The 63,205-nt window shown below is 50.6% G+C and overlaps 5 protein-coding genes across 9 annotated transcripts in view; 1 reads left to right on the forward strand and 4 right to left on the reverse strand.

Annotated features, from left to right (window-relative positions):
* Positions 1-762, reverse strand: part of Pspn (persephin) — a 2,237-nt gene extending 1,475 nt beyond the window's left edge. Inside the window, exon 1 of the mRNA XM_004655004.2 lies at positions 1-762. This exon is cut by the window's left edge and continues 892 nt beyond it. The gene's annotated coding sequence lies outside the window, so the exon portion shown is untranslated.
* Positions 763-5,424: 4,662 nt separating this feature from the next.
* Positions 5,425-17,415, reverse strand: Gtf2f1 (general transcription factor IIF subunit 1). 2 transcript variants are annotated; one of them, XM_045135124.1, is made up of 13 exons: positions 17,079-17,415; positions 16,956-17,002; positions 15,384-15,456; positions 13,739-13,932; positions 10,608-10,778; positions 8,088-8,272; positions 6,740-6,893; positions 6,597-6,655; positions 6,392-6,511; positions 6,183-6,256; positions 5,963-6,101; positions 5,756-5,873; positions 5,425-5,670 (listed from the first exon to the last, which is right to left on the reverse strand). In XM_045135124.1, exons 1-13 carry the CDS (start codon positions 17,088-17,090, stop codon positions 5,466-5,468), a joined length of 1,551 nt encoding a protein of 516 aa, XP_044991059.1. In that variant the 5' UTR covers positions 17,091-17,415; the 3' UTR covers positions 5,425-5,465. The 2 variants fall into 2 exon arrangements, with proteins under 2 accessions (XP_044991059.1, XP_004655062.1); XM_004655005.2 differs by having other exon boundaries at positions 6,597-6,658; positions 17,079-17,410.
* A 177-nt stretch (positions 17,416-17,592) lies between these two features.
* On the forward strand, positions 17,593-30,408 carry LOC101613039 (adenylate kinase isoenzyme 1). Of its 3 annotated transcripts, XM_045135127.1 has the most exons (7): positions 17,593-17,827; positions 19,056-19,255; positions 21,197-21,310; positions 27,592-27,789; positions 28,134-28,277; positions 29,752-29,788; positions 30,157-30,255. In XM_045135127.1, exons 1-5 carry the CDS (start codon positions 17,767-17,769, stop codon positions 28,200-28,202), a joined length of 642 nt encoding a protein of 213 aa, XP_044991062.1. In that variant the 5' UTR covers positions 17,593-17,766; the 3' UTR covers positions 28,203-28,277; positions 29,752-29,788; positions 30,157-30,255. The 3 variants fall into 3 exon arrangements, with proteins under 3 accessions (XP_044991062.1, XP_044991060.1, XP_044991061.1); XM_045135126.1 differs by lacking the exon at positions 28,134-28,277 and having other exon boundaries at positions 17,596-17,827; positions 30,157-30,408; XM_045135125.1 differs by lacking the exons at positions 28,134-28,277; positions 29,752-29,788 and having other exon boundaries at positions 30,157-30,408.
* On the reverse strand, positions 29,663-39,021 carry LOC101613702 (KH-type splicing regulatory protein). 2 transcript variants are annotated; one of them, XM_045135123.1, is made up of 20 exons: positions 38,757-39,021; positions 37,034-37,130; positions 36,329-36,367; positions 36,122-36,161; positions 35,456-35,505; positions 35,250-35,321; positions 34,712-34,769; positions 34,345-34,519; positions 34,147-34,245; positions 33,894-33,992; positions 33,702-33,804; positions 33,241-33,341; positions 33,016-33,160; positions 32,777-32,937; positions 32,584-32,693; positions 32,153-32,241; positions 31,869-32,069; positions 31,721-31,798; positions 31,448-31,608; positions 29,663-30,434 (listed from the first exon to the last, which is right to left on the reverse strand). In XM_045135123.1, the coding sequence occupies exons 1-20, from the start codon at positions 39,003-39,005 to the stop codon at positions 30,426-30,428; spliced, it is 2,136 nt and encodes a 711-aa protein (XP_044991058.1). In that variant the 5' UTR covers positions 39,006-39,021; the 3' UTR covers positions 29,663-30,425. The 2 variants fall into 2 exon arrangements, with proteins under 2 accessions (XP_044991058.1, XP_004655064.1); XM_004655007.2 differs by having other exon boundaries at positions 29,663-31,608; positions 38,757-39,020.
* A 1,224-nt stretch (positions 39,022-40,245) lies between these two features.
* On the reverse strand, positions 40,246-59,090 carry Slc25a41 (solute carrier family 25 member 41). The gene is made up of 6 exons (XM_045135116.1): positions 58,935-59,090; positions 55,509-55,661; positions 55,263-55,370; positions 45,101-45,268; positions 41,582-41,729; positions 40,246-40,726 (listed from the first exon to the last, which is right to left on the reverse strand). Exons 1-6 carry the CDS (start codon positions 59,064-59,066, stop codon positions 40,545-40,547), a joined length of 891 nt encoding a protein of 296 aa, XP_044991051.1. The 5' UTR covers positions 59,067-59,090; the 3' UTR covers positions 40,246-40,544.
* Positions 59,091-63,205: the final 4,115 nt, after the last annotated feature.

Below are 63,205 nucleotides of genomic sequence, written 5' to 3' on the forward strand. Positions count from 1 at the left end.
GCAAAGGAACACAAGTGATGGTGTGTGGCGTTTTTCCTGTGGCTGTAACAGTATGCCATCTTGGAGTAGAGAATGCTTTGGTCCAGTAGCCACAGCGACTTCACCGTGGAAACGATACAGGTGTGTAGCCATGATAATGGATTTTTGAAGCTCCCTAGTAGATGGGTGAGAAGGTTCACAAGACCCTCACCTGGGATTCCAGATATTGTTCCCTTCTGCCCTCTCCCCAGCTGCAAATGATCTGGGGAGATGATAGATTAAATAGGAAGTAAAGTTCCCTAGGAGGACTCCATGACATAGCTTCCATGAGGTCGCCACTCCTGGATGTAGTGGTACTTTGTAGTGAGGCAGCTGTAGGCCAGGGCCACAAATCCAAAGCTGGGGGTTGGGGGCCTGCTTCATCCGGTAAGAGCGATCCTCCTACCTCTGCCTCCCAAATGCTGGGATTAAAGTTGTGTGTCACCACACCCAGTGAATCCTGAGTTCTTATCCACATTAGCAAAAAACTCAGGCTGGGGCTTACTGATCAGCCAGTGTAGCCAAAAAGAAAAGAGCCAGATAACGCAGCACAAGAGGCCGAGGTAGAATGGCCTCAAGTTCAAGACCGGTTGGGTACATAGTGAGTTCAGGGTTAGTCTGGTGTACATGAGACCTTGATTAAGAAACAAAACAAAAAAGCCGGGTGTGGTAGCGCACACCTTTTAATCCCAACACTTGGGAGACAGAGGTAGAAGGATCACTGTGAGTTCTAGGCCACCCTGTGAAAACAGAGTGAATTCCAGGTCAGCCTGAGCTAAAGTGAGACCCTACCTCAAAAAACAAAAAATAGCCAAGCACAGTGATGTACCCCTTTAGTCCCAGCACTGGGGAGGCAGAGGTAGGAGAAATGTGATGAGTTGCAGGCCACCCTGAGACTACATAGTGAATTTAAAGTCAGCCTGGGCTAGAGTGAGACCCTACCTCAAACAAAACAAAACAAAAAATAGCCAGTTGTGGTGGCGCATACCTTTGGGAGGCAGAAGGAGGAGGAGCACTGTGAGTTTGAGGCCACCCTGAGACTACATAGTGAATTACAGGTCAGCCTGAGGCAGAGTGAGATCCTAACTTGAAAAACCAAAACATAATAAAATAAATAGAAAAGAAACAGGGTTGGAGGGATAGCTTAGCGGTTGAAGTGTTTGCCTGCAAAGCCAAAGGACCCAGGTTTGATTCCCCAGGACCCATGTTAGCCAGATTCATGGGGCGCACGTATCTGGAGTTTGTCTGCAGTGGCTGGAGGCCCTGGCACACCCATTGTCTCTCTCTCCCTCTTTATCAAATAAATTAAAATACTGAGCTGGGCATGGTGGTGCATACCTTTAATCCCAGCACTCGGGAGGCAGAGGTAGGAGGATTGCCATGAGTTTGAGGCCACCCTGAGAATACAGAGTGAATTCAGGTTAGCCTGGGCTAAAGTGAGACCCTACCTCAAAAAACCAAAAACTAAAAAAAACATATTAAGTATTGCTGAAGACTCCACATACTTGGGCTGCAAGGCCACTGAGAAATCCTGCTGGAACTGAGCTTATAACCTCCTCCATGTAGACCAGCTGACAGAAAGCTGGAAGAAGCCATTCTGCATGGAGTTCAATGGGAGAAAGAGAAGTCACCAGTGAAGATACTCAACAGTGGACAGTGCAAGCCTTATATTTGGCCAGCCAGGCCAAATGAGCCAACAGGTGCAATCTACCATGGTGGAAACCAACTGCCCTCTAATTGGACTGGAGGTCCACTCCATGGGAGGGAATACATCCCTGATACTGAAAACCTACAACAGGGGTAGTCAAGAGCCCTAGGGGTGTAATGTCTGCTGCTGTCTGGCTAAATGTACATACTATGCTTATCAAACTGCCCAGTAAGCACTTCTTTTAATGTTCATACCCACATATTAAGGCTACTCTCACTTTTGGTAGAGAACCTTCTCTTTCTCAGATGTCAGAGACCTTGGGATGACTCAGAAGGTATCATGGTGCTGAGAAGAAGTGACAGAGGAGTGCTCAGCACTGCAATATCTCTGACACCTTCTAAGGCTCAGGGTCCATTGCTGAAGAGGTGGTGAAAAGAATATAAGAGCCAAAGGGTAAGACTCCTTTCAACATGCTCCTCCAGACACAAAATGGCCTGGATATCCATGACCTCATAGTGCTCGACACTATCTACACAAGACCATCATAATAGGAGGAAAAGATCATGAAATTCAAATAAGAGACTGATGGATGGAGGGTGAGGGGATATGATGGAGAATGGAGTTTCAAAGGCGAAAGTGGGGGGATGGAGGGCATTACCATGGGATATTGTCTACAATTACGGCCGTCGTCAATTAAAAAATATATTAAGGGGAAAAAAGGCAGGGTGTGGTGGCAGAGATAGGAGGATCACTGTGAGTTCAAGGTCAGCCTGAGACTACAGAGCGAGTTCCTGGACAGCCTGGGCTAGAGTGAGAACTTGCCTCAAGAAATGGAAAATCTTGTTCACTATTTGCTTAAGGAGGTACCTGGTCCTGAAAATAAGAGTTCAAACCGGGAAACCCAACCCCAAGATTGGCAAAAACGAGAAAGGCCTTGCTGACATGATGCTGGGTGTGTGACCAGCAGGGAAGGGTTATACATTGGAAGCTCTTTGTAGAGCACTGGACAATTGACATTGCAAATCAAATCCTGTGTCCCAAGAATCCTGTTTTGTTTCTATTTTCCTCCACACTGATGTCCCAGAGAGCCCAGAGCTACTCCTTGTTGGAGGCAGCGGTCAGGGTGTCAATCTCACCCGTGGGGTCTGCCTTGGTGACACAGTATTTGGATGATTTTCAGGGCTTGAGGCTGTGGCTCAGTGGGCACAATGTTTGCTTAGCATTTTGGAAACTGTGGGCATTCCACCCCCAGCACTGCATAAACCAGGCATGGTGGTGCATGTCTGCCATCCCAACACTTGGATAGAGGTAAAAGCTCAGGGTCATCCTCCACTGCTTAGTGAGTTTGAGGCCAGCCTCAAAAAAACTGAAAATCTGCCAGGTGTGATGGTGGCCCATGCCTTTAATCCCTGCATTTGGGAGGCAAGAGGTGGGAGGATCGTCATGCGTTTAAGGCCAGCCTGGGACTAGAGTAAGATCCAGGTCAGTCTGGGCTAGATTGAAATCTTAAAAACAAAACAAAAAGTCACTTGCCAGACATCATGGCCCAGGTCCCCCTGCATTCAAGGCTTTGCCTCTAACCATTAGACACACTACCTGCTCTGGTACGGCCTGAGCTGGAGGTCCACAGAGGCCAGCAGAAAGCTGGGAAGGATGGCTGGATGATAGGGACATTCCTAAGAATTACCCTGTCATCTCAGGCATTCCCGCTAGGCAGCCAGGAGCGGAACAGGGTGGGACCTGTCTTCCAGCCAGGCATGGGAAATATCACATCTTGACTGCCACCACCCAGGTTTCTTGGGACATAGGTGGCAAGAGACAGCCATAGCCAAGTTCCAACTTTATCCTGTCACTGTCCAGGAATTTAAAGCACTTTCCCCAAGCAATGCCTGGCTAGGCTAGATAAAGCCAGGAGATAAGGGGAACCCCAGCAATGTCCCAACAGAAGAGAAAATAGGGTCTGGGTGCCAACACCAGCCATATGGATGGCGGGAGGTCAATGGCTATGGGGGTAGTGTCCTGGAGCTGAGAACTGCACACAACGGATTCAGGTCAGGCGCGGAGGCAGCATTTGGGGAAACTCCTTAGGGTCAAGAAGCCCAGGCCAGCCTGGACCACAGGATGAGACCCTGTCTTGAGACAAGAGCCAGGTGTGCATGGGTGGCAGACACCTATCCTTCCAGCACTCAGGAGCAAAGGCAACAGGATGAGTTTGAAGCAAGCTTACCTTGAAAAAACAACAACAAAAAAAGAAAAGAAAAAAAGAAAAAGAACGTAGGACTGGGAAAAATCACTCAGTGGTTAAGGTGCTTGCCTACAAAGCCTGCTGGCTAGGGTTCAAGTCCCCAGTACCAATTAAAGCCAGAAGTACAAAGTGGTACATGTGCCTGAACTCATTTGCAGTGGCAGATTTTGGTGCACCCATTCTCAGCAGCAGTGACATTCCAGAACCCACAGTGAGGACGGGGGCGTAGTCAGTGGGTAGAGAGACAGCCTAGAACCCACAGTGAAGGCTGGGGTGTGGTGAGTGGTAGTGACAGTCTAAAACCCAGTGAGGACTGGGGGCGTGGTCAGCAGTAGAGTGACAGCTTAGAACCCACAGTGAGGGTTGGGGGCGTGGTCAGTAGTAGTGACACCCTAGAACCCACAGTAAACACTAGGGACATGGTCAGTGGTAGAGCACTTGCTTAGCATAAATCAGGCCCTGAGTCCAATTTCCAGTGGCCAGAGAAAACAGTAAGAAAAAATGGAGGTTGGGGAGGTGGTTCATTGGTTAAAAGCACTTCCAGCTTAAGCATGAGGACTTGGAGACCATCAAATTTGACTACTTAGAAACCATGTAGTCTCAGGGTGGCTTTGAACTCACCGTGATATTACTACCTCTACCTCCCAAGTGCTGGGTGTGAAGCAGGTGTGAGCCAAGTGTGGCTACAAAGCTAAAGGACCCATGTAGAGCCAGATGCACAAGGTAGCACATGTGTCTGAAGTTCGTGTGCAGTGGCTGAAAGCTCTGTCATGCCCTTTTTCTTTCTGTGTCTGCCTCTTTCTCTTTAATCCCAGCACTTGGGAGGCAGAGGTAGGAGGATCACCGTGAGTTCAAGGACACCCTGAGACTACATAGTGAATTCCAGGTCAGCCAGGGCTAGTGTGAGACCCTACCGCGAGGAAAAAAAAAAAAAAGAAAGCTGGGTGTGGCCACAGTCCCCACAGGACAGAGACCAGAAATCAGTGATAATTATTTGCTGACTGAAAATGGCAGTTCTAGTTTTGACAGAGACCCTGTTCCAAGAAAGTACAATGAGCTGGGTATGGTGGTGCCTGCCTGCCTTTAATTGCAGCACTCAGGAGGCTGAGGTAGGATTCTGAGTTTTGCCTGGATTAGCATGAGACGCTACCTGGGTGTGTGTGGGGGGGGAGTACAGACGTCTAATAGAGACCACCCAAAGTTCTCCTCTGGCCTCCACAAATGTGCACACTGTGCCTGTGCACACACATGCATACATAGCACATTACACACATGCACATAAATGCCCCAAAAAACAGTCTCAGTCTCACTTGGGAGGCTGAGGTAGGAGGATCACTATGGGTTCAAAGCTAGCTGCACTGAAGTGAAATCCTGTGTCTCAACAATGTGGAACTAGGAAGGATACAGGCCAGGAAGGGCTCTTGCAAGGAACAGAATGGAGTCCTAAGGTGAACAGTGACGTGATGTGTCAAGGCTGCCTAGGGGGCAAAGAGCAGGGATGTGGGGAGGAGGGTGGGTGCAAATGCAGGGACACAGACAGCCCAAGTTTATTCATCACTCTTTGAGGGAGAAGTGCATCTTGTCATTGACCATCTTGCGCTCGGGGTTGAGGCGTTTCAGGATCTGGGCCAGCACGTTCACTGTCTGCTCGCTGCTCAGCCCAGTCTTCTTGGTCTGGAACTTCTTCAGCAGGTCCTTTGTGGTCATGGGCTTACGTGTTAAGTAGCGGCGCACGGCCTCCTCAGTCACCTGCACATCACTGAGGAGCAGAGGACAGAGGAGAGTGGTCATGCAGAATCCTCCCTGCTGTGGACATCACTGTCCCCATGACCCCCGAGACTTACCCACTGCTGGGTGTGGACTTCCCGGATGGTGGCTGTGGGGTGGATTTCCCTGACAGGCTCTGGGACCCTGCATCCAGACGCAGGCGCTTGGCCGCTGGTGTCTCACTGACCCGCTTTCCTGAGGGATAGAGGGGTGGAGACTGGGGTTGCTACAGGGGTGCCCAGGGTGTAGGAGGGCTGGGAAGGTCTGGCCTGGGAGGTACCCACCTTGCTCCAGCTTGGTGGCGGCGGCTCGCAGGGTGGACGAAGTACTGCCTGCTTCCGTGCTAGGTGTGCCAGGGCGGCTGTTGCCCCTAGAGCTCCCCCCAGACGGCTTCCGCTCCCTCTTAGGGGGTGTCTTCTTCTTCTAGATTTGGGATGAGTCTTTAAACTAAGCCCCATTTGCCCTCCATGCCATCACAGACCCTGGGCCCCAGACTGTGCCTACCGCCATGAAGAGGGCAGAGGAGGTCTCACTATCGATGTCACTCTCCTCTGAGCTGTCCGATTCGTCACTGCTGTCTGCAGGGGCCAGAGTGTGTGGTCATAACCAAAGAGCTTGGGCCTTTGTGCTCACCCCACGCAGAGGTGAGGAACCTGAGGAGAGCTAGGCAGGGTGCACCTGTCCCCAACAAGGGTCCCGAACACTGAACCCACCTCTCCTGCGCTTCTTCTCCTGTGGGGTGGGAGCCTTCTTCTCCTCCTCCTCCTCCTTCTCTTCCTCTGGGGGCTTCTCCTCCTCGCTTTCCTCACTGCTCTCGCTCTGCTCGTCCACACCTAGGAAAACATGAATGAGCAGGAGCAGTGTTCGGTGTCAGACCTGATCCTCAACGCTTCACCTGGCCTCCAAGCAGGCACCTACCCTTGGGGCCCTCCTCCTGCTGCGGCACCTTGGGCTTGCCCTCCATCTCATCTGCAGAGCTGCTATAGGACAGAGAAGGGGAGTAGTGACCATGTGTTCACAGAACAAGGCTGGGATTGTGCACCAGCTGCCTCCTGCCTCACCTGGAGCCGTCTGACATGTAGTCCACCTCCTGGCCCTCAAAGTCTCCATCATCGCTGTCCTCAAAGGCCTCGTCATCAGATCCCTTCTTCTTCTTCTTCTTCCGGCCTGCCTTGGTCAGTGGTGCCTTCTTCTTGGTCTTAGGAGCTCTGCTGCCTGGGGTGGGCAGGGAGGATAGAGGGACAGGAAGGGAAGCTCAGGTTCTGAACTAACTCATGTTTTCCAACTTTACTGTCCTTTTTCTTTTTAGTGTGATGGTGAAGCCAGGGCCACCTGCATCCTAGGTAGGTAGGTCTTTTAACCAACCCCCAATCATACCCAGAGACCCTCACTGTGGGTTCCAGGCTGTCACTCTACCTTTGACCATGCCCCCAGCCCTCACTGTGGGTTCTAGGCTGTCACTCTACTGCTGACCACACCCCTAGCCCTCACTGTAGGTTCTAGGCTGTCACTCTACCATTGACCATGTCCCCAGCCCTCACTGTGGGTTCTAGGCTATCACTCTACCACTGACCACGCCCCCATCCCTCACTGTGGGTTCTAGGCTGTCACTCTACCACTGACCATGACCCCAGCCCTCACTGTGGGTTCTAGGCTGTCACTCTACCACTGACCACGCCCCCATTCCTCACTGTGGGTTCTAGGCTGTCACTCTACCACTGACCACGCCCCCATTCCTCACTGTGGGTTCTAGGCTGTCACTCTACCGCTGACCACACTCCCAGCCCTTACTGTGGATTCTAGCCAGAGCTCTACTACTGAGTGATGCCACTGGTTCTGGTTTTTTAAAAAAATACTTACTTGAGAAAGAGGCAGACACAGAAAGAAAAAGGGCATGACAGAGCTTTCAGCCACTGCACACGAACTTCAGACACATGCGCTACCTTGTGCATCTGGCTCTACATGGGTCCTTTAGCTTTGTAGCCAAGCATCATAACAGCTAAATCATCTCTCCAGCCCAATCTTTGGTTTTTTGAACCTTACTGTTTAGTGCAGATTGATTTTGAACTCTGGATCCTTGCAATTTACTCTATCCTCCCTAGCACCAGGATTATAGGCATTCCTCACCATACCTGGCATGCTGTACAATGTCCTGCTGTCTCGGGAACAGGCCTACAACCCACAGTGAGCCAATTCTAGCAGGCAGACAGAAGGCTGGCCTGGAAGGTCACCTCTCCTAGGCCTGTCATCCACCCCCTCCAGCTAACCAGTTTATAATCACTCAGACCACCACCATCAACCGCCCAGGGTCAGATGACAAACGACCCGTGGGAAGCTGGCTGCCTCTCATTCTAGGGTAGGAATGGCAGACAAGACCTGCCCTCAGCGGGCTCAGGGGTCCAGTCTCACCATCCTCTCCACTAGCATCGCTAGCATCCGAGGACATCTCCAGGTCGTCCTCCAGGTCATGGATGCGCAGCTCGCTAGCCTTCTTGCGGCTGCGCTTCTCCTTGTCCTCCTCATCCTCCTCCTGGTCCTGGTCTTTCAGCCGCCGCTGCTGCATGATGCTGAAATGGTTCAGGACCTTGTTCCTCCTGTGGGGACCAAGCGGGGCAATGGGTCCACAGAACCCTATGAAGGGACGTGACCACAGGGCTAGTGGCCTGTACCTGGATCCCAACATGGGGAGGCAAGCTTGAGGCCAGCCTGGGCTACAGAGCAACTTCCGGACCAGCTGGGCCCACAAACTACCAACTAGTCTATTCATTGCAAAAACAGGTAGAGGAATCCAGCCGGGCATGGTGGTGCACACCTTTAATCCCAGCACTCAGGAGGCAGAGGTAGAAGGATTGCCATGAGTTTAAGGCCACCCTAGGACTCCACAGTGAATTCCAGGTCAGCCTGGGCTAAAGTGAGACCCTATCTCAAAAAAATAAAACAGGTGGAGGGAGATGCAGCCCAAAATGTGCAAAACTCTAAAACCCTGAAATCACATAGAGTGGCTGGAAGATTGCCTCAAGCCCTTACTCCTAACTACCTTGGGGAAAGGGAACTTCCACATAGTGTTCAGGACCTATCCTAGGCAAATCAAACCAGAAGTGTACTGGTCAGTTCATTCATTTATTCAGTCATTCATCTTTGTTTTAGGAAGTCTCCCAAGCAGCTCTGACTGGCCTCAAATTCACTATGTCAGTGAGGATGACTTTGAATTTCTGATCTTCAGGTCTCTACCTCCCATGTGCTGGATGACAGGTATGCATAACTATGCCTGGCAATTAATTTGACATATTCATTTAGAAACAGGGACTTTCATTTTAACTTGAGATCCTCCTGCCTCTGCCTCCCCAGTGGAGGGTGTGAGATGTGCACTACCACACTCAACTCGATGCACTATATGAACTTCTGTTTAAGGTTTTTAAAAATTTGCTTTTAGTTTTTCTGCAGTGCTGAGAATTGAACCTGGAACCTTCCATATGGTATGGTAAGCTCCCTGCAACTGCCGTAGATCCTCTGGCCTTCTGGTTGCACAAGATGCTGGTTCCTGTAACTTTTTTGATTTGTTATTTTTCTTTGAGGGAGGATGTCACTCTAGCCCAAGCTAACCTGAACACATGGCAATTCTCCTGCCTCAGCCTCCCAATGCTGGAATGACAGGTGTGAACCATTGTGCCTGGCTAACCCACAGCTAACAGTGCATTAGAAACAGAAAGGGATGAAATGGTCAAAGTGCATGTAACACAATAGAGCCCCACAGAAAAAGGGTGCTATGGCCAATTTTGTGTTTTTCACAATTTCTTTATATATTTTTCCTGAGATAGAGTCTCATTCTAGTCCAGGCTTTCCTGCAATTCACTAAGTAGTCTCGGGCTGACCTTGAACTCACAGCCATCCTCCTACCTTTTTATTTTTTTTGGTTTTTCGAGGTAGGGTCTCACTCTAGCCAGGCTGACCTGGAATTCACTATGGAGTCTTAGGGTGGCCTCAAACTCATGGCAATCCTCCTACCTCTGCCTCCTGAGCACTGGGACTAAACGCCACCACGCCCAGCTCTACCTCATCTTCCTAAGTGCTGAAATTAAAGGTGTGGGCATATGTTTACAATGCAAATATTTTTATAATTTGTTTTTGTTTTGAGGTAGGGTCACATGTAGCCCATGTTGGACTCCAAATCAATATGCAACTGAGGATGACCTTGACCTCCTGATTCATCCACCTCTAGGATGGGGAGTGCTGGGAGCAGGCATGGCTGCCATGCTGGCTTTATAGGGGCTCCACTAAAGGGGATGAAGTTGAGCCAACCCAGGAATTCAGAAATTTGAAAACTGAATGCCAGGGCTGGCATTCTCACCTACCATACACAAAGTCCTGGTATGACTGCTGCACCCATAAACTGGGCATGATGGTGCACTTGGAAGTGAAGGCAGAGGATCAAGAGTTCAGGGCCAGCCTAGGCTACATGAGACCCTATCTCAAAAAATGCAAAGTGTTGAAAGTGGTGTCTTTAATCCATTGAGGGCCATGGGCACCATGAAAACCTAATATTCCATGACTCATGTGAAAGCAGTTTGTAGAGGACCTAGAGTACCCTCGTGCACTGTGTACAGATGGTCATCAAGACACTGTGGCACCTGAGGCCACCGGGTCCTCAGCAGGTACGCAAGACCCCTGTTCTCGGACTTTTCCCAGTCCTCCTGCTCCAGCTTCATCCCTGGTTCCTTTTCCTTGTACCCACCCCATCCCCACCACCAAGGCCGGAAAAGATGCAGCTGCCTCAGGAGGCCCCTGTCACTATGGAGCAGACCAAGCCTACTGCCAGCCTGGGCTCCCTAGAGCAGATCTGCCCAGGTCACCACCGAGAGCCCTAGTCTGCAGCTGGGGGCATTTGCTACAGCAACAGCCCCACTCCCCATGCCAGCCTAGCAGACTCACCTCTCCCACTCCTCCTCAGCCTCCTCAGCAGTGAGAGTGCGGTGCCGGGCCAGCGGTGTGAAATTATACCAGTTGTGCACAGGGAATGCCTCAAAGGCCCCATCGGGACATTGTGTGAAGATGTAGTAGGAAGTGTTCTCGGTCACACCACCCTTCTTTATGCCCCTGAACCTGCAGAGAGCCAAAGTCCAGGTTACTAGGGTTGTCTACATGCCTGAGACTAGCCCTCGACCATGTGCCTGCCTGGGTTTTTCAAGAAGTGCCTGTGACTCCTTGTAGGGAGTTCCCAATGCCCATATCTCAGTTTCCACATTGGAATCAGGGACTGTGCTCCCTCCTGGCAGAGCAAGGTCAGCGCTGGGGGAGCATGTGTGTCACCATGTTCATCTCCTTGCCTATAGGTCACAGCTGGGAATCCAAGGATCCAGGAAGAGGGATGGGAGGTGTGGTAGTTTGAATACATGCTCCCCAATAGATTTGGGAGTTTATTGAAACTTTTTGGATTTCCAGCCACCTGGGGAGGTGTCACTGGGTAGATCTTAGGGTCCAGCCCCAAGGTGTGGTGGTGGATTTGAAACTGCAGTCTAGAGATATACAAAGTGCTGAGTTCAACCTTGTGGGGGTTTGATTCAGGTGTCCCCAATAAACTTAGGTGTTCTGAATGCTAGGTTCCCAGTTGATGGAGATTTGGGAATTAATGCCTCCTGGAGGGAGTGTATTGTTGGGGGCGGGCTTATGGGCTTTATAGCCAGTTTCCCCATGCCAGTGTTTGGCACACCCTCCTATTGCTGTGTCCCACCTTATGTTGGCCAGGGGGTGATGTCCACCCTCTGCTCATGCCATTGTTTTCCCCTGCCATCGTGGAGCTTCCCCTCGAGACTTTAAGCCAAAATAAATCTCTTTCCCAGAAGCTGCTCTTGGTTGGGTGATTTCTACCATCAATGCGAACCGGACTGCAACAGTAAAGTGGTACCAGGAGTGGGGTTGCTGCTAGACACCTGACTACGTGGCTTCAGCCTTTTGGAGCTGATTTGCAAGAGAAATGTGGAAGGAGTTGAAACCTTGGCCTAAGAGATGCCTTGCAGTGCTGTAAGTACAGCTTGATGGTCTATCCTGGTCAGAGCTGAAAGACCTGAAGGCAGTAAGAACTATGGACTATGAGGTTTGGCTTATGAGGGTGAGAAAAAGCTTTGCCTGGACTGAGCTAGCAGTTTGTGTGAGAAGCTTTCTCTTGTGCCTATGTCCTGAGAAGTTGTGCAGGGTTGCTTTGCGTAGAAATGAACTGGTGTGTGCAGAGGAATATGGCACAGAAAGAAAAATCTTTGGGTGAGCTGTTGCCCATTCAGCTGCAACTGAGAGATTACAACCTTTGAGACTGGGCTAGCTGACCTGCGCTGGGGCAACAAGAATGTAGACTCTTTTGAAGGGGCCTGAGTGCTCAAGGAGTGTCCTGTTCTTCAAAGTCTGCTTTAATCCCCCCTGGATTAACAAATTGGCACCTACCTGGTATTGTGGAGTATAAGAAATGCTGGAAAGAGGGTCATTGAGTTTGCAACACAGTCTTGTGTTTTGGAAATGGCCATGGGCAGTGTGAAGCGGGTTTGCTGGTTGCCTGCATAGAGACCCCATGGGGCTATGAGGATGAACCGTGGCTTGCAATGGAGACCCAGTGGAGATGCTGGGGCCATGAGATGGCTGCCAAGGAGCTGCCGGCCCCGATGAAGTTTTCCAGGACTGTGAGTAGCCTAGCTGGAGGGGCGGAATTGGAATGCCAGAGACTTGTTGATAGAACTTGAAGATTTGTCACTGGCTAGAGTTGCTGTACTTGAAGCTACAGAGTTTGATGTTTGCCCTGGTTGTTTTAAATCTTGTATTGGTTGAATGTTTCTTTGCTATGCCCAATGCCATCTTTTGCAGTGTGAATATTTATTCTGTGCCATTATGGGTTTTTTGAGGTTATTTTTTGGTATTACGGCTCAGTTAAAAGATCTTGAACTATGGGGATATATGAACATCTTTGGGATTGATAAAAATTAAAAAAAAACTATGGGGACTTTTAAAATGAGATGAATGCATTGCATTTTACATCATGTATGGATGTCAGTTTATGGGGGCCAGGGGCAGAATGTGGTGGTTTGATTCAGGTGTCCCCCATAAACTTAGGTGTTCTGAATGCTAGGTTCCCAGTTGATGGAGATTTGGGAATTAATGCCTCCTGGAGGGAGTGTATTGTTGGGGGCGGGCTTATGAGCTTTATAGCCAGTTTCCCCATGCCAGTGTTTGGCACACCCTCCTGTTGCTATGTCCCACCTTATGTTGGCCAGGGGTTGATGTCCACCCTCTGCTCATGCCATCATTTTCCCCTGCCATCGTGGAGCTTCCCCTCGAGCCTGTAAGCCAAAATAAATCTCTTTTTCCCAGAAGCTGCTCTTGGTTGGGTGATTTCTACCAGCAATGCAAACCGCACTGCAACACACCTGAAATTCCTAAGCGTGCTTATTGTGTGGTATGGCTTTATGGTTTTTTGGATGGTGGCTTTTCTCTGTTGCCTTGGTCCTTTAAGAGGGGGCCAACTTCTTCTGCCATTATGGAACTCCCCCTGGATATGTAAGCTTCAATAAACCCCTTCCTCCATAACTGTGCCTGGTCTGGAAGTTCATCTCAGTGGCCTGAAGTTGTCTACTACAGGAGGGGATGGCCAAAGCAGGCCATCTCCTTAGCCCAAACAACTGCATAGCCACCTCATGGCCTAAAGCCTCAGCTGCCTCAACATGGACCGCCTTGGGCTGTATGCCCCCTTCTCAGCCCACCCTTCCATGACTTCCATAGGCCCAAGTTCCACTGAAGCCTGCCACCTGTCAATGTCACTTCCATGAGCAGTTGTTCACAGAGTGACAATCTCCAACATGACTGGGCCCTTCCTGCTCTGCAAAAGGCTTCCCTCTCCCTGGTGTAAAAGTGCCAGTCTCCATACCTGGGTATCAGACACTTGGGCTGTGGCTGTCTGCCCTGGGAACCAAAACTAAAACCTGATGAGAGGAGGTACTGGGAAACAGGCACAGAGAGAATGTCCAAGTGCACGGCCGTGGGGAACACAAGCTGGTCCCTCCCCCACCACCAGTGCTACTTACTTCCGGCCTGTTTTGCCATTCACCCGCAGCAGCCAGGGCTGGTCCTCAGGCCGGAACTCCTTCAGGACAATGCCATACTTCTTGCGACGGGCCTCCTCCCGTAGTTTGCGGTTGAACTCGCTGCCCGCACCCGACTCAGGCATCTCTTCCTCCTGATAAATCTTCTTGTTGCTCAGGTCTCGCTCAAGCCGAGCCTAGGGAGCAGTGAGTGCCCTTAGCACCCCAACTTCTCCTATGTCAGCCCAGCCAAACACCTTTTTCTTTCCCTGCACGGTTGAGGCAATTTTCTGCCTGGCACAAAAGGCATGGGCTGGAACGAGATGGCTTAGTGGTTAAGGCACTTGCCTGAAAACCCACCCAAAGCCAGATGCACAAGGTGGCATATGCACCTGGAGTTCGTTTGCAGTGGCTAAAGGCCCTGGTGCGCCTGTTTTCTATCTGGCTCCTTCTCTCTCAAATAATTAAAATTAAAATATCTCTTAAAACAAAGCATAATAGGGTGTTAGAAGCCGAGTGTTGTGGTGGACACCTTTAATCCCAGCACTTGGGAGGCAGAGGTAGGAGGATCATCATGAGTTTGAGGCCACCCTGGACTACATCATGAATTCCAGGTCAGCCTGAGCTACAATGAGACCCAACGTGACTGGGCCCTTCTTGCTCTGCAAACGCTTCCCTCTCCCTGGGGTCAAGTGCCAGTCTCCATACCTGGATACCAGACACTTGGGCTGTGGCTGCCTGCCCTGGGAACCAAAACTAAGGCCTGATGACAGGAGGTGGGGGGCAAGAGGGTGTTAGCATTTGGTTAATCTGGCTATGGAAAATATGAGACTTAACAATAACTAATGATAAAATAGAATTCTGGAACTAGGTGTGGTGGCACATGCCTTTAACCCTAGCACTTGGGAGGCAAAGACAGGGTCACTGAGTTCAAAGCCAGTGTGGAAAACATAATGAGTTCCTAGTCAACCTGTGCTAGAGTGAGACCTGGCCTCCATGTTCTCTTTTAGGAAGACCTTCTGGGCTGGGCATAGTGGTGCACACCTTTAATTCCAGCACTCAGGAGGCAGAGGTGGGAGGATCGCTGTGAGTTTGAGGCCACCTGGAACGAGGTAGTGAACAGTGAATTCCAGGTCAGTCTGGGCTAGACCCAACCTGATGCGATGACAACTTTTGGGACTGCAGAGATGGCTGCGTGGGCAGGTACTGAGGACTGGAGCTCGGATGACCAGCACCCTCGTAAATGCTGGGTAGGCATGACAGCTCACCTTCAATCCTCACACTCAGGTGGCTGAGATAGTACATGATTGGCACAAGGTGACTGGCTATTCTACCCAACTGGGTGAGCTCTGGGCATTAAGTGCGAGGCCCTTTCTCAGTAACATACAGAGAAAAACATCTAAAGTCAATCTCTGGCCTCAACAAACATGAACACACCTGTGCACATGCCTGTATTCACATGCCACTACTTGTGGGTCTGGGAAACTTACTTCCAGGGACCCCCTTCAGCTTTGTGGGGTCTCTGACTCATCTCATCTACACTTGACAAGAGTTCATGAAGCTACCTTTGTGTCTGCTGCAGCTAAACAACTGTTATTCCCAGCAGAACCTAACTGGGACTGCCTTGCCTCCCAAACTAGGGACTTACCTGATTCCAAGTAGCAAAGTTGACCTTGTCAGCCGCATTAAAAGCCATTATGTTGTATTTTTTTGTTGTGTTCCTGGAACAGGCAAGGTAGAACACTGAGTCAGCTGACCATTCATTCAACAAGCCCAGTGGTTCAGCTCCTGGTGCTCACTGATACAGGGACTCGTAAGGTTTGTAGAATTAACAAGAGTCCATTGGCTAGGCCTGGTGGGGCAGGTCTGTTATCCCATCTGCTCAGGAGCCTGAAGCAAGAGGACTGTGAGTCAAAGGGCAGCCTGGAATACAAAGTGAGTTCAAAAAAGTCAGGGCAACTTAGTGAGACCCTGTGGTGTCAAAACAGAAAGTAAAAAGCAGGGGCTTTTCAGTGGATAAGGCACTTGCCACGAAAGTGTGAGGACCTGAGTTCAGATGCTCTGGACCATGGTGGGTGTGGCCGCCCACCTGGCCCTCAGGTGGGGCAAGCTGGCCAACTACCCTAGCTGAATTGGCAAATTCTGGGTCCAAGTGAGAGGCAGTGTTGCAAAAAAGAATAATAATAAAAATACCAATAAAGTGGACCAGGCTGGATAGATGACTCAATGGTGCAAGGATGAGAGCCTGAGAGAGCACTCATGTTTGATCCATAGTACCCACATAAACAGCGGTTTGTGGACCACACACATCTCTATCTCCAGTCACGGTGCAGCAGTGATCCAATAATCACAATGGCTTGAGTAAAAACAGCCAAGCTCCACGATCAGTAAGACACTCTGGCTCAAATAACAAAGGGTGAGAAAGCAATGGAGGGGCGCCTGAGATTCCCTCCAGCCACATCAGGTGCACACATGGGCCGCTGCACGGGCACATATACATGCATGCACCACACACACCACCCAGAGGAAATGGCATGTGGTGTCACGTCACACGCCTTTAATCCCAGCACTTGGGAGGCTGAGGTAGGCGGATCACAGTGAGTCTGAGGCCAGTGTGAGACTACATAGTGAATTCCAGGTCAAACTGGGCTTGAGTGAAACCCTACCTTGAAAAACCAAAAATATGATAATAATAATAATAATTAATTAAAAATATTTTTCAAGGTAGGGTCTCACTCTAGCTGAGGTTGACCTGGAATTACTCTGTACATCCAGGCTAGCCTCGAACTCACAGTGATCCTCCTACCTCTGCCTCCTGTGTGCAGGGAATTAAAGGCGTGCACCACCACACCCGTTTAATTAATTTTTAAGAAAGGGCGCAGGGATGTGACTCAGTGATGGAGTCCCAGAAATGGGAGACAGGACTGAAGTCTCTCACAGCAAAAGGCACGGACTGTTGACTAGTCTGACATGGGTGGGAGATGCTGGTCAGTAATTAACATGGTGTAGCTGTTGCTCGGCTGGGCTATGGGTCACATGGGTGTCTGGGAACAGGTCAGGGTAATAATCCTGCCCCGCACTGGTTGATTCATTCGTTCATCCGTCATTCATGCACCTCCCCAAGTAGCGAGGCCGCAGCTGCACCCGAGCCCGCTCCGTCTGCAGAAGACTCTCGGCCCGGGCCTGGAAGGTGGAGGCTTCGGGGTCCGCAGGGACTTACTTGGGGACTCGAACGACGTACTCGGTGACGTTCTGGCTGCCGGGGCCCTGCAGGGAGAAGGGACGGCATGAGCTGGGCTGGCGAGGCCGCGGTCGCGCGGGGATCCGAACCCGCTGCGCTCACCAGCGCCGCCATGGCCGCGGTCGCGCTTCCACTCCGCCCGACCCGGTCTTTCCGTGTGGCCGCAGCCGCGCTCAGCAGCGCCCGGGACTCTGTCCAGCTTCGCGGGCGCGTCTGATCCTGGTCTCTGAAGCGCCTCAAAAAACCCCGGAGAAAAAGCTCGGAGGCCCGAGCTCAGCACGTTCTTTCTGCGCCTGCGCCGCCGTGTGACCCGGAAGTAGAGCTGTCCGGATGTCCGCGTTGCGATGGCAACCGTCTGGATAAACGCAGACCGCTCAGCAACGTCGCTCAGAACCCCTCCGCTTCTGAGGAAAGCGAGCGGCCTGGCCCTCAAAAAGCGAGGATAATTTAGTCAATTCGGCCCCGTGGCATCATCCCGCAGGGGCCGCGGGGCATCCTGGGAAGAGAGGGCGGAATCGAGTCCACCCGGTGTCTCGGCTCTTTGCGCACGCGCCCACCTGCTCGGGGCCGCGTCGTCATAGCAACCGCGGCCGGTTCCGAGCGGTGGCGCTGTCTCCGCGCTTTTTCTGGGCCTGTCGGGGGTTCGTTTTCTCTGCGCCGGGGTGCGGGGGCCCCTCAGTATCCTGTACAATGAGTGGGGCAGGGCCCCTTGTGACGCTGAGCAGAGCCCGGAGAGATCAGGGCCGGCGGGGACTGGCTGCGACCATCCCGCTCGCGGGCTGCTAGCGGGATGGGTCTGTGCACGTCCACGCTGCCCCACATGGGCAGGTCCCTGAGGCCCCAGGAGAAGGGTAACATCATGGGGGGGAGGGGGTGTCTGGTTTATCAAAGGACGGAGAGGAGACCGGAGGGCGGCCGGGAAGCGCCAGGATCTCCCTCACCCCGGGGTGCACACCCTTCCCCAGTGCGCATGCTCTCCGCATCACCACACGGATATCAGATACTGGAGAGTTCAGCTCCCTGTCCTTGCAGACATTGCGATGCAGCAGAGACCCAGAAAATGGGAATTGTAGCCCAGGAGGGAATAGGGGTCCTGCGGGCTCAGGGAAAAGGGGCGGTTTCATCTGGGCCTGAAGGGATGCAAAGGAGTTGGCCCAGCAAAGGAACCGGAAAACAGGACACAAATATTAAGCCGAAAACTGTTGGCTTCACAGATGAGTCCCGTAGCCTCAGGCATTCGTTGCTTCCTCAAGTGTTACTGAATGACAAGGTGTAGGGACTGAGGGTGTCAGGAACAAAGATAAGTGGAGACACAGGAATGAGTGGACAAATGGTCCTTGCGCCTTGGATTACAATCTGAGTGGGGAGATGGAAGGAAGTCCACGGAGATGTGACTGGCCATTTCTGTGGAGGTTATAGGGGTCCAAGATAGGAGCAGAAGGGGCAGACCATGGAAGAAATTGATTAAAAGAAACGGGCCAGGCCTGGTGCTGCATGCCTTTAATCCCATCACTTGGGATGTAGGAGAATCGCTGTGAGTTCAAGGCCACACTGAGGCTACATAGTGAATTCCAAGTCAGCCTGGCCTACAGTGAAATCCTACTGTGGGGGTGGGGTTGGGGAGGAGGAGAAAGAAAGACACCGGGAAGGTCAGGTGTGGTGGCACATGTCTTTTGTCTCAGCACTCAGGAGGCTGAGGTAGGAACAGTGTGAACCCTAGGCCACCTTGGGCTAAAGTGAAATCAGAATTTTCCAGGAACAAAAGACAACGTTAGGAGTAAAAATGATGCCACCAGGGCAAGGGATGCTAGCATGGGATGAATTTAAGGTCACGGGCAAAACCATGCCCCTCTGTGAGCCTCCATTTCCCCAACAATAAAATGAGCTTTACGGCAATAATTGTGCCAAGGACCTGTGGGTTTTCTCAAATTCAGGTCTTTACCTGCAGCGAGCCACATCAGCAGTTTTGCAGTATATGCCTCTCTGTGCCACTGGACATGGACATGTATCCTTCAGGGACATGTATCCTCCCCAAGGACACACAGTGCCCACTCACCCATTCTTCCTCCAACATCACAGACATCCTCCGGTCACCCCTGATCATCTTCGTGGTGGGCGGCCCAGGCTGCGGGAAGGGAACCCAGTGCAAAAATATGGCCATCAAATATGGCTTCTATCATGTGGGCCTGGGCCACCTGCTGCGGCAGGAGGCCCAGAAGAGCACCCAGCGGAGCCTGCAGATCCGTGACATCATAGGGCAAGGACTCCTGGTGCCCACGGTGAGTCACTACTGGGCAGGGGAGATGGAGGAGAGGGGTCTTCCTCAGGACAAAGTCCTCAGGGAAGCTGGGGCTCCTGGCTTGGCCACTGCTTGACTGTGCAGGGCCCCTGCCTCTGAGAATGGTGAGACTCATATAAAGGCAGTAGTGGGACTGGAGAGATGGCTTAGTGGTTAAGGTTCTTGCCTGCAAAGCCCAAGGACTGGGTTAGATTCCCCAGAACCCACGTAAACCAGATACACAAGGTACTACATGTGTCTGGAGTTTGTTTACAGCAGCTGGAGGCTCTGGTGTGCTCATTCATTCTCTCTCAAATAAATAAAAATAAAAAAATATATAAGCTGAGCACAATAGTGCACACCTTTAATCCCAGCACTTGGGAGGCAGAGGTAGGAGGATCACTGTGAGTTCGAGGCCACCCAGAGACCATGTAGTGAATTCCACGTTGGCCTGGGCTAGAATAAGACCCTGGGAAGCAAAGGTAGGAGGATCACTGTGAGTTTGAGGCCACCCTGAGACCTCATAGTGAATTCCAGGTTGGCCTGGGCTACAGTAAGACTCTAGCTTGAAAATTAAAAAAAAAAAAAAAAGGCTCCCGGGAGTGGTGGTGCACACCTTTAATCCCAGCACTCAGGAGGCAAAGGTAGAAGGATCACCATGAATTTGAGGCCACCCTGAGGCAGTGGTGAGGACTGGGAGATGGCTCCTTGGGTAAGAGAACCCCTTGCTATACAAGCCTGACAACTGGAGTTTGGTTCCCCAGAACCCATAGCAAGCTGCACACAATTAGTGCACACATCTGTGACCCCCAACATGCTGTGGCAATGGGGCAAAGGAAGTCAGGAGACCCAAGTGCTTGCTCTACAGCTAATCTTGCTGAATTGGAATTGGTGAATTATTGGTTTAGTGAGACCCTGTGTCAAAAAAAATAAGGTGAGCCAGGCGTGGTGGTGCATGCTTTTAATCCCAACACTTGAGAGACAGAGGTAGGAGAACAGCTGTGAGTTCGAAGCCACGCTGAGATACATAGTGAATTCCAGGTCAGCCTGGGCTAGAGTGAGACCCTACCTTGAAAAAAGAAAAAACAAAAAGAAAAAAAAGTGATGTCATTGAGGAAGACATGATGAATACCCCTGGACTACACACACACACACACACACACACACACAGACACGTGCTCACAAGTACATTGTAAACATATGCACACAAACATACCACATACCTGGACTCTCCACATATGTGCTCAATAGCACATCAAAGACATTCAAACAAGTAATCATACCATACAACCCCTGGACTTCACACACATGTTCACAAGTGCATCGCAGACACACGCAAGCAGTCACGCCACACAACCTTTGAACTACGCACACATGCTCACAAGGGCATCACAGATGCACATGCATGCAATCACACCACATAACCCCTGGGCTCCACACTTGTGCTCACAAGTGCATTGCAGACATACAAACAATAGTCACACCACACAACCCCAGGACTCTATACAAGTGCAAGGTTGCAACTGCCCACTAGATGGCGCCAGCGTCTAGAGTTCAATTTCAATGGCTGAGGCCCTGGCATGCCAATTCTCTCTCTTTTCTCTTTCTCCCCTCTAAAATAAAAACAATAATTTTTTAAAAAAAGAAAAAAGAGAGCTGGGCGTGGTGGCGCACGCCTTTAATCCCAGCACTCGGGAGGCAGAGGTAGGAGGATTGCCATGAGTTCAAGGCCACCCTGAGATGACAGAGTTAATTCCAGGTCAGCCTGGACCAGAGTGAGACCCTACCTCGGGGAAAAAAAAAAAAAAAAGATAAAAGATCTGGATAAAGGATAGTGCATCTTCACCTGAGGACCAACGTGATGACCTTCATAGACTGGCCTCTTCAGGGTGAGTTGGAAAGAGGGACACCCCAGGGTGAATCACCCCTCCTTCCTTCACAGGGCCTCATCCTGGACATGATCAGTGACATCATGTTGTCGCACCCCAAGAGTCCTGGCTTCCTCATTGATGGCTTCCCCCGGGAAGTGGGTCAAGCCAAGGAGTTTGAGCGGATTGTGAGTGACTAGCAGTGACCTGGGGGGGGGTGAGCTTTTGTGTGGGTGTGAGGCCACTCCTCGCCTTCTCCTGGAGACCCTGGTGGGCCAAGATAGGCTGTGCTAGGACTGGGGGAGAGAAGGTGACAAGAGGGAAGTGGAAGATCCTTCTTCCTTCCTTCATCTTCCTTTTCCCTCTTCCCTGTCCCTCCCACCTTCTTTCTTCCTTTGCTTTATTCTTCCTACTTCTTTTTCCTTTCTTCTTCTGCTTTCTTTCCTTTTTTCTTCTCTCTCCCCTCCTCCTTTTTCTTCCTTTTTTGACAGGGTCTCATGTGGCCCAGGCAGGCCTCAAACTCACTCTAGCTGAGGCTGAGCTTCAATTCCTGATCCCCTGCCTACACCTCCAGAGGGTTGCATGACAGGTGTGCACCGCCATGTCCAGGGCCCGCAGTACTGGCGATGGCACCCAGGGCCCCGTGCATGCTAGGCAATCACTCCACCAACTGAGCCACAGCCCAGAAATGGGAGTTCTTTGGGGGTCAGGGCACACAATTGTGTGGGTGTGTATGCATGTTTCTGTGGAGATATATGCTCCATGTGCATGTGTGGAGTGGCCAGAGAACACTAGATGTCTTCTTCAGCACTATTTCAGTGAGACAGTCTCTTACTGAAAAGACTGGCTGACCAGGAAGCCCCAGCAATTCTTGTGTTCTACTCCCCATTACATTGGGGTTACGGGTGTGTGTAGCCAGCCATGCTGTTTATGTGGGTGCTGGGGTTCAAGCTCAGGCTCTCTCAGGCCTTCATGTTTGCATGGCAAGTGCTTTTTCTCACTGAGCCCCTTTTCCTGCCCCAAAACATGGGATTTTCTTTATTTAAAAAAATATTTTTTAATTATGGATGAGCAAGCATCTCTGTAGTAGTGTGCACGGTTCTTAGAGTACCTGCCCAGAAATAGTATTGTTGGGTTACATGGTAGTTCTATTTGCAGATTTTTGAGATCACACTAATTTCCACAGTGGATGTACCAGTTTGTACTCCTGTCAACAGTGAATAAAGTTCCCTCTTTTCAAAAAAAAAATATTTTTAAACCAGGTGTGGTGGCACACTCCTTTAATCCCAACACTTGGGAAGCAGAGGTAGAAGGATCACTGTGAGTTCTAGGCCAGCCTGAAAATACATAGTGAATTCTCAGTCAGCCTGGATTAGAATGAGACCATATCTTGAAAACACACACACACATTTTGTTTGTTTTTCGTGGGGTAGGGTCTCACTTTAGCTCAGGCTGATCTGGAATTCACTATGTAGTCTCAGGCTATCATTGAACTCACTGAGATCCTCCTATCTCTGCATCCCGAGTGCTAGGATTAAAGGCCTGCGCCACCATGCCTGGATATATATTTCTTTCTTTTTTATTTATTTATTTATTTTTCAATTTTTTATTAACAACTTCCATGATTATAACAAATATCCCATGGTAATACCCTCCCTCCTCCCACTTTCCCCTTTGAAGTTCCATTCTCCATCATATTCCCTCCCCATCTCAATCAGTCTCTTTTATTTTGATGTCATCATCTTTTCCTCCTCTTTTTTTTTAAAATTATTTACTTATTTATTTGAGAGCGGCAGACACAGAGAGAAAGACAGATAGAGGGGGAGAGAGAGAATGGGCGCGCCAGGGCCTCCAGCCTCTGCAAACGAACTCCAGACGCATGCGCCCCCTTGTGCATCCGGCTAACGTGGGACCTGGGGAACTGAGCCTCGAACCGGGGTCCTTAGGCTTCACAGGCAAGCGCTTAACCGCTAAGCCATTTCTCCAGCCCCTTTTCCTCCTCTTATGATGGTCTTGTGTAGGCGGTGTCAGGCTCTGTGAGGTCATGGATTGTTTGTTTTTTTGAGGTAGGGTCTCACTCTGGTCCAGACTGACCTGAAATTCACTATGTAGTCTCAGGGTGGCTTCAAACTCAGTGATTCTCCTACCTCTGCCTCCCGAGTGCTGGGATTAAATATGTGTGCCACCACACCGAGCCCATGGCTATGTATTTCTTTTGACAGAGGGACAGACAGACAGACTATGGGCACACCAGGGTCTCTTGTCACTGCAAACAAGCTCCAGCTGCATGCATTACTTTGCTTTATGTGAGTACTGGGGAACTGAACCCTAGGCTGGCCAGGCTTTGCAAGCAGCACCTTTAACCACTGAGCCATCTCCCCAGTCCCAGGAATGTTTTTGTTTCCCCCCCTCCGAGGTAGAGTCTCACTTTGGCCCAGGCTGACCTGGATTTCACTATGTAGTCTCAGGATGGCCTCTAACTCACGGTGATCCTCCTACTTCTGCCTCCCAGATGCTGGGATTAAAGCATGCGCCACCATGCCCAGCTAGGAATGGGTTTTTTTGTTATCAGGAGTGTTCAGAAGTTGAGCCTGCTGGTGTATACCTGCAAGCACAGCCTGCAGGAGGCTGAGGCAGGAGAATTGTGTACTGGAAGTCAGCTGGAGATATATAGCAAGACCTCTGTCACAACTCACAAAATAAAACAAAAAGACAATAATCTCCGTGGAAGCTTCTAGAACTCAAGGAGAGGAGTTTAAGAGCTCCCTTCAGGCTGGGGGGAAGAAGACACTTCAATATTTTTCTGCTCAGTCCCTGGCATCCAGAGAATGGCTCAACTGTTTTTTTCCTGGATGATCCAGTGGCCAAAGAGAGGTGATGCCACCAGCCTGATATAACCCATGGAAGGGTTAAAATCCAGACTGAGGCACTGAGGAAATGACTTCCTGGGTCAAGTGCTTGCCCTGCAAACATGAAGACCTAGGTTCAAACACCTAGTACTCGCTTAAAAGTCAGGCATGGTGGCATATGGAGAGGTAGAGACAGGAGGATCCCTGGCTCACTGGCTAGCTTAGTCAAAGTGGTGAACTATAGGTTCAGCAAAAGACCCGTCTCCAAGGCTAAAGAGAGGGATTAAGAAAGACACCCACTATCAGCCGCTGGTTACCATATGCACTTTACACATGTGCACCCACACATACACCACGCCAAGAAAACCTTCCAGACTAGGATCTGTCCACACTTCATCCAGGCCTTTGTCATGTATATCATGGGACCCTGGGTAAGCACTGGATTGATTCCTGTGTGAAAAATCAAATGGGCTGGCTGATGGTGCAAGCCATGGGATGTTCCAGAAGACAAATTCACCCATGCAGATTGTTGCCAACTGCTCAGGAAGCATTCACGATGCTGTTGCCATGGGGACTTGTATGCCCTGCGTTGCCAAGTCACTTGGTTTTGCAGAGAAGCCCTAGGGGCTGCTCCAGAAGCCTTCCCATTGTGAATGTTGGCCCTGGAAACACTGGATTGTCCAAAAGGAATGTGTTGGTGGAACACTGCAGACGGGGGGTCAGTGTATGCAGCCTCTGTCCTGGGGCTGCCGTCACTTGTGGCATCAATGCAGATGGTAATGTCCCAGGACACCTGACTGTATTTGTTTTGAGACAGGATCTCATGTAGTCTAAGCTGGTCTCAAACTAACTCAGTAGGTAGCCAAGGATGACTTTGAATTCCCGATCTATTTTCACATCCCAAGTGCCACAAGGACAGGCATGTGCCACACCATAGCCTGGTTTATGCTGTACTGGGCTTTCTGTTAGGCAAGTGCTCTACCCACTGAGTAACAAGCCCCGAACCATTTCTTTTTATTTTATTTATTTGAGAGAGGGAAAGAGGCAGAGAGAGAGAGAGAGAAAGAGAAAGAAAGAAAGAGGATGTGTGTGCCAGGGCTTCCAGCCACTGCAAACAAACTCCAGATGCATGCACCACCTTGTGCGTCTGGTTTGGGTCCCGAGGAGTCAAACTGAGGTCCTTTGGCTTTGCAGGCAAACACTTTAACCACTAAGCCATCTCTCCAGCCCCCCATTTCTTTTCTCCCCCCCCCTTTTTTGTTTTCTGAGGTAGGATCTCACTCTAGCTCCGGCTGACCTAGAATTCACTATTCAGGGTGGCCTCCAACTCATGTTGATCCTCCTACATCTACCTCCCGAGAGCTGGGATTAAAGGCATGTGCCACCACACCCAGCTCTTTTTTTTTTTTTTTTTTTTTTTTGAGGTAGTGTCTTGCTGTCTAGCCCAGGCTAAACTAGAATTCACTATGAAGTCTCAGACTGGCTTTGAACTCAAAGCGATCCTCCTACCTTTGCCTAAGTGCTGCCTTTTACCTTTATTTTATTTATTTATTTTTCCTAGGTAGGGTTTCACTCTAGTCCCGGGTGACCTGGAATTTGCTGTGTAGTGTCAAGGTGGCCTGAAACTCATGGTGATCCTCCCACCTCTGCCTCCTGAGTGCTGGGATTAAAGGCATGTGCCACCACACCTGGCTTGCCTTTTACCTTTTAACTGTTTCCAATTTGTCCTTGGATCCCCAGGAGCTACCAAGGCTGGGGCGTGGTCAGCAGTAGAGTGACAACCTAGAACCCACAATGAGGGCTGGGGGGCGTGGTCAGCGGTAGAGTGACAGTCTAGAACCCACAGTGAGGGCTGGGGGTGTGGTCAGCATTAAGAGTGACAACCTAGAACCCACAGTGAGGGCTGGAGGAGTGGTCAGTAGTACAGTGACAACCTAGAACCCACAGTGAGGGCTGGGGCATGGTCAGAGGTAGAGTGACAATCTAGAACCCACAGTGAGGGCTGGAGCATGGTCAGCGTTAGAGTGACAACCTAGAACCCACAGTGAGGGCTGGGGGTATGGTCAGGGGGCTGGGGGCGTGGTCAGTGGTAGCATGGAGGCCTAGCTTGCATGAGTTCCGTCAGCAGCACTGCAGGAATCAACAGTTGTCAGTTGTGAGTGTGCAGGGATTCTGTTCCCTTGTCTTTATTCCTTCACAATGCACTGACTTAACACTGAAATCTTAGCGGTTGGGAAGCTGTGGCAAGGGGATTTCTAGTGCAAGGCCAGCCAGGCTACAGGACCGACTCAAGAAAACAGAAACCATAGAAATAGCAGTCATTCATGGAAAATGTTAATAAAAATTAAAAAAAAAAAAAGAAAGAAATAGCAGTCATGTCGGGCGTGGTGGCGCACACCTTTAATCCCAGCACTCGGGAGGCAGAGGTAGGAGGATTGTCATGAGTTCGAGGCCACCCTGAGACACCAAAGTGAATTCCAGGTCAGCCTGGGCTACAGTGAGATCCTACCTCGAAAAACCATAAAAAAAGAAAAAAAAAAAGAAATAGCAGTCATGTTGGTGTCTCAGATTCTGCATAAGGGACTTGGACACTCACGGACCTTGAAATCTGTGGGATTCTGGAGCAATGCCCATTCTTTTCTTCAATGTAGGGTTTCACTGCCGCTCAGGCTGACCTGGAATTCGCTACGTAGTCTCAGGGTGGCCTCGAACTCACAGCAATCCTCTTACCTCTGCCTCCTGAGTGCTGGGATTAAAGCATTGCACCACCATGCCTGGCAAATGCCTTCTTTACAGAGGGACCACTATACAGGCTTTGTTCAGATCTCCACCATGTTTACTTAGAAACACCTTCAGTTTCCCATAAGTTTGTACACCTGTGTAAAAGCTAAGTTTTTTTTTTTTTAAATACTATTTGTGCCCCTTTGTTCTTCTGGCTTTACGTGGGTATTGGGAAATCGAACCCAGGTCGTTAGGCTTTGCAGCCAAGTGTCTCATCCACTGAGCCATCTCCCTAGCCCTTTTGTTTGTTTGTTTTTGGAGGTTGGGTCTTGCTGTAGCTCAGGCTAACCTGGAATTCACTATGTATTCTCAGGCTGGCCTTGAACTCATGCAATCCTCCTACCTCTGCCTCCTGAGTGCTGGGATTAAAGTCGTGTGCCACCATGCCTAGCTGCTGTTTTGTCTTAGTTGTCAAGATTCAAGGCTAACAAGGCACACAAGGAAGGAGGAACTGCAGAGTGAGTTCCAGGTCTAGTCTAGAGTGAGACCCTGCCTCAGAACCCCCCTGAAAAAAAAAAAAAAACACCCAAAACAACAAAACTCAGAAAACTTGAACTCAGGGGCAGAAGACTGAGAAAACTTGAATTCAGGAGGCAAAGGTGAGAAGATTTTGAATTCTGGGCACATTGGCTACAAAATGAGACTGTCTAATAAGTAAATGTTGGGGCTGGGGCTCCGTGGGTTGAGTGCTCACCTAGCATGCATGAAACCCTGGGTTCTAGCCCAAGAAACCCAGGTGATACACCTGTCACTCAAGCACAGGGGCCCAAGGGCCAGCCTCAGCCTGGGATACTTAAAAAAAGATGTCCCTCCTTACCCAGTCCTTTGGTTGTGTCTAGGTGGGCCGGGCCCCCAACATTGTCATTGTGTTTGACTGCTCCATGGAGACCATGGTGCAGAGGGTCGTGCGGCGCAGCCTGGTGGAACACTGGGCTGATAACCACTCAGAGCTGGCCATCCGCAGGCGCCTGGAGATGCACTACACCTTATTTGAACCTGTGCTGACTTTTTACCAGCAGAAGAACCTGCTACGAAACGTAGGTGCTGCCCTTCCTTGCAGGCCCAACCTGGGGTCTGCTGGTTTTCCTAGCATGCACTTTGGGGCTGTGATAAGCCTTGAGCCCCAAATGCCACTACATACTCCCAACTGGGGGTTGTGGTCCTTTGTCCAGCTTCTGTACTTCTCAGAAAGATTCCAGCAATGTCCTCCATCCCCACGGGAAGTGCCTAAAATATGGCTTTTTTCCCTGGAACCACCTGGGGTCAGCCTCCTCGTATCTTTGCAGGGCCTTGGGATGGCACCTGAACCAGCCTGCTGGTGTGCCAGGTTTGCCTTGTGGGGAGGATGTAGTTCTTGTCCCCACTGTAACCCCTTCTCCAGATCTTGGCAGAAGAAACTCCAGAGAACATTTTTGCCAAGTGCTGCTCCGTCATTGATAGCCTGCAGTGAGCCGGGGAGTGGCTGAGGCTCTGCCTCACCCTCCCCAAACCTCACAGGACCCAGGAAGCCTACAGGGCCTGTGAGGTGAGACCTGGGTGTCCCCTTCTGGCCAGCCAGGTGCCTGATGCACCTGGAGGAGCAGCCCCACTGCCCTGAGATGCCATCTGACTGCTGTGGACCCTGTCCCCATAGTGACATACTACTCAACACCTGAGAGCCTTGGTGCCCCTCACATTTCTCCTGGTTCAGGGCCATCTTGTGTTAGCCATACAACCATGGGAACAGAGCCCTGGGGACCTTCCCAGTGCCTGCCTCCCCAGTTCTCAGGGGGACAAATGGAGCTGGAAGTCATCCTAGCAGGTGGGCAGTACCACCCAATCCTTCAACCTATCTCAGCAAACACGGATTGTTTTTTTAAAGCAGCTTAAAAAAGAAAAGCGTGGGGTGGAGAGATGGCTTAGAGGTCAAAGCGCTTGCCTGCAAAGCCGAAGGACCTTGGTTCGATTCCCCAGTACCCACGTAAGTGCATGCATCTGGAGTTTGCAGTGGCTGGAAGCCCTGGCATGCCCATTCTCTCTTTCACACACACTTTGCCTCTTTCCCTCTCGTGGTACGCACCTTTAGTCCCAGCACTTGAGAGGCTAAGGTAGGAAGATTGTCATGAGTTGAAGGCCACCCTGAGACTACACACTGAATTTCAGGTCAGCCTGGACTAGGGTTAGACCCTTGAAAAACCAAAAATAAAATGCCAGGGCGTGGGGAGGGAAGGGTGCTATGAAAGCAAAGTGTGCCTGGAAAAAAATATTTTTCAGCCAGCTGTGGTGGCACACACTTTTAATCCCAAGCACTCAGGAGGCAGAGATAGGAGGATTGCCATTGAGTTCAAGACCACCCTGAGACTACATAGTGAATGCCAGGTCAGCCTGAGCTAGAGTGAAAACTTACTTTGAAAAACAAAAAACAAAACCCCACTTTTTCTCTTGTATTTTTCTTTTTTATTTTGGTATTTCAAGGTAGGGTCTTGCTGTAGCTCAGGCTGACCTGGAATTCACTATGTAGTCTAGTCTCAGGGTGGCCTTGAACTCACGGTGATCCTCCTACTTCTTTCTGCCTCCCCTCCACCCCCAAGTGCTGGGATTAAAGGTGTGAACCACCACTCCCGGCTTAAAAAAATTTTGAGAGAGCATGCCAGGGCCTCCAGCCACTGAAAATGAACTCCAGATGCATGCGCCCCCTTGTGCAGCTGGCTTACATGGATCCTAGGGTTATCAAACCAAGGTCCTTTGGTTTTGCAGGCAGATGCCTTAACAGCTAAGCCATCTCTCCAGCCCTTATATTTGTTTCTAGAAAAACAACACAAGGCTTATAGCTTCCAAACACCATTACCAGAAATCTTCTGTTTGTACATGTACAAAAGATATACATTGCTTCAGAAGTCAGCTTACAGGGAGACACAGCAGACACAGGGAGGCTTTTGTCATCATTTATTTGTGAAGTTAAAAACGAGCGATAAAAAGTAAAAACTGCCATACAATTGTTTTGTTCTCATTTGTTTCAGTTTATCTCCTCGAACAGATGGAAAGACAACAGACCAGGCCAGTCCTGGGGTCGGGGTGGGCCAGGGACAGAGCCGGGGAGGAATAGCAGGGGGCAGGGGAGAAAGAGAAAAAGAGAGGGGGAAGAGAGGGGGGCCTGTGACACCCACACCTGGTCCAAGGAATGTCCAACTCTAACTAAAAAAAAAACGAAAAAAAGAAATAGCAAGAGTGACTTTTTTTTTCCTTTTTAAAAGTTTATTTTAAAAACAAGAAGAGGGCCCCGGACGGAAGGGAGAAAATGAATTGCTTTATCCTGGGAGAAACGGTCTCATGGAGGTTGGGGATAAAGATTTATATATATATATATATAATTTTATAAGTTTTGTTCTGCTGTGTTAATTTTAAAACTTTTTTTTTTTTGGCAGAGGTTAAATTCTCCCTATTTTCTAAGGCTGGCTCAACATGAAGGATCCCCATTTTGGAAGGACAAGGATGCAAGACGTGAGTGAGGGCGAGGGCCAGGGCCAGGAGCCACGCCTGGGGCCTGCATGAGGGCTCCCCCACAGCCCCAGGTGGCCATCGCGCTCTCACCAAACAAACCAAATAGAAAACCAACAAAACAAGCCCCCAAACAGAACAAAATGGAGAAAAAAAATAAAGTTTTTTTCACAGATGAAGTTCACATTCATTCGATTCATTGAGCCTGCGGAGGGAAGAGATAGGAATCGGTCACCGCGGGGAGGGGCGGCGGGCCGGGCTGGCAGAGGGCTGTGGCTGGCTGTCTCAGGGACTCGCTGAAGTCAGGCTGCTCCTTGGTGAAGGAGAAGCAGGAGAGAGAGGGAGAGAGAGAGAGAGGAGGAGAGAAGAGCAGTCGGCAGCAGAAGAGAAGCAGAGGCATGGAGGGAGAAGCACGGTGAAGAGGTGCACGGTGGGGAGGAGGGGTGCCCACTGACTGAAGGTGGGAGGAGGGGAAGATGGGAGGAGGGCAGGAGGTGGGTGGCTCGGACGCATCACAACATCAACAACCAGAATCACGGTGTCCCCACAACACCCCTGTGAGGTAGGTTGGAAGGTGGCAACGATCGTCATGCCCACTTCACAGACAAGGCCAGGACACACAGGCGAGCACAAGAGTGAGGCGGCTGAGCCAGGTGGGGCCAGAGCTGGTCCCTTCAGTCCCTTTGGCGGGCTCCCAGGCTCCCCTCAAACCCACCAGAGCCAGGGCCGCCTGCAACACGTAGTCACTTGGACACGGGGGAAAAATATCATGGCTTAAAAAAAATAATTAAAAAAAAGAACAAATCAAAACAAAAAAAGATGCAGAAGGGGGAAAAATAGACGTTTTCTTCCCAAGTGGCCAGATTCTGAGTGAGTGGGTTTAGCAGCCAGTTTGGCGACCAACACAGGACCTGTTCCTGTCCCCCACCCCAGGACTACCCACCAGTTCACAAGTTCCACCTTTGCGGCTGGTGCTCCCCAGCATCCTGACAGCGTCACTCAGGAACAGCGGCTGGCGGAGGAGCCTCTTCCGTGAGCCTTTGGACCCAGTGGGCGCTTCCTGGCGGCGGGGCAGGGCTCCAGGGCTCCGGGAGACTGGCATCAAGGGCACACCCCGCAGGGGAAGGGGTTTCCGGCGCTACCCACTAAGGCAGGATGGACGGTGGCCGGGGGTTGGAAGGAGAAAGGAGGAGGAGGAGGGTGGCAGTTCCCACTTGCCTGCTGCTGTCCCTGCTGGGTGGGGGGCGGCTGTGGGCCGCCAGGACCAGGGGTCTGTCCGTAGTAAGCAGCCTGCTGTCTGTAATACTCAGCCCAGGCAGCGCTGTAGTCCGGCTGAGAGCCAGGGGGTGCTCCAGGACCCCCTCCAGTGGCCACTTGCGCTGTGGGCATGGGGGGCAGAGGATGAGTGGCTGCAGGGAGAGCTCGGCTCCTGCTGCCACCTCCTCCTTCCCACAGCCACTGTCCTTGTCTGGGGCAGTCTTGCTCACTCACCTTGCTTCTTGTAGTACTCCTCCCAGGCCTTCGTGTAGTCCTGCTGCGGTGGTGCTCCGGGCTGCTGGGGCTGCTGGCCTGAGGAACAGGGAGGATGATCAGAGCCAAGCCTCTTGGTGGGACTCCTTGCTTCTGACACTGCACTTACCAATTTTTTTATAATACTCTTCCCAGGCCTTGGTGTAGTCTGACTGGCCAGTGGGTGGAGGCTGTGGGGGTTCCCCCTGTGCAGGTGGGGCTGCTGGGGCTGGAGCAGGGCCCGGCACCGGGCCTGGGGGCTGCTGGTAGTAATGGGAGTAGTAGGCGGCCCAGGCAGCATTGGGGTCTGCAGCAGCTGCAGCGGCTTTGTCTGGAGGGAAAAGGGAGTTCAGCTGAGAGGACATAGCAGGCCACCCTGGCCTCCCCGTGATAGCTGGTACCGTGGACACTTACTTGGGTCATGAGGAGCAGGAGGTTGCCACTGGGGGTAGGTGTTGCCCCAGCCCTGGGGTGGGTATTGGTGAGGAGGGGGCCCACCAGCACTATGAGAAAGGAAAGACTTGTGAGCTTGGGTGAAGTGGCCAGAGCCCAGAGTAGCAGACTCAAGTAACAACTAGCAACTAAAAAACCAGAGCATGCTGGCTAAAAAGACATGAAACGGTCTGGGCCAGGTCCACACGCTGGGATGGAATACTGAACACCCGTGGGCAACTGAGTGCGTGAGTAGGCAGAGGCAGAGGCCGAGGCCGAGGCCAGAAACAGTGGAGGTGCTCATTAGATAGGGGTGCCTGGCCCCTTTGGTGCTCCTGAGAGGCATAGGTGGAAACGGGGCCTGTCCCTTTGGTGGCCCACATGGCAACCCCAGGAAACAGGAGAGTACTCACTGTGGGGGAGCCCCTGGAGGGCCCTGGTTGAAAGGCCCAGGGTTGAAGGGCCCCATGGGGCCAGCGGGGCCTGGTCCTCCGGGACCTGGTCCAACTGGGCAGAGGGGACCCTGAAGGAAGGAAAATTAGCTGAGTTCAGCTATCAGGATAGGGAGGAGGGGACTCTCGGTGGCATAGCTCCCCAAAAGCCTACCTCTATCTTTTCCTCAATGAGCTGCTTGGCATGGTCAATCTGTTGGGGTGAGCCCCGGATAATGAAGAGCTTGAAGTTGGGGTCCCCATTGGGTGGCAGTTGCCGTGAGATTTCTACAAAGGCACCCGTCTGCTGGTTGATGGCCTTCACGTTCTCACCCCCTGCGGAGCCAGTCAGTGAGGGGTCTGATAGTGAGGAGGATGGGACAGGCAGGGCAGGGCAGAGTCCACCAGACTTACCTCGGCCGATGACTAGCCCGCACTTGTGGGTGGGAATGGAGAAGGTCATCTCCCCACCAGGAGGGCCCCAGCTACCTTGGCCTCGTCCTCGTCCACGGCCCCCAGGGGGCATGCCAGGCCCACCTGGAGGGCCTGGGGGTCCACTCTGCCAGATGCGGAAGATGATGAGTGAGGAGCTGGGCTAGCCATGGACCCTCTCATGAACTAAGTATCCCAGCCACCTACCCTGAGGCTCTGGAGGAGGTCATTGATGATGCGGGCTGCATGCTCACAGCGGTCCGGTGGGCCCATGATATGAGCGATTTTCTCGGGGCCTGTCCCATCGTCTGAGATCAGCACCAGAGACAGAGACCAACTTAGAAACACACTAACACAGCAGCCCCATGATGCTGTCATTCCTGGAGCCCTGATACTACTATGTAGGCAGATACCCCATACTTCCCAGAGACAGAGCCATCTAGTTAATTGGGGCTAGCGTTTTCTTCCACCTATCGGGTCCTCTGAACTACATAATCAAGTGTAAAAGTCTGGGGTCGCCCCTCTCCCGAGAGGTGAATGAAAAGAGCAGGGGCTAGGCTAGTGATATGACAGGACTATGGGCTGTACTTCAGGGCTAGGGTTGTTTGGAGGCTATTCCTCCCATGGGTCAGAGGACATGGACCTGACCACCAGCATGCAGCCCTGACCTTGCTTGAACTGTATCCGCACGCCTGCGTCATTCTGAATCTTCTTGATCATCTCTCCACTCCGCCCAATGACTACTCCAACAGAATGCCTGGGCACAGGTACCTGGCAGGCCAGAAGGCACAGCTGTTTCCCAGCTCTGCTCCTGGGGTTGTACCACTGATCTCCTGGGGTGGGGGGTGACCCACACTCACATCAATGCCCCCACCAATCCGAGATCCATACTCGTTGCGGTCCCCAAAGCCACCCTGGTCCCGTTCTCGGAGGATGTCCATCACCATCTCACAGGCTTGCTGCAAACACGTGGAGTCCAGTTGGTATGACAAGCCTTGCTCCTGAGGCATGCACTTCCAGGCCTGACCAGTGTCCCACATAGCTCTCCCCAGGGAGGCAGCAGAAGAGGAGGACACACAGGGAGGGCCGACTTCCCAGCGAGCACTGACTCACCTGCACTTTATAAGGATCCCCTATGATCCGCAGCGGTTTGTCCACGTTTGTGTTCTGGGAGCCATCCTGAATCAAGATCATCTTCACACCAGCACGCTCCTGAAGGGCAGAGGCATCAGGAAGCAAGGTCAGTGTGGCATAGCAGGGCAGGGCAGGCTCTGGGACACAACAGGTGGAGTAGAGGAGGGATGTCCTCACCTGTAGCTGCTTAATCGTCTCCCCGCCCTTGCCAATGACCAGGCCAGCCTTGCCTGCAGGGATCATGATCTCCTGCACGGTGCCATTCTGACCTCCATTGGCATTGTCATGGAACTGTCCTGGGGGGCCTCCACGACCCCGAGACACGATGTCATCCAACATCATCTTCGCTTTCCTACAGAGGGAAGACAGCTATGACTGGACTGCATGCAGTGCTGGTGGGGTGTACCACCTAGAGCTCAGCCGAGGCGATCCCAACAGGTATATGGAAAAGATGATAGGATGTGGGGGCAAACTGTTCACAAGCTTTCAGGTGGGAAGACACATGGGCATCACCAAGTGCCACAGGAATCACAGTGGGACTTACTGGACAGATTCAGGAGCTCCAGTCAGGGACACGCTGCGCTCGGGAAGGCCACCACTGTCTGGAGAGGAAGAGAGAATGCTCAGAGGGCTGCCACGAGGATGAAGAAACCTCCACTGACAGATGAAGCCTCTTTTGCCAAACCACTTTACTCCCCAGACACAGGGGAGCTTGGAAGAATGAGGCCAGAACTTAGTTGAACTAGGTATGGTAGCATGTGCCTGTCAACCCAGCACATGGTGGCTGAGGCAGGAGGATCGTGAGGGGAAAATGGAGAGGTCAACACCAGAAGGGTTGAGCACCAGGACACTTTAGCACCTCAATAGTCACTGCATAGCACCCATCTGGGGGAGAATCTAAGAACACCCCGCCACTGAAGCACCCTGCATCTCAGAGAAGGCTGACTGTGGCCTCCTTCTCCACTGTTCCCTTTGCTATGCTATCCTCTGCTTGCCATGAAGAGAAGAATCTTTCAGGATCGCACTAGCTATGACACTGTGCTCAGTGAGCCAGGGGTTCAAGCAGTCCCAGTCCCCCATACCTGGTGAGATCTGTACTTTGCAGCCCGAGTCCTGCTGGATTTTGTTGATCTGCTCACCTCCTCTGCCGATGACTATGTGGAGAGGAGCAGAGAAAGGGGAGACTGGCTGAGGGAGCCCAGGACTCAGGCAGGGGCTCCCACCACCTGGCCCCTCAGACAGCAGAACCCAAGAGGACAGGCAGAGGCTCCCAGGGACCCACACTCACTCAAGCCCACCATGCCATCCGGGACCCTGTACTCTTCTGTCATGGAAGTCCTGTGAAGAGACACTGACAGTCAGTCTCTGCTGGGAGCAGAGGTCCAGGACACATCTGCCAAAAAGGCCTGGCCACTGGGGTGAGGCTGCAGACCAGCTTCCTACAACCTAGGGCCCTGACCCAGAGGGCTGTCCCTCTGTCTCAGGGTGAATGTAAGAACTTAGACAACCTCTTTTTATTTTTAACTTATTATCCTGCCCCCACCTACTGAGTCCTGGGACAACAGGTGTGCTTTTAGCACTCTGGGTTTATGCTGAGTTGAAGATGAACCCAGGACCAAGTGTATGCTAGCCATAGAATCCACTGAGCCCAGCCCTCTTGGGGTCTTAAGAACAGGCCGTGGACAGCAGTTGCAGCAAACAGGGTGCACATCCTGTCATCTGCCAGTAAACCACTGGCTCAGACACAGAAAATCAGTGGCCCTCTTCAAGGACTTATATCCAGTCAAGTCTGTCTGACGTGGCCAAGTGGAAGCACAGCATCCCACCCCATAGCCCACATACAGGAACACAAGGAGTGGGCACCTGGCTTTGGGTCTTCCCTCTGGCCCCACACAGCTACCCCATGTCAGTCTCAGACCCAGAGAAAAAAAAAGAAGTGGAGCAAGTTGCCTACCTGGGGGGAGGGTGGATGGGTCCAAGCTGAGATCCGATGGCTACAGACAGACCGAGAGGAAAGCCTATCTTAGCATGTCTCTCTGTACACCCTCACCCCAAAGTGTCTCTGCATGCACCAGGGGAAAAAATGGCTCTTACCACCCACCAGGTTCTGTGCCTCCAATTTGCCCCCCAAATCTCCCGACCCAAACCTCAATGGACTCACACTCTCCCTGTGAAGCCAGCTTCTTGCTCTCCGGCTGGTCTGTGGATGACAGAGCCTGTCAGATAGGACACCACCCACCCACAATGCCATCCCAATGCTGGGACCACATGGCCCAGCAAACAGTTGTGAGCCCCAGAGGGGAGGGATGGCAAGCCCTCAAGCCTGCCATCAACTTCCAGAGACAGAGTCCCCTTTAAACAAGTGAGCAGCAAAGTTACTAGCATGGCCAGGCATGGTGACACATGCACTCAGAAGGCACAGAGGTAGGAGGACCACTGTGAGTTTGAGCCAGCCTGGGCTACACAGAATGAATTCCAGGTCAGCCTGGACTAGAGTGACACCCTACCTCCAAAAACCAAAACCACTCAATAGCACTGACCTTGTCCAGGTTATGGCCCGGATCTGTCTGAAGCAGGGGGTCCCGGACAAATACCACTTTGGTTATATTGTGAGCCCCAAGGCTGGCCTCACACTGGGTCTCCCCACCTCCCACGGGGAGGAATCATCTTGGGAACTTACAACTTCACCCCTACACAAGCAACCTGCCTTCCCCTCCAGTGCACTCCTGACCCCCTGCAATACCAGGGATGCCTTGAGATGGTAGAGGAACACAAAGAATTCACGAAGCTGGGACAGCCTTTCCTCTCGGCACCCCATTCCGTCAAAAGTACCACCCCACCTCCCGCCCCAAGAAGAGACCATTACCTCCATCTTCCAACTGTCTCTTCTGGCCCCCAAAACCAAAATCAGGAGTGCTATTGTTCACGGTGGTCGCAGCATCGCCTCCAATTTTGGCTGCGATCTGGAATGAAACAGAACACAGACAGATGCGTCTCCACCTAGAACAACCCTCCACAGTGCCTTGGTTTCAGGAAGAAGTGTACATGCAGACACCGGAAGGAGCTTTCAGCAATTCTCCCAAGTTCTCTAGGAATTCTGAAGTCTCCCCTCTTGTCTTTCCTGGCAGGATATATGCCCACAACAGACTGGCACACACACCTACTTGGCTCTGGGGGTGGGACAGCAGCTGAGCAGGGACAGGGAAGGTCCTGGAGACCAACAAGTAAGTGCCTTCAGACACTTCCCAGTCTGCACTGGCTCAGAGGCAGACAACAGCTGAACACCACTTTCCTTCACATTCCTCCCCTCAAGATCTTTAACCAAGGTGCCCTGAATAACCCCAGGTGAGCTTTTGCTTCAAGGCACCTTAAGCTCCCACAGCACCAAGCCCTGTTGAAAACCATGTCATGTTTCAGATACCCAGAAAGCATCTTTGAAGAAACCCTCATTCAGCAAACAAACAAGACCATAATTCCTGATCCTGAAGTCAAGACGAGCTTTCCAACTCAATTTAAACAACATGCTCACACTTGAACCTTTGTAAAGCTCTTGGGGTGCACACATGGGGCTATGTCACCCCCAATAATGGCACCAACTATCACAAGGGAAAGCAGACCAAAATGCTAGAGAACCTACTCCACACTGGAGGTGAGGGAGACCACCTAACGGGTCCTCCTACCTCAGGAGGGACCAACCCTCAGCCCTGCAGCACTGGGATAAGCCCAGAGTGCCACCAAGTTGGGCTGGCTCAAACACTTCCATTCCATATTAAGGTCCCTAACAGGTCCAAACCAGGGAGAGGAGGCTGTAAGTAGAGTGGAGCTGGGGTCACATCAGCATGTGACACCTTTATATTGTCACTATGCCTCAAAACATTGAGATGTGACCTTCCTGTCCTGGTCCCAAAGAGGGACAGAGCACAAATTACACTGAACATCAAGGAAGAGTAGAGTTCTATCCTTATCCTCTACATCTCGCCCCAATGCCATGCCCGGCCTCTGCCGCCAAAGAATCCCCATGAACTTTCTGTCCTTTAGAAATCTTTTTCCTCCTAGATGGGGGCAGAAAGAGGACTGAGTTGAGTGAGGGGTGATAGGTTCCCAAGTACGTATTGGAACTGCAAGCCTCATGCAAACCCAAGGGTGGCTCGGGTATCCCCCAGTGTTAACCTGACACCTTGCAAGCTTAGGAGTGGCTCTTGACGACCCCTCCACACTCCTGACCCCCTGCAATCCCAGGGGCGGCTCTTGATGACCCCTCCAGTGCACTCCTGACCCCCTGCAATACCAGGGATGGCTCTTGGTAATTCCCCCAGTTGCAAACCCAGGGGTGGCCCTTGGTGACCCCTCCAGTGCACCCTTGACCCCCTGCAAGCCCAGGGGCGGCTCCTGATGATCCCTAGCACACCCTGACCCCTGAAAACCAGAGGGTGGCTCCTGGCGACCCCCCCAGTGCCCTCCGCCCCCTGCAATGGGGGTCACCGCTGCCGGCCGCCCACGTGACCCCGGAGCCGGCCTAGACCCCCCCCACCGAGCGCACGCACGTGACCCGAGCCCCCTCCCTGGCGGCACGACCCCTCGGGCCTCACCTGGCGGGCGCGCTGCACGGCGTCAGCGAAGGCGTCCTTGCGGATCCCCGGGCCACCCCCGCCGGGAGGCTGCGACGGCCCTCCTCCCGACGAGCCTCCGCCCGGCCCGCCGCCGGGGCCTCCGCCGCCCCGGTCCCCAGCGCCCGGCGGGCCCGGTGGAGGACCTCCTCCAGCTCCCCCAGCTCCTCCGCCTCCGCCGGCGGGGGGTGGCGGCCCCGGCGGGGGTCCTCCGGTGCTGTAGTCTGACATGGCGCGGCGGGAGCCCGGCCTGGCGCGGAGGCTAAAGCTGAGGAGGCGGCGGCGGTGGCGGCGGCGGCGGCGGCGGCTCAACGCGGGAACAAGGCCTCGCTCCACACGGCCGCGGAGCACTCTGGGAAACCAGACGAGGTGAGCGAGGGGCGCCCCCTCCCGCGGCGGCGTGACGGACGGCTCGGGCTGGCCAATGGGAAATGGACGTTGCTCCACGCACACCAATCGTGGGCAGCGGAAACGAGCGACCAGTCAGCGTCCCGGAAGATACAGTAGGAGGGTCGCGCAGAGTGACTGACAGCTCTGAGAGGCAATAGACTGCGGGTCCCCGGCGCTGGGCGGGCAATGAAGGTGACGCGAGAAGTCAGGAGGCCCAATGACACGTGAGTTCCAGGTTCGCGGGCGGCTGCAGAATTAGATTGACGGCTCCAGACGGTCACGTGGATCGAGGGGCGGGGATTAGCGGAAGACTCCCTTTAGACGGGCTAGACCGGTGTTCAGCGTGATAGTCGTAAGCGAAAGCCAATGCGTACACGGGGGAGGCGGCGCTTGTGCAGACTGGCAGTCACCTGATCCAATCGCTGACGAACTCCGAGTGATGAGCTTGGATTTGGACTTGACTGCTTTCCTTGTTAATCAGAATCCTTTCCAGCCCTGACATCTAAGCCAATGGCGGGGCGACGAGGGGCTGGCTCGAGGTAATTGACATTGCAAGAACAAATAGTGGTGAAGGAAGTGAAGTTGCCCGGTTTTCGGGGTGAGCCAGTGGAAACGCTGCTACCTTGGGGTGGAGCCGGTAGTAGACGGCGAGAGGGCATTAGCCCGAGCGCCAGTGAATGGCAGCCGTCGTGGACGATGGCGATCGGCTGCCGGAAGTCAGGCCCGAAGTCTGGGTTAGCGCTCCCGGGCCAGATGGCTGGCTAGGCTGTGCACGTGGCCTGCTTGAAGCCTTGAGCATCGGTGCCTCCGGCGGTGCGCGTGGCCTGAGAGCTGGAGGAATCTCTAGGATCCTCCTGATCTCTCGCTCCAGAAATCTAAAAACTCTTTTTTTTTTTTTTTTTTTTCCTGGACTTCGGGGACCAGCTCCTTGTTCCAGTCACAAACCCAAGGATCCCTGGTCTCCACAATGGGGATCGACCCCTGGACCTCGTGTTTGCTAGCCAAGATTAATACTTGCCGAGACACGCCCCCAGCCCTCTCAACTACCCTTTCTAATAGAATTAGCTATTCCAGACACAGCCAGCAGAAAGTATCTTTATTCCTGGTTTTCTCTTTACACTTTATGTTGGACATAGCTGGCAGAAACGAGATTGGAGTTCAAACTCAGGTCTAAAGACTGTAGCCTCTAGGAGAGTACCCTTGGGAATCTTCTAACCCCAGTCCCCCAGCTGGCTTTTGTAGCAAAACAAAATAAACAAAAACCAAAAAAATAAAATAAAAAAACCAAAACAGTCCCAAAGCCTGATCCGTGGAGGGTTCTTTTGGATCCAGGGACAACTGGGTGTTCCAGGCCCTTCCTCATTGGGGTGTGTCCTCCGGTCACGACCTGTACACACCCAAGGTTTTCTTCATAGTTTCATACACTACATAGCTGATACCACCTGCTGGCAAAACTTTCAGTAACGTTGGAGTCATGCCTCGGTACAGCCCTGGCCAGCCCTGCTGGGTGAGGATCCTCCGAAAGACTCCTAGCATGGTGGGGTTGGAGCCCTCCACGGTGTCTGTGGGGACAGAGGCAAGCTCAGGACTGGGTCTGCTTTGATAGGTCATTTTAGGAGATGATTGTAGTAAATGTGGAGGGTCTGGGTCCAGTTTTGAGGGCAGTTTTACTTTTTTTTTTTTTTTTGGTTTTTCGAGGTAGGGTCTTACTCAGCCAGGCTGACCTGGAATTCACTATGTAGTCTTAAAGTGGCCTTGAAAACTCATAGCGATCCTCCCACCTCTACCTCCAGAATGCTGGGATTAAAGGTGTGTGCCACCACACCTGCCCCAGCTTACTTTTGCTAACTTTTGTTTGATGTCGTTCAGGCTGGCCAGGAAACTCAGTACATAGCTGAGGATGATCTTGAATTTCAGATCCTCCTGCCTTTATCTCCCAGGTACTGCAGTAATAGGAGTAATGGGTATGCACCACCATGCCCCTGTTACTTGGTGCTGGGACTCGAACCCAGGACCTCATTCATGCTACACAAGCCCTACTGACTAAGCTATATCCCCCAACCTCCCCCCTTGTCTTTCAAGGTAGGGTCTCACTAAAGCCCAGGCAGACCTGGAATTCACTATGTAGTCTCAGACTGGCATCTTAACTCACAGTGATCCTCCTACCTTGGCCTCCCCAGTCCTAGCTCCTCCTACTTTGGCCTCCCCACAGCCCAGCTATCCTTTTTTAAGGGATAAATTTGAGGGCTGGGGTTACATTGGGGGAATGAGTATAATAAATTTTGGTGGGTTCAGGGGTCAGCAAGCATAGCCAGGATCCAATATGGAGACTGAAGTTGGGTGTGGAAGGAGAGGATATTCAGAGCTAGTATGGCACATGGGGAGGTATGTAGGGTGGTGGCCAGTTCCAGGCCCACCTTGTGCCTGCATTCTTGTGCGCACCAAAGTCAGCGGGTAACTGGCCATCTGGCCACAGGTTGTGGACAGTGTCACAGAGGACAGGCTGACAAGGCCACTGGGGTCCTCCATGTCTCTACCCGACTTCTGCCACAAATGCCGGAGCAACTGCAAAAAAAAAGGATAAAAGAGCAGCTGAAGATATGCCTCAGTGTTAAAGGCGCTTACTTGCAAAGTCTGATGGCCTGGATTGGATTCCTCAGTACCCTTGAAAAGGCAGATGCACAAAGCGGGACATATGTCTGGAGTTAGTTTGCAATTGCAGGAGGTTTGGTGCTCCCATACTCTCTTTCTCTGTCTCTCAATAATTTTTTGTAAAGTTTTGTTTTAGTTTTTCAAGGTAGAGTCTCACTCTAGCTCAGATTGACCTGGAATTCACTGTGTAGTCTTAGGCTGGCTTTGAACTCTTTGCAATCCTCCTACCTCTGCCTCCCAAGTGCTGGGATTAAAGGCATGTGCCACCATGCCCAGCTCAAGATAATTTTTTTTTTAAAGGAGAGGGCTGGAGAAATGGCTTAGTGGTTAAGGCATTTGCCTGCAAAGCCAAAGGACCCAGGTTCAATTCCCCAGGACCCACATTAGCCAGATGCACAAGGGGGCACACATGTCTGGAGATCATTTGCAGTAGCTGGAGGCCCTGGCATGCCCATTCTCTTCCCCTCTCTTTCCCTCTTTCTCTAGCAAATAAGTAAATAAAAATAAAATATTAAAAAATAAAAAAATAAAGTGGAAAGGACTGGAGAGCTGGCTTAGCAGTTAAAGTGTTTGCTTATAAAGCCTAAGGACCCAGGTTCCATTCTCAAGGTCCCACATAAGCCAGATGTACATGGTGATGCATGTGTCTAGAGTTCATTTGCAGTGGCTAGAGGCCCTGGGGTTCCCATTCTCTCCCTCTCTCTCCTTCCCTCCCTCCTTCCTTCCTTCCCTCTGTGTGTAATAAATAAATAAAAATTTAAAAATACTTACAAAAATAAAAGTGGAGGGATTGGAGAACTGGCTTAGCAGTTAAAGCTGTTTGCTTGTAAGCCTGCCAGCCTGAGTTCAATTCTCCAAGTAAAGCTGGATGCAGAGTGGTGCATGCTGGGGAGGTGGAGCCAGGAGAGTTCAGAAGTTCATGGCTAGCTCGATTGCTGTCCTTAGACCTCCACATGTACATGGTGGAACATGTGCACCCAAACACACACACAGTGCTCAGTGGTTGAAGCATTTGAGCTCAAGCTGGAGTACCCCGAGTTCAATCCCTAGACCCCACATGAAAGCCGGATGTATGGTGGCTTCTGGAATTGTGTTCGTAGCAGTGGGGGAGGCAGAAACAGGACACTAATTAGAGAAACCCTGCCTCAAATGAGAACGTTGTCCTCTGACCCACACATACACCATGGCAAGTGTATGCCCATATTTACACATGTGCATGCACACGCACACACACAATAAAATAAATAAAGTGGCCAGGCGTGGTGTCACATGCCTTTAATCTCAGCATTTGGGAGGCAGAGGTAAGAGTATTGCCATGAGTTCAAGGCCAACCTGAGACTATATAGAGTGAATTCCAGGTCAGCCTGGGCTACAGTGAGACCCTACCTTGAAAAATGAAAACAAACAAACAAACAAACAAACTAAATAAATAAGGTAGAGAATGACTGAGAAAGGGACCCAATGTTGACTACTTGTTCCACACATGCATGAACACCCCCCACACACATGCACATGTGCACATACATGTATGTACAACCACAAACGCACACAAAATTCCATGCTTTGAGGAAGATACCCAGGGCTGACTTCATGACTCCACATGCACAAGTATGTGCACAAGCATACACAAAGAAATACACACACATGCAAAAGTTAATAAATAAAACAGGTGGGCGTGGTGGCACCCACCTTTAGCACTTGGGAGGCAGAGGTAGGAGGATCACCATGAATTTCAGGCCAGCCTGAAACTTCATAGTGAATTCCAGGTCAGCCTGGGCTAGAGTGAGACCCTATCCTGAAAAGACAAATAAATAAACAAAAACAGCTGGGTGTGATGGTACACACCTTTAATCTCAGCACTTGGGAGGCTGAGGCAGGAGGATCACCATGAATTTGAGGCCAGCCTAGGATACAGAGTTCCTGGTCAGCCTTGGCTAGAGAACCTGCCTTTAAAAAAAGGCGGGGGGGGGGGAGTCGGAGAGATGGCTCAGTGATTAAAGGTACTTGCTTGCAAAGCAAGCACTTCCCCAGTCCTATGTAAAACCAGATGTTCAAAGTGGAGGATGTGTTGGAATTCGTTTGCAGTGGTAGGAGGCCCTGGTGTACCTATTCCCTCTCTCCTTGCAAGTAAATAACTTAAAAAAATTATTCCCAAGGAAAGAGAGGGTGGGGGAACTTCAGATGCATACACCATTTTGTGCATCTGGCTTTACATGGGTCACTGGAGAATCAAACCCAGGTCATTAGGCATTGTAGGCAAGGGACTTAACTGCTGAGTAATCCCTCTAGCTGCCCCCCTCCACCCTTTTCGAGGTAGGGTTTTGCTTTAGTCCAGGCTGACTTGGAATCTACTCTAGTCTCAGGGTAGCCTCCAACTCCCGAGTACGAGTGCTGGGATTAAAGGCATGGGCCACCATACTTGGCTTAAAAAAAAAAATATATATATATATATATATATATATATATATATATATATATATATATATATACACACACACACACACACACACATACATATATATACATACACACACACATATATACACACACACATACATACTTATATATATTTAAATATTTTATTTATTTGAAAGAGAGGGAGACACAGAGAACACTATGCCCTTCTCCTGCAATGACATCTTTTTTTTTTTTTTTTTTTTTGGTTTTTCAAGGTAGGGTCTCACTCTAGCTCAGGCTGACCTGGAATTCCCTCTGCTTTCTCAGGGTGGCCTCGAACTCACAGCGATCCTCCTACCTCTGTCTCCTGAGTGCTGGGATGAAAGGCGTGTGCTACCATGCCTGGCTCACAGCAATCCTCTTACTTAGACTTTGTAAATAAAAATATTTTAAAAAACTAAAAAAGAGAGCTGGTGCATGGTGGCATACGCCTTTCATCCCAGCACTCCAGGAGGCAGAGGTAGGAGGATCGCCGTGAGTTTGAGGCCACCCTGAGACTACATAGTGAATTCCAGGTCAGCCTGGGCTAGAGTGAGACCCTACCTCAAAAAAAAAAAAAAAAAAATCTCTCCAAATCTTGAGAGAGAGAAATAAATAAATAGCCAGGTGTGGTGGCACATGCTTTTAACCCCAGCATGTGGGAGGCAGAGGTAGCCTGAGGCCAGCCTGAGACTACGTAGAAAGTTCCAGGTCAACCTGGGCTAAAGTGAGGAGACCCCCACCTCTTCCCCCAACAAAGAAAAAAAAAAAAAGAAGGAAAGGGACAGGGCAAAAATGCATGGTGAGCAGGGCTCTAGCCCGCTCCCCTTCCTCTGTGGGAGGCTCACCTCATAGACTGCCAGGTCTGTGCAGGCATAGGGGATAATGCCAAGCATGTTGGGTAGGTAGCCACGATACAGGGCACGGGTGCCATCTCGTTCTAAGATCTGCCTGGCACAGTCCAGCAGTCCCGTGTACTGGCCAGTCCTGCGCAGAGTTAGGCGAGTCTTAAGAACCTGGGGAGGCAGATGGTTTGATTAAGTATTCTTCCACACCTGTTATCCCAGTAATTTTTTTCTTTTTTCTTTTTTCATGTGATCCTCCTGCCTCTGCCTCCCGAGTGCTGGGATTAAAGGCGTGCACCACCATGCCCGGCTAGCCCAGTATTTAGAAGGCTGGATTTCAAGGGCAGCTAGGCACGGTGGTGCCCTCCTTTAATCCCAGCACTCCGGAGGTTGAGGTAGGAGGATCGCTGTGAGTTCAAGGCCACCCTAAGACTACATAGTGAATTCCAGGCCAGCTTTAACTACAGCAAGACTCTACCTTGAAAAATAAAAATAAAAAGTTTCTGTATTAGCAGGAGAGGGGCATAGCTTCCTGTAACACCAAGAACAGTGGTAGGGCATCTTATTTTATTCAGGATTTCCTGTCCATACCTGAAAGGAGTGTGACTCTGTTAGATCAGGACCTGGGGTGGGACAGACATCTTTTATGCAGAATTGGCAGGATTTCCGGTCCCATACCTGTGCTGCCTATACCCTTCTCTGGCAGAATCCACCCCAGGCCCATAGCTTTTCCTGGTAGCAGACATCCCAAGACCCTGTCATTTCCAACATCTCAGCTCTCCATTGCAACCCACGGTGGTTTAGCTTTACAACTAACTCCACACAGTGGCCTCACAGGGCCCTGCAGTGACGCTGACCCCACCTATCACCGACCACCCTTACGGGCTCCCTGGAACCATGGTGCATGACTGTCTTTCAAAACCAGGATCATGATGATGGTGACAGATGGCTTAGTGGTTAAGGTGCTTGCCTGAAAAGCCAAAGGACCCGGGTTTGATTCCCCAGGACCCATGTAAGCCAGATGTACAAGGTGATGCATGTATCTGAAGTTCATTGTAGCTGCTGAAGGGCCCTGGCATGCCCAATTTCTCTATCTGCCTCTTTCTCTCAAATACATAAATTAATTCAAAACAAAAACAAAACAGGGTTGGAGGGATGGCTTAGCTGTTAAGGCGTTTGCCCACAAAGCCAAAGGACCCAAGTTTGATTCCCCTGGACCCACATTAGCCAGATACACAAAGTGCCTGGAGGTCCTGGTGCACCCATTCTCTCTCTGTCTCTTTCTCTCTCTTGTGTCTGTTCCTCTCAAATAAATAAAAATAAACAAAAATTAAAAATAAATAAATCAAATATTTAAAAAACAAACAAAACAATAGTACATGGGCAGCACTGCCAATTTTCCCCCCAGAGGGAAGTGAAGCCTGATCTTAAAGAGCAGGAAATTTTTGGAACTTTCTTCAGGCCCCTCCTCTGAAAAGAATCAGCACTCCAAGCGGCTATCATCTCTATAACAACTGCAGTTGAAGTCTACACTCTTTAAGCCTGGGACTTGAAACTTGTTCACATTTCCTCCTGTGCCAAACTTTATATTTCTCATGCCTTTTTTGAGGGGAGGTTGTTTGTTTTTCAAATCCTGAAATTCACTATGTCTCAGACTACCTTGTACTCACATTGATCCTCCTACCTCTCCCTTCTGAATTCTGGGATTAAAGGCATGTGTCACCATCTTTTTTTTTTTTTTTTAGGTAGGGTCTCGCTCTAGCCCATGCTGATCTGGAATTCACTATGTAGCCTTGAACTAACAGTGGTCTTCTGACCTCTGCCTCCCGAGTGCTGGGATTAAAGGTATGCGCCACCATACCCAGCTTCCATTACTTAAAAAAAAATTATTTATTTGAGAGAGAGAGAAAGGGAGGGAGAATAGGCATGCCAGGGCCTCTAGCCACTGCATACAAACTCCAGGCACATGCACCCCCTTGTGTATCTGGTTTATGGGGTCCTAAGGCGTCACAGGCAAACACCTGAACCACTACCATCTTTCCAGCCCTGTTTGTTTGTTTTTTGAGGCAGGGTTTTTCTCTAGTCCAGGCTGACCTGGAATTCACTATGTAATCTCTGGCTGGCCTTGAACTCACAGCCATCCTCCTACCTCTGCCTCCTGAGTGCTGGGATTAAAGGCATGTGCCACCTTGTTCAGCCACCATGCCTGTCAAGATTTTATTTTTGGTTTATTTTGAGTTTAACTTTCTATCACGGTGGAAAGCCATGACAGGAAAACACAGCTGGGTGTCATGTCTCAGCAAGCGTGGGACTAGACTACAAAACCCCATGTCTGCCAGATGTGGTGGTGGGCACTTCTAATCCCAGCACTTGGGAGGCAGAGGCAGGAAGATCGCTGTGAGTTCGTGGCCAGCCTGAGACTACATAGCAAATTCCTGATCAGCCTGGGCTAGAGTGAGACCCTACCTCCAGGAAGGTTCCATCTCCCAAAGACTTTACAACCTTCCCGAACAGTGCCACCAACTGGGGATTAAGTATTCATACATGGGGGACATTGTACATTCCAACCACCATACTCATCCTCCTAAGTGCTGGGATTAAGAGTGTGAACCACTATGCTCAGGCTTTCTAGTTGGTTCTAGAAGAGATGGTCGTTATAAAAGAAGACTGGGGACTAGGACAGTGGCTCAGTAGATAAAGTGCTTGCTTCAGAAGCATGAGGACCTGAGTTCAAATCCCCAGAACTCACATTCAAAGCCAGGCATGGTGGTGGCATCCTGTAGTCCCAGTGCTGGGGGAGGCAGAAATAGGGGGAATCTCTGGGGCTCACTGACCAGTCTAGTTTATGTAGCAAGTTCTACGCCCATGAGAGACCCTGTGGTAACTGAGCCCAAAGGTAACATACAAGGTTGTCCTCCACATGCACATGCGCACAGAAGGGCCCAACAACCATCCTCTTCTACTCTCTAGGTTCTGTTCTGTCATCCGGCCTCTCCCTTGCACACCCATTCCTCTATGATGCTGGCTGCCACAGGCGGTGGAACAAGTGTCTGCCAGATAGTCCCTTTGCTCAGGGCTGGCTCCCCAGGATGATGCTGTGGAAGGTAGTGGGACCTTGGAAGAAGTGAGGCCCAGTGGGAGGTCTTCAGGTCATTAGGGGTGCACCTTGAATTGCACCTGACCCTATCCCTCTGTCTTGTCCTGTGGCTTGTTGGCAATGAAGGCAACATTTTGCGCCAATATTTGCTCCCCCTCCTAGAAGGCCTAAAAGCAATGGGTTGATTGAACCATGACCAAAACCTAAAAGTCATGAGTTCAGATTAACCCTTCCTGACTGTGGCTGTGGCTCCGTGGTTACAGCACTTGCCTAGCATCCACCAAGCTCTGGGTTCCATCCCCAGCACCACATAAACCTACCATCCCAGCACTCAGGAGGTGCAGAGCATGAGGATCAGGAGTTCCAGGTCATCTATGACTACAAGGCAAGTATGAGGCCAGCCTGTGCTACAGGAGAGCCTGTTGTTAAAAAAAAAAAAAAAAAAAGAGGGCTGGAGAGATGGCTTAGTGGTTAAGCGCTTGCCTGTGAAGCTTAACAACTCCGGTTTGAGGCTTGATTCCCCAGGACCCACGTTAGCCAGATGTACAAGGGGGCGCACACATCTGGAATTTGTCTGCAGTGGCTAGAGGCCCTGGCATGCCCATTCTTTCTCTCTCTCTGCCTCTTTCTCTGTCTGTTGCTCTCAAATAAATAAATAAAAATAACCAAAAATAAAAAAGAAAAGAAAAAAAAAGCAAGCTAGGCATGGTGGCACATGCCTTTAATGCTAACACTTGGGAAGTGGAGATAGAAGGATGGCTGTGCATTTGAAGCCAGCCTGAGAAGACAGAGTGAATTCTAGTTCAGCCTGGGCTAGAGCTAGATCCTACCTTAAAAATCAAAAACAAGCCGGGCATGGTGGCGCACGCCTTTAATCCCAGCACTTGGGAAGCAGAGGTGGGAGGATCACTGTGAGTTTGAGGCCACCATGAGACTCCATGGGCTACAGCTCTAGACTGTACCTTGAAAAAAAAAAATCCAAAATAACTTTTTTTTTTCCCCCTAAGGTAGGGTCTCATTCTAGCCCAGGCTGACATGGAACTCACTCTGTAGCCCAGGCTGGCCTCAAACTCATGGCAACCCTCCTACCTTAGCCTCCCAAGTGCTGTGATTGTAGGTGTGAGCCACTTGGCAAAATAAACCTTTTCAAAGTTGTAATTACCTCAAATATTTTATTCAAATGACTGAAAACTAACACAGGGGCTTCACCAGAGCCATGCACTGCAAGCTCTGTGAGGTAGATCAACCTTGTTTTCTTTAGCCACAGCCCAGTGTCAGGTGTTATTTGGCCATAGCAATGGAGCAGAGACTAAAGAACAGAAAACTGAATCATGCCCAAAGAAAGGAAGCTGGATCTAGGTGTGGGCAGTTCAAGAGAATGGGCATGCCAGGGTCTCCAGCTGCTGCAAATGAAATCCAGATTCAGGGGCACCTGTGCGTCTGGCTTAGGGTGGGAGCCAGGGAACTGAACTCAGGTCATTAGGCTTTGCAGGCAAGTGCCTTAAATGCTGAGCCATCTCTTCAGCGACTGAGCCCCTATTTTATTTGTTTATTTTTATTTATTTATTTGAGAGTGACAGAGAGAGAGAAAGGCAGATAGAGAGAGAGAGAGAGAATGGGTGCCCCAGGGCTTCCAGCCACTGCAAACAAACTCCAGATGCATGCGCCCCCTTGTGCATCTGGCTAACGTGGGTCCTGGGGAATTGAGCTTCAAACCGGGGTCCTTAGGCTTCATAGGCAAGCGCTTAACCACCAAGCCATCTCTCTTGCACCGAAGCCCGATTTTTGATCTCCATCACTGTGTAAACCAGGCATAGTGGCACAGCTTTCATCCTAGCACCCAGAGGTGGGGCAGGAGGATCAGGATTTCATGGTCATCCTCTGTTACATAGTTCAGTTTGAGGCCATTCTGGGCTACATGAGACCCTGTCTCAAAAACAAAATAATTTTTTAGCTGGTCATGGTGGCACTGCCTTTAATTCCAGCACTCAGGAGGCAGAGGTAGGAGGATCACTGTGAATTCAAGGCCACCCTGAGACTACTTAGTGAATTCCAGGTCAGCCTGGGCTAGATGAAAAAAAAAAAAAAAAGTTTTAAAATGACAAGAAAAACTGGGTGTGGTGGGGCATGCCTGTCATTCCAGCATTTGGGAAGTAGAGACAAGAGGATATAGTTCAAGGTCATCTTCAGCGACCAAGTGATTTTCTTTTTTTTGCCTTTATTTAATTTTTTGGAAAATATTTTATTTATTTATTTATTTGGAGGGGGAGGGAGAAGGATAGAGATAGAGAGAGAATGGGCATGCCAGGGCCTCTAGCCACTGAAAAAAATTCTAGATGCATGTGCCTTGCCTTTATTATTTATTTATTTATTTGAGAGCAACAGACACAGAGTAAAAGAGGCAGATAGAGAGAGAATGGCATATGAGGGCCTCTAGCCACTGCAAATGAACTCCAGATGCATGCGCCTCCTTGTGCATCTGGCTTATGTGGGTCCTGGGGAATTGAGCCTTTAACTGGGGTCCTTAGGCTTCACAGGCAAACACTTAACCGCTAAGCCATCTCTCCAGCCCTACCAAGTGATTTTGAGGCCAACATAGGCTACGTGAGATCCTATCTTAAACTAAAACACAGAAAGGGGAAAGTGTGTGTTTGTGGGGGGGGGGAGGGAATTACCATGGGATTTTTTTTATACTCATGGAAAATGATAATAAAAATTAACAAAAAAGGGCTGAAGAGATGGCTTAGTGGTTAAGCGCTTGCCTGTGAAGCCTAAGGACCCCGGTTCGAGGCTCGGTTCCCCAGGTCCCACGTTAGCCAGATGCACAAGGGGGTGCACGCGTCTGGAGTTCATTTGCAGAGGCTGGAAGCCCTGGCGCGCCCATTCTCTCTCTCTCCCTCTATCTGTCTTTCTCTCTGTGTCTGTCGCTCTCAAATAAATAAATAATTAAAAAAAATTAACAAAAAAAACATGGATTGGAGAGATAGCTTAGTAGTTAAGGCACTTGCCTGCAAAGCCCGAAGACCTAGATTCGGTTCCCCAGTACCCATCTAAGCCAGATGCACAAGGTGGCGCATGTGCCTGGAGTTTGTTTGCAGTGGCTAGAGGCCCTGAATCAACCATTCTCCTATCTGCCTCTTTCTCTTTCTTAAATAAATTAATTAAAATATTTTAAAAAACATGATGGATTGGAGAGATTGCTCAGTGGTTGAAAGGTGCTTGCTTGAAAGCCTGCTGGCCCAGGTTCAATTCCTTAGCACCTACATAAAGCCAGTTGCACAAAGTAGTACATGTGTCTGGAGTTCACTTGCAATGGCAGGAGGCCCTGGTTTCTTCCTTTCTCTCTCTCCTGGCAAATAAATAAATATGTAAAAACAAAACTAAACACCATTCTAGCTGGGCATGGTGGTGCATGCCTTTAATCCCAGCACTTGGGAGGCAGAGGTAGGAGGATTGCCGTGAGTTCAAGGCTACCCTGAGACTCCATAGTGAATTCCAGGCCAGCCTGGGCTAGAATGAAACCCTACCTTGAAAAACAAACAAACAAAACAAAACAAAACCCCAAAACCAAACAAACTAAAAACTAAACATATGTACACCAGTGTAAGAAAAGAAAGCTCCTGTGTCCAGCTAAATCCATCAAGGCATTGACAAATTAAAAAGGTGGCATCTGGGATCCTTGGAGAGCAAGGATGAATGATGTGGTGGCTATCCAGGCTGCAGATGGTGCGTAGCTCACCTTGAGAACAAGAGGTACAAGAGGTACAGGGCTGGGTTGACAGTGGCTTAAGGATCTGGCAGGTCCTGGTCTAAGCTCAGCACAAGAGCGGGGAGGGAGATGGAGAGAGGTGACAAGGAAGACAGAGGAACAAGGAGCATGGTAGAAAAGAAAGAGATCTTGGTGTGGTGGCTATGCCTGTCGTCCCAGTACTTGGCAGGAGGACTGCTGTGAGTCTCAGGCCTACCTGACCACAGATTGAGGCTCTGTCTCACAGAAGCGAGGATGAAAGGAGAGGAGGACGCTGGGCGTGGTGGCACAGCCTTTAATCCCAGCACCGGGGTAGGAGGATCACCATGAGTTTCTGGCCACCTGGTCATCCTGAGCTAGAGTGAGACTCGGGGGGGAAAAAAAAAAAGGAGAGGAGGGAGGGAAGGATGGAGAGAAGGAAGGACAAAAGAAGAGCAAGAGGGAGGAGGGAAATGAGGAATAAGGGGAAGAGGAAAAGGAGAGAGTCAGAGAAAGAAGAAGGGGAGGAGGAAGAGGAATGGAGAAAAGGCATAAGAGGAGGAGAAAGAGAAAGGGGAGGGCTCTGGAGAGATGGCTCAGTGGTTACAAGCAGTTGCTTGCAAAGTCTTAGCAGCACAAGTTTAATTCCCTACTACCCACATAAAGGCAGATGCACAAAGTGGTGCATGCATCTGAAGTTCATAATGCAGTGGCAAGATGTCCTGGCACACCTATTCTCTCTCTCCCTACCCTCCACTTGCAAATAAATAAATTAAAAAAAATGTGCTTCCTACGCTGGAGAGATGATTTAGTGGTTAAGACATTTTCCATCAAAGACAAAGGACCAGGGCTGGAGACATGGCTTAGCGGTTAAGGAGCTTGCCTGTGAATCCTGAGGACTCACGCTCGATTGCCCTGGACCCACATAAAACCAGATGCACAAGGAGTTGCATGTGTCTGGCATTCATTTGCAGTGGCTGGAGGGCCTGGCACAGCCATTCGTCCTCTCTGTCTCTCTCTCTCTCACACACACACATACACTCTCTCGTAAAAAAAAAAAAAAAAAAAAAAAAGACAAAGGACCTAGGCTGGATTCCCTGGTACCCATGTAAGCCAGATGCAATAGGTTGGTGCATAAATCTGGAGTTTGTTTGCACTGGCATAACTATTCTCTCTCTCTGCCTCTCTCTCTCTCTCAAATAAATAAATAAAATATTTTTTAAAATGTGCATCCCGATCAAGCATGAGGGCCTGGGACCATGCTAAACAGCTGGACATGGCCAAACATGCGACTTCAGTCCCACTGGGGAACAGAGACCTGAAATAGTCAGAGACCATGAAAGAATGGCAAACTTTGGGATGATCAGTAAAAGGCACCAGGATCAGTAAGAGAGACTTCAACTCCAATAAGAACAGGCACAAGAGTGATGGAGTGTAACAACCAAGGTCCCTCCCAGGCCACCCCAGTCAAGCACATGGGCCCAGCAAGGGCACATACATGTGCACATAACACACACAGCATATCACATACATACTACACACCACATCACACACTATACACACAGCCACACACCATATCACACACTATGTGCATACCACAACACACACACTATACATACCACATCACATACAATACACACACCACAACATACACACCATATAACACACTATACACACATCACACAGTATACACACACCACAACATACACATCACACACACTACATAACATATCATACACTATACACACCATATCACACACTATACACACTACATCACACCCTATACACAAAGCACATCACACACACTACACACCACATTATACACACCACATCATACCCTATATACACACTCCACAACACATTATACACTAGTCATCACATCATACACTATACACACACCATCACACACTATACACCTTACACACACACCACACATCACATACTATACACACATATATTAACACCACACCACACACTACACACTCCCATCACACACACACTCTACACACACATTACACACACACACACAACACATCACACACTATACAAACACATCATGACACACACCACACACCAAATATAAATAAGAGCAACAGTAAAAAGAAGGGGAGGGCTGGAGAGATGGCTTAGCGGTTAAGTGCTTGTCTGTGAAGCCTAAGGGCTCTGGTTCGAGGCTTAATTCCCCAGGACCAACATAAGCCAGATGCACAAGGTGGCACATGCATATGGAGTTCGTTTGCAGTGGCTGGAGGCTCTGGTGTGCCCATTCTCTCTCTATCTATCTGCCTCTTTTGCTCTGTCTGTCACTCTCAAATAAATAAATAGGAATAAACAAAAAATTTTAAAAATAAAATAAAAACAAGGGGAATGATGTAGTTAGCTCCTCGTTGCTGGTACAAACATCCAACCACCAACCAGACACAGTTCGTGGAAGGAAGGGGTTTATTTCAAGCTTACAGATCCAGGAGAACACAGTCCATGGTGGAAGAAGCTGGTTCACCTCCATGGATTTAAGCAGAGAACATCACCAACTCCCAGCACAACATGTGTAAACAGAGCTCAAACTGCTCTCCACACATGTTGGGGCTGAATTCAGATCTGCTCCCAAACACACCTTAAGGCTGGAATCCAGGATGTACCCCAGTGACACCTCCTCCAGCCAGGTGGCTGAAGACCCAGGTTACAAGCTCATTTAGGGCCTCCAGGCACCATAATCAAACTCCAGACATGTGTGCCGTCTTGTGTGCATGTGTGACCTTGCACGCTTGCATCACATTGTGTGTCTGGCTTATGTGGGACCTGTAGAGTTGAACATGAGTCTTTGGCTTCACAGGCACCTTAACTGCTAAGCCATCTCTCCAGCCCCAAGCTCAATGTTAATAAAACATCTCAACCTACGGGGCTATACATTCAAGTTATCACATTCAAACTACCACAGGAAGGAAGAGAAGGGAGTGATGGAAGAGGAGAGAGGAGGAAGTGGAAGGAGGGAGAAGGCACAAGAGAAAGATGAGAAAAAAGTGGAGAAATGGCTCAGGCATTAAAAGCACCTGGTGGGTTCAATTTCCCAGTGTCCACATAAAGACGTGGTGTGTGCATCTGGACTGTGTTTGGAGTGGCAAGAGGCCTGGTGCATCCATACTCACTATTTCTCAAACAAACGTTTTTTTTTTTTAAAGGAAAAGGAAGGGAGGAGGATGTAAAAGGAAAGCGAAGAGGAAGGTGGAAGAGAAAGAAGGAAAAAGAAAGGGGGAGAAATAGAAGGAAGAGGAGAATGGGAGGAGAGGAGGACCGTCCCAGCTGTGGCAGTCTGGGTCCCGGGGCTGTGGCGCTCATCTTACCTCCATGGGGTTGATGAGTGTCTGGGAGATGGCCACAGCCAGGGAACCTGCCAGGAGCCGCTCCTGAAAAGGTGGGGACCCATGCACTCCACAGAAGAAATTCTTACACTGCAATGAGGGACAAGCGTGTGAGAAGGGGCCATTTTGCATCTCCAGAACCTTCCTGGGCAGAGGGCAGGGGTCTGGAAGGCAAAAGGGTGTCTTGGATGAGCCCTTGGAATTTTGGAGGGCTTCAACCATGCTCACCTGCTCAAAGACAGAGAACTTGATGGCGTACTCGGGAGCGATCTTCAAGACATTGATACCATTGCCCCGCCACAGCGAGCGGAACCCGCCCTCCTGCACCAGACTGTGGAGCCCGCCCAGCAGGTTCATGAAGTTAGCCTTGGAGGAGTAGACCTGGAGGGAGGAGCAAAGAGGAGCCCCGCCCAAGCCCTCACTGTGTGTTCCAGGCTGTCACTCCACCTCTGACCACGCCCCCAGCCCTCACTGTGGGTTCCAGGCTGTCACTCTACCTCTGACCACGCCCCCAGCCTCACTGTGGATTCTAGGCTGTCACTCTACCTCTGACCACGCCCCCAGCCCTCACTGTGGGTTCTAGGCTGTCACTCCACCTCTGACCACGCCCCCAGCTCTCACTGTGGGTTCCAGGCTGTCACTCTACCTCTGACCACGCCCCCAGTCCTCACTGTGGGTTCCAGGCTGTCACTCTACCTCTGACCACGCCCCCAGCCCTCACTGTGGGTTCCAGGCTGTCACTCTACCTCTGGCCACGCCCCCAGCCCTCACTGTGGGTTCCAGGCTGTCACTCTACCTCTGACCACGCCCCCAGCCCTCACTGTGGGTTCCAGGCTGTCACTGTACCTCTGACCACGCCCCCAGCCCTCACTGTGGGTTCCAGGCTGTCACTCTACCGCTGACCACGCCCCCAGCCCTCACTGTGGGTTCTAGGCTGTCACTCTCCCTCTGACCACGCCCCCAGCCCTCACTGTGGGTTCCAGGCTGTCACTGTACCTCTGACCACGCCCCCAGCCCTCACTGTGGGTTCTAGGCTGTCACTCTACCTCTGACCACGCCCCCAGCCCTCACTGTGGGTTCCAGGCTGTCACTCTACCTCTGACCACGCCCCCAGCCCTCACTGTGGGTTCTAGGCTCTCTACCTCTGACCACGCCCCCAGCCCTCACTGTGGGTTCTAGGCTGTCACTCTACCTCTGGCCACGCCCCCAGCTCTCACTGTGGGTTCCAGGCTGTCACTCTACCTCTGACCACGCCCCCAGCCCTCACTGTGGGTTCCAGGCTGTCACTGTACCTCTGACCACGCCCCCAGCCCTCACTGTGGGTTCTAGGCTGTCACTCTACCTCTGACCACGCCCCCAGGCCTCACTGTGGGTTCTAGGCTGTCACTGTACCTCTGACCACGCCCCCAGCCCTCACTGTGGGTTCCAGGCTGTCACTCTACCTCTGACCACGCCCCCAGCCCTCGCTGTGGGTTCCAGGCTGTCACTCTACCTCTGACCACGCCCCCAGCCCTCACTGTGGGTTCTAGGCTGTCACTCTACCTCTGACCACGCCCCCAGCCCTCACTGTGGGTTCCAGGCTGTCACTCTACCGCTGACCACGCCCCCAGCCCTCACTGTGGGTTCTAGGCTCTCTACCTCTGACCACGCCCCCAGCCCTCACTGGGTTCTAGGCTGTCACTCTACCTCTGACCACGCCCCCAGCCCTCACTGTGGGTTCCAGGCTGTCACTCTCCCTCTGACCACGCCCCCAGCCCTCACTGTGGGTTCTAGGCTGTCACTCTACCTCTGACCACGCCCCCAGCCCTCACTGTGGGTTCTAGGCTCTCTACCTCTGACCACGCCCCCAGCCCTCACTGTGGGTTCTAGGCTGTCACTCTACCTCTGACCACGCCCCCAGCCCTCACTGTGGGTTCCAGGCTGTCACTCTACCGCTGACCACGCCCCCAGCCCTCACTGTGGGTTCTAGGCTCTCTACCTCTGACCACGCCCCCAGCCCTCACTGGGTTCTAGGCTGTCACTCTACCTCTGACCACGCCCCCAGCCCTCACTGTGGGTTCCAGGCTGTCACTCTCCCTCTGACCACGCCCCCAGCCCTCACTGTGGGTTCTAGGCTGTCACTCTACCTCTGACCACGCCCCCAGCCCTCACTGTGGGTTCTAGGCTGTCACTCTACCACTGACCACGCCCCCAGCCCTCACTGTGGGTCCCAGGCTGTCACTCTACCTCTGACCACGCCCCCAGCCCTCACTGTGGGTTCCAGGCTGTCACTGTACCTCTGACCACGCCCCCAGCCCTCACTGTGGGTTCTAGGCTGTCACTCTACCTCTGACCACGCCCCCAGCCCTCACTGTGGGTTCTAGGTTGTCACTCTACCTCTGACCACACCCCAGCCCTCACTGTGGGTTCTAGGCTGTCACTCTACCTCTGACCACGCCCCCAGCCCTCACTGTGGGTTCCAGGCTGTCACTCTACCTCTGACCACACCCCCAGCCCTCACTGTGGGTTCTAGGCTGTCACTCTACCTCTGACCACGCCCCCAGCCCTCACTGTGGGTTCCAGGCTGTCACTGTACCTCTGACCACACCCCAGCCCTCACTGTGGGTTCTAGGTTGTCACTCTACCTCTGACCATTCCCCTAGCTCTCATGGTGAAGTCTAGTTTGTCAAGTTAACACTGACAACGCCCCCGACCTTTCTCATTTAAAAATGTTACTTTATTAATTAATTTATTCTGGACAGAGAGGTGGGCAGATAGAGAATGGATGCATCAGGGCCTCCAGCCACTGCAAACAAACTTCAGACACATACACCACTTTTTGCATCTGGCTTATGTGTGTCCTGGGGAATCAAACCTGAGTTCTTTGGCTTTGCAAGTAAATGCACTAACCTCTAAGCCATCTCTCCAGCCCCCTTCTTATTTTTAAATCCAAGGTTTTAATATTTTTATTTATTTGAGAGATAGAAAGAGGGAGACAGGGAGAAAGAACAGGGCCTCCAGCCACTGTGAAAAAACTCCAGAAGCATGTGCCACTTTGTGACCTGGCTTTACATGGGTGCTGGAGAATCAAACTCAGGTCATCAGGCTTTGCAGGCAAGTTCCTTAACTGCAGTGCCATCTCTCCAGCTACCTCCTCATTTTTTGGTCTCACTAAGTTGCCCAGGCTGGCTTAAAACTTACTCTATAGCTCGCTTCTTATTCTTTACACCTATCCAAATCCCTCTTCCTGGTGATGCACATCTGTAATCCCATATCAGGAGGCTGAGCTGAGGCAGGAGAATGTTAAGTTTAAAGCCAGCCTGAGAAATTTAGCTAAATCTTGTCTCAAAATGACAGTAAAAGGAGGGCTGAGTATGTAGCTCAGTAGTGAGCGCTTGCATAGTGCCTGCAAAGACTTGGATTTATTTTCAGTAGCCCCTCCATCCAAAATCCTACTTTCTTGACCTCTAAACCTTCTTGCCTGGCTCCACGTTGGTTCTGTAGCTGCTGGTTTTCTTCATCGATACCCAACCCCTCTTCATGTCCTGTCCCTGTCTACTTCCACCACTCCAATCTCCACATTGCCCTACAAGAAGCCCACTTCCAACCAGACCATATCCTGAGCTCAGTCAACACCACCTCTGTGTTTCTCCTGCCTCCCACCCCAGCACACACCTGCATGTAGACCCTGGCGCGGTCCAGAGGGGCTGTGCCCGTGCGAGACACTGCCCCAGCCATGGCTCCAGACAGCAGCAGTTTCCACAAGGCCCCACTGTCACCCACTTCTAGGATGTCCACGGGGACCATCAGTTGTTCTCCTGTGTCCAGAACCTGCAGAGCAGACCCAGTCCCTGGTCATACCCTGCCACACTGGAACTCAGCCCTGTTTTCTGGGTGCCTCAATGTGGATAATTTTACATCTGGCTTTGGAGGAGAGTGGGTGACAGGGGCTGGGTCGATGGCTCAGTGGGGTGTGCTGTTCAAGTGGTAGGACGTGAGCTCAGAGCTTCAGAACCCACACAAAGCTGGTCACAGTTGCGTGAGCTTCTATAATCCCAGCATTTACTCCAAGAAGGGAGGTGAAGGCAGAACCCCCCACCTCCAGAAGTTCATGGGGCAGCCAGCCTGGCAAACACAGCCACAAAAAATGAGAGACCCTAGGCTAAAGAGATGGCTTAGTGGTTAAGGTGCTTGCCTGTGAAGCCTAAGGACCTAAATTCAATTCCCCAGTACCCACAAAAAGCCAGAGGTACAGGTGGCATATACATCTGGAGTTCTTTAAATTAAAAAAAAATGACAGTCCCTGCTTCAAACAAGGTGGGAGATGAGGACCAACACCCAAGGTTGTCCTCTTATCTCCACACATGTGTGCTGTGTCATATGTGTGCCCATACTCACACACATTCTAGATACACATCTACACTCTAAAAATTAAAGAGCCAGGAGTGGTGGCGCACGCCTTTAATCCCAGCACTTGGGAGGCAGAGGTAGGAGGATTGCCATGAATTCAAGGCCACCCTGAGCCTACAGAGAGAATTCCAGGTCAGCCTGGGCTAGAGTGAGACCCTACCTCCAAAAACAAAATAGTAAAAAATAAAATAAAATTTAAAAAAAAATATATAAAATGAATAAGAGTGGCCACTTGTGATGGTTAATCTCTGATCATGAATCTGACAGGATTTATAATCATTATGAAAACAAGTATCTGGCCATGTCTGTGAGGGACTTTCTAGATTGGGCTGAGGGGGGAAGACCCATCCTGAATGTGGCCAGCACCATCCAGTGGGCTGGGGTCCCAAACTGTATATGCAGGAGAAAGCCAGCTGACCACTGGTGTTCATGGCATTCTGCTTCCTGACTGTGAGTATGAGGTGACCAACTACTTCACACCCCTGCCACTGTCTTCTACCCCATGGTGGCCTGCACCCTCAAACTGTGAGATGAAGCAAGCCCCTCCTCCCTTAAGTAGTTTTTTGTTGTTGTTGCAGGGATGGGGGATAATTTGGTCTCAGTAAGGTGGAAACAGCTAACAGGGCGCTTGCTCTGTAGGGAGTGGGCAGTCTGGCCACCTTCCCCTTTGGTCCAGGCTGGAGGTCACCACACTCACCTGCTGCGACAGGAGATGGTCATGACTGCTGTCGTGTACATGTCCAAACACGTACCCATACACGTGTGCACATCCTGGGTTATAGGAGGGGGGTGGCGGGGGTGGGCTTGGAAGTGGGGCTTTGCTGAGTAAAGCCTTGACCCTCTTAAACAGGGTCTGGACTCTCGAGCAAGGTTTTGGCGTTTCCTCTGGACGGACTCCCATGGCTTTGGAGGTTAGGATACCCGTGCCAGCATTACTAGGAGAAGCCACCCAGCTCACAGGTGGGAGTGACAATCTGGCATGTCCAGGTCACAGAGGCCCTTGTGACCTCATGGGCATGTTGTATTGTGGCTTTTCATCTCTCTAAAGTGGCCACATCCTCATCACTACCCCTGGTGAAGAGTTTACTGATGGGGAATAGCTCTGTTCTGTCTCACCAATATTTGTTCATTTACTTTCTTGGATCTTCTTTTTTTTCCTTTTGAGGTAGGGCCTCACTCTAGCCCAGGCTGACTTGGAGTTCACTAAGTAGCCTCCGGGTGTCCTTGAACTCATGGCGATCCTCCTTCCTACCTCTGGCTCCCAAGTGCTGGGATAAAAGGCATGCGCCAAATTCATTCAGGCCCGGCTCATATTCATTTTTTTCAAATATGTAAAAATAAATAAATATAAAGGAAGCTGGCCATCAGGAAAATTCAAATTGAAACTACTTTGAGGTTTCATCTCACTCCTGTCAGAATGGCTATCATCAAGAAAACAAATGACAATAAATGTTGGTCAGAATGTGAAAAGGGGAACCCTTCTGCCATTGGTGGAAATGGAGTCTGGAACAACCATTGTGGAGTGTGGAGGTTCCTGAGACAGTTAAAAATAGATTTACCTTATGATCCAGCTGTAGCACTCCAAGGCATATATCCTAAGGACTATTCTCACTACTTAGGAGATAGTTTCACAGCCATGTTTATTGTTGTTCTATTCACAATAGCTAGGAAATGGAATCTGCCTAGATGTTCCTTTACAGATGCAAGGATAATAAAGATGTGGTACATTTACACAATGGAGTTAGATTCAGTGGCAAAAAAATACGAAATTATGAAATTTGCTGGAAAAGGATGGATCTGGAAAGGATTATACTAAGTGAGGTAATCCAGGCCCAGAAAGCCAAATATTGCATGTTCTTTCTCATATGTGGATCCTAGCTACAAATGTTTAGACTTATGTGTGAGCTGGAACTAAAAATCAGTAGCAGAGGTCAGTTAGCTAGAAAAAGGCTATAAGGGAGGGAGGAAAGGGAAGGGCTTTAGGGGATGGTATTGTATATATGTAAGTAGAAGAACAGATTACAGGGAGTGGAATGACCTAAGTGAGTCCAGGGGAAGAGACTGAGTGAAAAAAGGGTGGGTGGAAGGGTTAATCATATTCTGAATAATATATATCAAAGCCTACTTTTTCGGATAATGACATATCCAGAAGCCATAGATTGTTACTAGAAATTTTTCAGTGCCAGGGATGGGATATCTTCCAGTGAGTTGTTGGCCAGGGAGGGCCCTGTTGCCTCAAAAACATTACAGGCTATTGCCAAGACCCTTGGTTTCTTACCAGAAACAGATCGTTAAGACCCTACTGCTGAAGACTCCACATGCCTGGGTGGCAAGGTCACTGAGAAATCAAGCTGGAGCTGAGCTGAAAACCTTCTCCCTGTAAACCAATGGGCTGAAAGCTGGAAAAAGCTGCACTGCATGCAGCCTTGTGGGAGACAGAAGTCATCAGTGGTGAAAACAGTGGATACTGGAAGCCTCAAGTTTTGCCAGACAAACCAAATGACCAAATGGGTGCAATAGTGGCATGTCTGCTCTGGGGAAAACCAATGGCTTTCTAATTGACTGGAGGCCCGCTCTATGGGAGGGAATACATGCCTGGTATTGAAAACCTAATCAAAACCCTGTGGAAGAGAAGGTCATGAGCCTTAGGGGTATAAAGCCTGCTCTTATCTGGCTAAATGAATATATTATGTTCATCAAACTACCCTATAAGCATTACACTTACTGTTTATATTCACATATTAAGGCTACTCTCACTTTTGGTTAGAGAAGCTTCTCTTTTCAGATGGTGGTGGTTACTGGGATGACCCAAAAGGTAAAATAGTGCTGAGAAGTAAAATAAGTAAAATAAAAAAAATTTAAAAAAATGTAAGAGCCAAAGGAATGGTAGGACTTCTTACAATGCAACTATCCAGACAGAAATTGGTCTTGATAGCCTTGACCTCGCAGTGCCTAGCACTACCTTCACAAGACCCTCGTCATAGGTGGAAAAGACCATGAAATCAAAATAAAAGAGGCTAATGGAGAGAGGCAGGGGCTATGATGGAGAGTAGAGTTGTGAAGGGGAAAGTGGAAGAGGGGAGGGAATTATCATGGTTTATTGTCTGTAGGTATATAAGTTGTTAATAAAAAATTATACATTAAAACAAACAATAACAACAAAAAATGGAAGCTGGGTAGCAAGGCGTGGGGGTGCGTGCCTTTAATTCCAACACTTGGGAGGTAGAGGTAGGAGGACTGATGTGAGTTCAAGTCCAGCCTGGGACTACAGAGTGAGTTCCAGGTCAGCCTGGGCTACCGGGAAAAAAAAATATGGAGAGAGGTGTTAGGGAGATAACTCAGTAGTTAAAGGCACCCTTGCAAAGTCTACTGGCTGTGCACTTAAACATGGATAAATAGTCAACTGTATGTCATGTATACTTTACCGCAATAAAAAGGAAAGTTAAATTGGGTGTGGTAGCACATGTCTTTAATCCCAGCACTTGGAGACTGAGGTAGGAGGATGGCTGTGAGTTTGAGGCCATCCTGAGAATATG

Source organism: Jaculus jaculus, chromosome 15 (assembly GCF_020740685.1).
Source record: "Jaculus jaculus isolate mJacJac1 chromosome 15, mJacJac1.mat.Y.cur, whole genome shotgun sequence".
Classification (NCBI taxonomy): Eukaryota; Metazoa; Chordata; class Mammalia; order Rodentia; family Dipodidae; genus Jaculus; species Jaculus jaculus.

What these genes read in the sequence shown, in the direction of transcription:
- Gtf2f1 (XM_004655005.2), bottom strand. An exon ending in ACTTTGCTACTTGGAATCAG is followed by an intron (nt 13,933 to 15,383) that starts GTAAGTCCCTAG and finishes ACTGCTCCCTAG; the next exon opens with GCTCGGCTTGAGCGAGACCT. An exon ending in CGATGCTAGTGGAGAGGATG is followed by an intron (nt 6,894 to 8,087) that starts GTGAGACTGGAC and finishes TGCCCACCCCAG; the next exon opens with GCAGCAGAGCTCCTAAGACC.
- LOC101613039 (XM_045135125.1), top strand. Translation starts at nt 17,767, where the DNA reads ATGGGTCTGTGCACGTCCACGCTGCCCCACATGGGCAGGTCCCTGAGG. An exon ending in AAGGACTCCTGGTGCCCACG is followed by an intron (nt 19,256 to 21,196) that starts GTGAGTCACTAC and finishes CTTCCTTCACAG; the next exon opens with GGCCTCATCCTGGACATGAT. An exon ending in AGAAGAACCTGCTACGAAAC is followed by an intron (nt 27,790 to 30,156) that starts GTAGGTGCTGCC and finishes TTTTTTTGGCAG; the next exon opens with AGGTTAAATTCTCCCTATTT.
- LOC101613702 (XM_004655007.2), bottom strand. Translation starts at nt 39,005, where the DNA reads ATGTCAGACTACAGCACCGGAGGACCCCCGCCGGGGCCGCCACCCCCC. An exon ending in CCCATCCACCCTCCCCCCAG is followed by an intron (nt 35,506 to 36,121) that starts GTAGGCAACTTG and finishes GTCTCTTCACAG; the next exon opens with GACTTCCATGACAGAAGAGT. An exon ending in AGAGTATTATAAAAAAATTG is followed by an intron (nt 31,799 to 31,868) that starts GTAAGTGCAGTG and finishes CCTGTTCCTCAG; the next exon opens with GCCAGCAGCCCCAGCAGCCC.
- Slc25a41 (XM_045135116.1), bottom strand. Translation starts at nt 59,066, where the DNA reads ATGGTCCCCGTGGACATCCTAGAAGTGGGTGACAGTGGGGCCTTGTGG. An exon ending in GCGCCAGGGTCTACATGCAG is followed by an intron (nt 55,662 to 58,934) that starts GTGTGTGCTGGG and finishes TCCTCCCTCCAG; the next exon opens with GTCTACTCCTCCAAGGCTAA. An exon ending in CAGACCTGGCAGTCTATGAG is followed by an intron (nt 41,730 to 45,100) that starts GTGAGCCTCCCA and finishes TTTTTTTTGCAG; the next exon opens with TTGCTCCGGCATTTGTGGCA.